Below are 70,178 nucleotides of genomic sequence, written 5' to 3'. Positions count from 1 at the left end.
GTTAGTGAAAAGAGTGTAGTGTGGGTTTTTTTTGCTGGTAGTCGGTTGGCTGGTGGAGCCATTCTAATATTTTTGGACGGTATGGGTGGGAATTTGTTGCTGTTTGTATTGGCATTTTAGTTTTAGGTATTGGATCTTAAATGCAAAATTATAACTATAACTATAATGTAAGAAAACAAATCTAGAAATATAAAAATGGGAATATAAAACTTCCATTTTAAATATAAATAGAATACATATAAATAGAACATGTAACATAAATAATATCATCTATCACCGTAAGATGTTATAATGTTTGATATAGAGTATTTTATACTCTATAGAGTATTTTAGAGTATGTTTATATAAGTACATATGAATATAGATTATACATATAAATCAAATCCATAGAAAATATCAATATAGAAATGTATAATTAATATATGTAGATAGATATAAAATACAAAATCATAGAAATTGATACAATACATAATGGATATTATACTGTATATGTCTTATTATACCACATGACATGTCATATATTTTATATATCTAAATATAGTACATCAATATACTGTAATATGTAAGAAACTATAAATGTAAATATCAAAAGCATAAATAGAAAAATATTCAAATATAGTTTAAAATAAAGGGGTTTTTTAAATTTTCTCTTTGGTAGTAGGCAGGGCTTTTATTATAAAAATTAAAAATATAAATAAAATAAATTAGAAAGGGCTTATTTGGTCTTTATTTGGTTAGAGGCAGGGTTTTTATTTTAAAAAATATGAATATACATTTTATTTTGATATAATTCTAAAAATAGAAATAGATAATCAATGTATAAAGATAGATAAAAAATATAAAGTGTAAATAAAAATAAGTAATAGGAAGAGATAGAATATAAATAACACCATACATCAATCTACATTTACAATGCAAATTTCAATATAAATGCGAAAAACATAGATAAATTTAAACACAGTTCAGAAGAAAGGGGGGTTTTTTTAGGTTTTGACTGGGGTAGAGGCAGGGGTTTTATTATAAACAATATAAACCTTTTAGAAATATTAATCTAAATATAGAAATATGTAATCAATATCTTAAGATATGTATAAAATATAAAATAAATTATAAGCAATAGGAAAGAATGTAAGAAATGATAAAATTATCGTTATACAGGAATATACATTCTAAATCAAACTGTGAATATAAATATGAAACATAAGAATAAAATAGATTGAAAACTAGTTTAAAAGAAAATATTTTTTATTTTGGCTCTTATTGGGTTAGAGGCAGGGTTTTCTTTGTTGGTGTTTTTTTTCGTGCGGGCTGTTTAGGGGCATTTATTGCAGAGGATGTTTTGAAGGGGGTCGCGCCTGTTCTTCTTTGCGCGCCTTCCCCGCCTGCAGCCCCAAGGCGGGCGGCAGTGCCGCCGCCTTGTGGCCAGAATGCGGGACTGCAGCCCTCGCCCGAGGTCCTCCCGCGGCCGCCATCTTGGGAGTGGGTTGTCGCGGACTCGCTTGACCTTCCCAATATGGCGGCAAAAAGGGCGGGAAAAAGGAGGACCACGGTCTGTTTACTGCACTGCCTGCACGCCACCCTGACGCCGGCGCCGTCCCCGCGGGATTTTTTACGCTCTTTCCCGTGTCGTGGCCACGGGCTGTGAGCTCAGCGGCTCCGCAGGCGGTCAGGTTTTCAGCGGGCGCCGACAGGCATCGGCATAATCGCCTCTCTCTTCCCAGGGGCCTCACGCGGCCGCCATCTTGGAAGTGTCGCGGCGGCCGGGACATTCTTGACCTTCTCAATATGGCGGACAGGAAAAAAAAAAAAAAAAAAAAAAAAGCGCGGGAAAATCGTGGTCCGCGTGCTGCACTGCCCGCGCGCCACGCAGGCACCGCCCCGCCGGGATTTCCCGCGGCCTTGCCAGTACTGCGGACACGGGCTGTTGCCACACTTGCGCCGCGGGCGGGCGGGTTTCAGGCAGCATTTTTCTTTTAAATAAGAGATCGTTAATATTAATATCCTAGAGCTAGAATTTGGTTACAGGAAGGGCTTTTATTTTAAATAACAGAACTATTTTTTGAATATAAATATAGAAATGTATATTAATATATCTGGATATATAAAAAGATAAAATATAAATAAATAGAAGTCATAGGAAGATATTTAATATAGAATCGAAATAACATCATGCATCAATATACATGATAAATGGGAATGTGAAAAGTATAAATATGAAAGATAGTTCTAGAGAGTTTAAAAGAAAAGGATTTTGGAGGGGTTTTATTGGGTTAGAGGCAGTGTGTTTTAGTTTGCGTGCGGCTGTGTTTGGGCCATTTATTTTTCAGGATTTTTCCAAGGGGATCGCCCCTGTTCTTTTCTGCCTCCCTTCCCTCCGGGCGAGCGGCAGCCCCCGGCTGTGGCCGCCGGCGGTGCTGCCGCCTTGTGGACAGAGAGCGGTACTGCAGCCCCCCCCAGCCAGCGCCCTGCGGCTGCCGAGCGTGGGAAGGGCGAGGCGCGGGAGCGAGCGGCAAGCGGGGCGGTGTCTGTAAATAGGAGGGGAGGGGTGAAGGAGATTCGGGAGAGCAAAGGGACCCGATGACCGAGAAGAACGGCAGCGGCGAGGGCGGCCCGGCGGGGCCGCTTTCGGCGGGCGGCGGAGGCGCGGTCGCAGCGCTCACGGGCCGGGGGCGGCGGGCGGGGGGCGAGCGGCGTCGGAACAGGGCTGCACTCCCCTTTCCCGATCCCCGCGCGCGTCCCTCTCTAGACGCTGGAAGCGACCGCGTGCCGGAAAATGCCGCCGGGGCGGCGCGCGGGCGGCGGAGCGGGGCCCCGGCTTTCCCCGCCCCTCCTGCCGCCATCTTTGGAAGGTCAAGCGAGTCGTCGCCGTCCCGCCGCGTCCCTGTCTCGTCCCGCCGCGTTCCCGCCGCCTCCCCGTGCTTCCCCGCCGTCTCCACTCTGACACGATCCGCCCCCGTCCCGGACCCCCTCCGCTGCAGGGAAATGCAGGAGAACGCGAAAGCATCGGGGCAGAGCAGCCGCTGGAGGTGCCCGAGCCGTCTCCCCCTTGCCCGCAGGGCCGGAGTTGCCCACCGCCGGGAGCTGACAGGTACGCTGACAGCACGGGCGGCTCCGGCACGCTTTGCCTCGCTGTGTTCCGGTGCCGTGCTGCTGCGGGAGGACGGGGCCAGCGCTCCAAAGGCCAGAGCAGAGCGCTGGCGAATGGGAGGCGAGGAAGGCTTGGGCTAAGGATGGATTGAAACCGGGCTGCCTGTAAGTGCGCAGAGAGACCTTTGTCGTCCACGCTGCCAAAAGGAGCACCTGGTACGCCCTATAGGTGTGCCTTGTGTTTCACGTGTTTTCATTTCCTGTTTGCGTCGTCCCAAAAAGCAGGGACGGAGCAAATGGGACTGGTTCCCACTGTTGCTGTGTGAAGGCTTTTTACAGGCTGCTGTATTGATGTCATCTTTTTTTCACCCCAAGCTTGGCTTCTCCCATGCTTTTTCCGTAGCTGCTGCATTGGGTGTCCCCAGGAGGGCTGGGTCCCTCAGCAGGGGTCTTAGGAGTTGCTATGGATTCTGATTTTTCTGAAGCTGTATGGAGGCGTGCTAGCGAATCAGCTCTTTTCTCTCCTGAAAAGCTTTCCATCTATGTCCACCCGTGCGTCTCTGTGTTTTAATCACATAGCCGGACGCACTGAGGTTTTTACTTTCTAAGCCAAAAGCTGAAGCAGATGAGTGTTTGCTTTGTGTGTGTGAGGAGTGGCATTTGTGCTGGAGAGCTGCGGTTGGGAACAAAAGATGGACTTAATGTGCTCTGGGGACGGGCACGGGAGGAAACGCACAGAAAGGCAAGCAGTGATGATTGCGGAGGAGAAATGAGAGGTTGTTGCTTCCGATCCGTGGGGACTTTCCTTGGGAATGATCGATCAGAGAGCATATGGAAGTAGAGAGCATCTTCTGGCTGCTTCTGTTCTGTAAACTTCTCCCTGGCTTCACAGGTCCGTGCTGGAGAGTGGGAGAAAGGTCCCTGCTGTTTGCCGTGTCCTGGGTGGGCACAGAGCTCTGACCTTGGCCAGATGGGCTGGTGAGTATTGAATCAATCCCTGCCTCCTCGTGAACAAGTTGTTTGAAGGAGTTTGAGGCAGGGACGGCTTTTAGCCGGGTGCAGTTCAGTTTCTTTCTCACAGGTTTCCGGGTGTTTTGATCCTGACGTCACCAAACCCTCAGATTTGCTGAACTGGGGCTCTTACCTGTGTGACCCGTGAAATGTCCCGGAAGCTGATCGATGTCTTTGTGCTCCTGCTGTGTTCATTTGGGCTGTGCTTCAGGCTTCTCTCCCGGGGCCCTTGCCGTTGCTGTATCTCTTGGATGCCGTGCAGAACGGAATCAGGCAGCCAAGCCTCAGGTTCACCTTCTCCCTCACCCTCTGCGCTGCTCGTGTGGCACAGCAGATCCTGAAGCCAGGTACTGGAACGTGCTGCGTGTGTCACTGCTGGGGTGAAAAACAGAGGCCTGGGGAGTGTCGATCCCCTCACCTGCTCTGTGCTCGTGCGCTCTTGCCTGAGCTTTTCCTCCTGGGCAAGAGAAGGGGAGGGTGGGCAGCAATGGGAACGCGCCTCAGAGCAAAGGCCTTCTGCAGTTGCCGGGCTGTTCTCCCAGCTCGGAGCGCTGCACGCTCACTGACTGCAGCTTCCACGAATTGTCGTCCGTGCTTGTGGATTGGGAGCGCTGTCCTCCTCCACCATGCCAGCTTTTTCTCTTTACAGAGGAGCACGTGTACATAAGGGTAAAGAGATTCCTTCTGTCGCACTGGTATTTGGACCTGAGAAAGGTACCAGGTTTTCTCCAGCTTTTCTACAGTTTTGATTTTGAGGTAAGAGTCCCATTTTAGGTACCCAGTAATTCTTCAGAAATGTATTAGAAACAGCCGCAAAAATACAATGAAACCTCATTCTCCCACAGGTAGTTAATTAGAAGCGTCTTTCTTCTGTTTCATATAGGAATTCAAAATGTTATTTCTGTGGGGTTTTTGTTGTCTTCTTAATACTAACGCACAATGAGTTGTGCTGTGTATGCTCTGTGAGCACAAGAAAAGAATGTTCTGCCCCGGCTAGCTACAATTCCTCTTTGAGTTTAGGTTAGTAACTTGGAGTTCAACTGAAGTATTTTAGAAACAGCAACTTCTAAAATTCCATTTCCACTGCATGTTTGGGCTGCAGACTGACTGTTCCCAATGGATGTTAGCGATTAAATTTGATAGGAATGGAAAATTGAGAAGTCCAGAACAAGCTGTGGTAATTCCTGAGCTGGCACTCAGAGGGAACCGGGGTTTTGTGCTCTTAGGAGCAGGTATCCTTTGGAAATGTCGGAATGTCTGACGGTGGTATTTTTCTTTATGGCTTCCAGTACAAAACAGCACGAGTGGATCCTCAGATTTCTTGGGGAAGGGCTGCGTGACAAACATTGCTGTGAGCTCTATGTCTACCAGAGGATTTTCCAGGTCATTCTTGCCTTTTTCAGCAGTCCTTTGTGTGACCAGGGCTCCCAGGTAAGAATTGAAAAAGAACAGTTCCCAAATACCCCAAAACCACAAAAGCTTGTATTGGCCTCGAGATCTCAAGTACCAAACAGAAAGGAATAGCTGATTCTGCCTTGGTCCTCTTGAAAATCTGTTCCTTGTTGGTTTTGTGGATGTGTGGAGGGAGAAATAATTTTGCTTGTGTCTAAACCGGTCCCATCCTTATCCCCTGAAACTGGGACCGGTTCCTGCCGTCGTGGAGCCTCACGGGGGTGCCGTGGTTTTGCTCCTGCAGTCGGGGCCTTTTCTTTTTGGGGTCTCTATTTCCCCAGCCAGCACGTTTGTCACCTGCACAGTGCTTCGGCAGGAGGGAACCTCGCCTGCCGGGAGCTCTCAGGTTTGGGAGCATCCACCCTGAGGATTTCAGGTATCAAAACCTCGGACAAAAAGAGAAAATTGTCTTGCTACCTGAATACTTCTTGTAAGAGCAGCACCTGTGGTGCGAAGCGTTGAAGGGAGAATGTCTTTCCTTCTCTGGAGTTGCTGAGAACAGGCGGTGTTCATTTTAGCTGGGAGTTGATGGGGTACCAGCCAAATTGCTCATTTTATTTTAGATAATCAGATCTTGGCTGTAAAAGAACAAGTTGCATTCTCTGTTTCAGCGTCGTATTCTGGAGGTATGACAGAGTGCTGCCCGTGTCACCTCTAGAGCTGCCCATGAGCTGATAGAGGATCACAGCCTCCTCTCGGGGGTCCTGCACGGCTTAGAGAAAAGGTAACCAGGGAAGTACGGGAGAAATGGGGACAATTTCCTGTCCACGGCTGAAGAATGACGTGGCTGAGGATGAAAGCAAGGGGGACAGACCTGGAGACGGGGGCACCCCGAGGGCTGCACTGGCAGAACTTGCTGAACTCTGAGGTGTCCCTTGTGTTTTTGAGAAGAGAATCAAGAGGCTTTCAGGTAGTGGTAGGAGGGACGATGGTGGGGGGGCTGTGTGATTTGGGAATCACTTCCTTGACAAAGCAAAAGGACACCTTGTGCTGGTGTCTTTAGCTTTTAAATTTCAAGCAGCCTCAGTTCCCATCCTGTCACAGGACCTGCTGCACAGGAAGTGGCACAGTAATGGATTTGAGCTGTCTCGAACGTTATTTCTCCTCCCCTTGCCTCTCCCTGACAAAAAAAATCTCTTCTGCAGGCACAGAGTGCCCTGACAGGTTCAGGCAAGTGCACCAAAAGTGCCCTAGAATATGGTCCCCCGTAGGAGATGGACCAGCTGCTGGTGAGGATCTGCCTTTCAAATGTGGTTTTCTTTTTTTTCTTTTTGTTCTGTTTTATTTTGTTTTTCAGGTTTCTGGAGAACAAGGTGATAAATAAAATAATTTCCTTACTCCATCCTCTATGGCTAATAAATTTAGGAGACAAGAGAGAAAACAGGAATCGGTCCCAGATGCTGCTGTTGAGATGGATATATGATCTGTCTGTCTGTAGATAGATAGATGTATATACGTATATCTGTGTAGTGATAATAATGGGATTTTTTATGATACGTTGCTTCACCGTTTTATATTTTTAATAAAGTGTGATTTTAAGTTATTAGTTATGAGATTTTATTATAGTTATTGGCTAAAGTAACATTTTCTTGTATTTTATTGGTATCAAGTAATTAATGTTAATCATTAATTGGTAAGAGTTTGTAATGAATTATTAAGGTGTGAATATGTTCATTAAGGTACGTCTTTTTTAACTGTGGGTATTTTCATGTGTTTATATGGGTTTTTATGTTAATGATTTGGGGTTTTGATGTTATGAATATATTAGTATTTTATTAGGTTTTTCTTGTTAGTTTAGTTGTTTGGTGTGTAGATTATTCATGAAGTATGTTTATCTATAAATGCTTTAAATTTAAGTTATAAATCTACTTGTTAAGGATTTTTGTAGAGTTCTATGTAAAAATTTAAATCGGTAGGGGAGATAAAAAGCAGTAATTATTAATAAGATGAGTATTTTAGTTTTTAATAATGATTTAAGTTATTTAGTGATGTTTTAATTCTTGAAAATATTATTTCGTTATTTTTTATTTATGTGTGATTGATTAATTTAAAATTTTTGTAATGTTTTTGTAAATTGATTTCTTGTGATTTCATCAATTTATATATTTTTTAAATGTTTTATATTTATGATTGTGTGTGAATAATAAAAAATGAACAGTTGTTTTATTTTGTAAGATAGTATGTTTAAAGATGTTCCTATTTGGCAGTAATTTATTTAATGTTATAGATGTGTTATTGTTTCATTTGGCTAGTTAATAAGTAAGTTCATTTAATGTGGTTCAAGTGTGAGTTGTAGTTATTTTAGGTGTTAAAAGAGATGCAGAAATAATAGAATTAGGTTATTAAAAGGTCGTACTGTTTTGATCCTGAGAAGTAAATTTGTGTTGGAGCGATTGGGTATTTTTGGGTGGGTATTCTTTTTTTTTTGGTTGTTTGTTTGTGGTTTTTTTGGGGTTTTTTTTGGGTGTTTTTTTAATGTATTATTGTTAAGTTTGGTCTTAGTGGATTAATTGTTTTAAATTGTAGGTTTGCTGTTTTGAGGTAACTTCTTTGTGGTTTTGTGTGGTTTGGGGGTTGTTTTGTAACTAAATATTGTACAAGTATTTGTTTGTAATGATTTGAGTAATTTGACTTTTGGTGGTTTACCTGTCATTTGGGGTATGAGTGTATAAATGTTATTTGAAGAGTTTATGTTACGTGTAAGTTTTTTGATTTGCAATTTAGTGTTTGTAAAGGATAAGGTTAGTTGTGAGGAGGTATACAAACGAGACACGTTGAAAAAAGATTTTTCGGGTTGGTGACTGATAAACAGTGTATTTGGATGCGTGGTTTTAGTTAGTGTTACTTGTTTGTTCTGTTTTGGTTGTGGAACTATTTCTTTTAGGGTTTTTTGGTGTGTTTTAAATAAGGCTTGACACAGTGAGTAGGACTCGTGTGTGATTTTTCTTTTTTTAAGTGTGGAAACTTAAGTATAACGTGTTCTTTAGGTTCTGAAATTGACGGGACTACTTTCTCGGCTACTTACTGAGTCTTGTAGTTGAGTAGGTTTTTGTAACTCTGATTTTGAAATCAAAGAAGAAAACTGAGGAGACGAAGGAGGTAGAGAAGTTTATCTCCTTCTAGGACAGAAAGGGTTTAGCGCAGAAACTGCTGGCTCTGATGTGGCGCGGGGGTTTCCGTGCGCCGGCCGGGCCGGGCGCGGGGCTCGGCGGCAGGAGAGCGGCGAGCTGTGCGCGTGCGCGGGAGGCGCGCTCCCGCGGGGAGCCGAGCGGAGCCGAGCGGAGCCGAGCGGCTCCGAGTTGAGGCGAGCCGAGCTGCGCCGAAGAGGCGAATCCAGCCGAGTCTAGCGGAGAACAGCCCGAGTGTAGGCGAGGAGCCGAGTGGGGCCGAACCGAGCCGAGCTCCGCCGAGCGCAGCATCCCGAGCAGGGCGGGCCGCCGGGGCGGGCTCGGGGTGGATCGGCGCTCTCTGAGGCTCCCCCTCTTGTCCCTCTCTCTACCAATCCTTCTTCCTTTCTTCCTCCTTCCCGTATTCCCCTTCTTTCTCTCTCTATCCCTTAGTTCCCTCTCTCCCCAAAGCCGACCCCTTTCTCTCCCTTTTCGGTCTCCCCTCCCGTCCCCCCCTCTACCCTTCCTTCCTCCTCCCCGTATTCCTGTTCTTTGTCCGCGGACCCTCCCCTCCTCTCCCTCGCAAACCCGACCCCCACTGCCCTGTCCCTATCCCGCTCCTCCGTTCTATTCCTCTTCTCTCCCTCCTCTGTGCACCGTCCCTCTTCCCCGCTCCCGGCCTTTCCCTTGCCCTCCCGCTTTCCTCCACAGCCCGACCTCCCTCCCTCCATACGCTGTCTCACGCCCTGCTAGCCCTCCTCTCTTGCCGTCGCCCCGTTCCTTCTTTCCCCGCAGCCGCGGGGCCGGGGGCGCCGGAGCATAAAGCCCAGAGGGCCGGAGCCCGGCGGCCCCGGGCCCTTGCGGGAGTCCCCGCACGGGGCCGGAGGCTCTCGGCGGATCCCCCCGTGCCGGTCAAACCCCGCCCGGCCCCGCCGGACCTGCGGCTTTGCCGGCATCGCGCTGAGAGCGGCCCCCGCTCGGTGCCGTGCCGTCCGTGCCGCGTCCCCGCCGTCTCTGCCGCTCCCTCTCTCTGCCCCTCGCCCGTGACAGCGAGGCTGGGCAGGAGCTTCGACCCTTCTGGCGGCTGCCCCCCTTTCTTGTTGCGGCAGAGTCCCTTTCGGGGGGGATGTACATGTGGAAAGGGATGGAAGCAAGTGCTGGGCTGCTGTCCGGGGCAGTTAGACTCGTTCTGTGCCTTCTTTGGGGGCCAGGAAAAAGGGGTGAAGACTCGGGGCTCTGGTGTCATTTGGGGCACCCTAAGGTCCCTAGGAGAGGGACGCACGCTGCGGCGGAGGAGCAGGTGGGTGGCGAATGAGGGGGGGTCCTGCCGGGTGCCGTCCCCCCGAGGGACCCAAAGCTGCCCCAAAATGCACAGGGAGGGGGGTGTGTAGAATACTACTAAATCCTGGCAAATGTTTCGTTTTTATAGGTCTTGGTAAAAATAGGAAAGTATTGCTAAATTCATTTGGAAAGAAAGCCAGAACAGCCCCAGGTATGCGCTGTGAGGATGTAATGTATAATTAATATACGTGTATATAGAAATAGAAATAGAAAATAGAAAAAAAATACAAAATCACAGAAATCGATACAATACCTAATAGATATTCTAGTGTATATGTCTTATTATACCACATTACATGTAATATATTATATCTATCTAAATATAGTACGTCAATATACTGTAATATAATATACAAGAGCATATAGATGTAAATATCAAAAGCATGAATATAGAAATATTCAAATATAGTTTAAAATAAAAGGATTTTTAAAATTTTGTATTTGTTAGTAGGCAGGGTTTTTATTGTAAAAATTAGAAATATAAATAAGTTAGAAATCTATGTATAGAAGTATATCATACGTACATTAAAATCTATATAAAAATTAAAATGTAAGTAAATAGAAGTATTAGCAGTATGTATGAAATATAATATATATAATATTTTATCTATCTTGTTATCTTATTATATATATGATATCCATTTATAAATATAATCCATCCATAGAAAGTATAAATGCAAATGTGATTATAAAGATGAAAATATGCTATAAATATTTAAATATTGTTTAAAGAAAGGGCTTTTTTGGTTTTTATTTGGTTCGAGGCAGGGTTTTTATTAAAAAAAATATGAATATACATTTTATTTTGATAGACTTCTAAATATAAAAATATATAATCAATGTATAAAGATAGATATAAAAATATAAAATATAAGTAAAAATAAGCAATAGGAAGAGATAGAATATAAATAACGACATATATCAATCTACCTTTAAAATGCAAATTTGAATATAAATGCGAAAAATATATAGATAAATTTACAAACAGTTTAAAAGAGTTTTTTGTTTTTTTTTTTTTAGGTTTTTACTTGGATAGATGCAGGGATTTTATTTTTAAAAATATAAACCTTTTAGAAATATCAATCTAAATATAGAAATATGTAATCAATATATTAAGACATGCATAAAAATATAAAATAAAATAAACTTTAAGTAATATGAATGAATATAAGAAATTATAAAATGATCATTATACATCAGTATACATTTTAAATCAAAATGTGAATATAAATATTAAAAATATAAAAATAATATAGATTGAAATATAGCTTAAAAGAAAAGATTTTTTATTTTGGTTATTATTGGGTTAGAGGCAGGTTTTTTTTTGTTTTTTTTTTTTTTTTGTCGGTGTTTTTTGGTTTCGTGCGGGCTGTTTAGGGGCATTTATTGCAGAGGATGTTTGGAAGGGGGTCGCGCCTGTTCTTCTTTGCGCGCCTTCCCCGCCTGCAGCCCCAGGGCGGGCGGCAGTGCCGCCGCCTTGTGGCCAGAGTGCGGGACTGCAGCCCTCGCCCGAGGTCCTCCCGCGGCCGCCATCTTGGGAGTGGGTTGTCGCGGACTCGCTTGACCTTCCCAATATGGCGGCAAAAAAGGCGGGAAAAACGAGGACCACGGTCTGTTTACTGCACTGCCTGCACGCCACCCTGACGCCGGCGCCGCCCCGCGGGTTTTTTTTCGCTTTTTCCCGTGTCGTGGCCACGGACTGTGAGCTCAGCGGCTGCGCGGGCGGTCAGGTTGTGAGCGGGCGCCGACAGGCATCGGCAAAAACGCCTCTCCCTTCCGAGGGCCTCACGCGGCCGCCATCTTGAAAGTGTCGCGGCGTCCGGGACACTCTTGACCTTCTCAATATGGCGGATAGGAGAAAAAAAAAAAAAAAAAAAAAAAAAAAAAAAAAAAGCGCGGGAAAATCGTGGTCCGCGTGCTGCACTGCCCGCGCGCCACGCAGGCGCCGCCCCGCCGGGATTTCCCGCGGCCTTGCCAGTACTGCGGACACGGGCTGTTGCCACACTTGCGCCGCGGGCGGGTGGGTTTCAGGCAGCATTTTTCTTTTAAATAAGAGATCGTTAATATTAATATCATAGAGCTACAATTTGGTTACAGGCAGGGCTTTTATTTTAAATAACAGAACTATTTTTGCAATATAAATATAGAAATGTATCATATATATATCTAGATCTATAAAAAGATAAAATAGAAATAAATAGAAGTCATAGGAAGATATTTAATATAGAATCGAAATAACATCATGCATCAATATACATGATAAATGGGAATGTGAAAAGTATAAATATGAAAGATAGTTAGAGAGAGTTTAAAAGAAAAGGATTTTGGAGGGGTTGTATTGGGTTAGAGGCAGTGTGTTTTAGTTTGTGTGCGGATGTTTTTTGGGCCGTTTATTTTTCAGGATTTTTCCAAGGGGATCGCCCCCGTTCTTTTCTGCCTCCCTTCCCTCCGGGCGAGCGGCAGCCCCCGGCTGTGGCCGGCGGCGGTGCTGCCGCCTTGTGGACAGAGAGCGGTACTGCAGCCCCCCCCCAGCCAGCGCCCTGCCCCTCGCCGCTGGGTGCCGGCTGACGGGGGGAAGGACGGCCGCCGAGCGTGGGAAGGGCGAGGCGCGGGAGCGAGCGGCAAGCGGGGCGGTGTCTGTAAATAGAGGGGAGGGGTGAAGGAGATTCGGGAGAGCAAAGGGACCCGATGACCGAGAAGAACGGCAGCGGCGAGGGCGGCCCGGCGGGGCCGCTTTCGGCGGGCGGCGGAGGCGCGGTCGCAGCGCTCACGGGCCGGGGGCGGCGGGCGGGGGGCGAGCGGCGTCGGAACAGGGCTGCACTCCCCTTTCCCGATCCCCGCGCGCGTCCCTCTCTAGACGCTGGAAGCGACCGCGTGCCGGAAAATGCCGCCGGGGCGGCGCGCGGGCGGCGGAGCGGGGCCCCGGCTTTCCCCGCCCCTCCTGCCGCCATCTTTGGAAGGTCAAGCGAGTCGTCGCCGTCCCGCCGCGTCCCTGTCTCGTCCCGCCGCGTTCCCGCCGCCTCCCCGTGCTTCCCCGCCGTCTCCACTCTGACACGATCCGCCCCCGTCCCGGACCCCCTCCGCTGCAGGGAAATGCAGGAGAACGCGAAAGCATCGGGGCAGAGCAGCCGCTGGAGGTGCCCGAGCCGTCTCCCCCTTGCCCGCAGGGCCGGAGTTGCCCACCGCCGGGAGCTGACAGGTACGCTGACAGCACGGGCGGCTCCGGCACGCTTTGCCTCGCTGTGTTCCGGTGCCGTGCTGCTGCGGGAGGACGGGGCCAGCGCTCCAAAGGCCAGAGCAGAGCGCTGGCGAATGGGAGGCGAGGAAGGCTTGGGCTAAGGATGGATTGAAACCGGGCTGCCTGTAAGTGCGCAGAGAGACCTTTGTCATCCACGCTGCCAAAAGGAGCACCTGGTACGCCCTATAGGTGTGCCTTGTGTTTCACGTGTTTTCATTTCCTGTTTGCGTCATCCCAAAAAGCAGGGACGGAGCAAATGGGACTGGTTCCCACTGTTGCTGTGTGAAGGCTTTTTACAGGCTGCTGTATTGATGTCATCTTTTTTTCACCCCAAGCTTGGCTTCTCCCATCCTTTTCCCGTGGCTGCTGAATTGGGTGTTCCCAGGAGGGCTGGGTTCCTCAGCAGGGGGTCTTAGGAGTTGCTGTGGATTCTGATTTTTCTGAAGCTGTATGGAAGCGTGCTAGCGAATCAGCTCTTTTCTCTCCTGAAAAGCTTTCCATCTATGTCCACCCGTGCGTCTCTGTGTTTTAATCACGTAGGCGGACGCGTTGAGGTTTTTGCTTTCTAGGCCAAAAGCTGAGGCAGATGAGTGTTTGCTTTGTCTGTGTGAGGAGTGGCATTTGTGCTGGAGAGCTGCGGTTGGGAGGAAAAGATGGACTAAAGGTGCTCTGGGGACGGGCACGGGAGGAAACGCTTGCAGAGAAAGGCAAGGCAGTGATGATTGCGGAGGAGAAATGAGAGGTGGTTGCTTCCGATCCGTGGGGACTTTCCTTGGGAGTGATGGATCAGAGAGCGTACGGAAGCAGAGAGCATCTTCTGGCTGTTGCTGCTCCGTAAACTTCTCCCTGGCTTCACAGGTCCGTGCTGGAGAGTGGGAGAAGGGTCCCTGCTGGCTGCCGTGTCCTGGGTGGGCACAGAGCTCTGACCTTGGCCAGATGGGCTGGTGAGTATTGAATCAATCCCTGCCTCCTCGTGAACAAGTTGTTTGAAGGAGTTTAGGTTAGTAACTTTGAGATCAACTGAAGTATTTTAGAAACAGGTACTTCTAAAATTCCATTTCCACTGCATGTTTGGGCTGCAGACTGACTGTTCCCAGTGGATGTTAGCGATTAAATTTGGTAGGAATGGAAATGGAGAAGTCCAGAAGAAGCTGTGGTGAGCCCTGAGCTGGCACTCGGAGGGAACCGGGGTTTTGTGCTCTTAGGAGCAGGTATCCTTTGGAAATGTCGGAATGTCTGACAGTGGTGTTTTTCTTTGTGGCTTCCCGTAGAAAACAGAGCGCGAGTGGATCCTCAGATTTCTTGGGGAAGGGCTGCGTGACAAACATTGCTGTGAGCTCTATGTCTACCAGAGGATTTTCCGGGTCATTCTTGCCTTTTTCAGCAGTCCTTTGTGTGACCAGGGCTCCCAGGTAAGAATTGAAAAAGAACAGTTCCCAAATACCCCAAAACCACAAAAGCTTGTATTGGCCTCGAGATCTCAAGTACCAAACAGAAAGGAATAGCTGATTCTGCCTTGGTCCTCTTGAAAATCTGTTCCTTGTTGGTTTTGTGGATGTGTGGATGGGGAAATAATTTTGCTCGTGTCTAAACCGGTCCCATCCTTATCCCCTGAAACTGGGACCGGTTCCTGCCGTCGTGGAGCCTCACGGGGGTGCCGTGGTTTTGCTCCTGCAGTCGGGGCCTTTTCTTTTTGGGGTCTCTATTTCCCCAGCCAGCACGTTTGTCACCTGCACAGTGCTTCGGCAGGAGGGAACCTCGCCTGCCGGGAGCTCTCAGGTTTGGGAGCATCCACCCTGAGGATTTCAGGTATCAAAACCTCGGACAAAAAGAGAAAATTGTCTTGCTACCTGAATACTTCTTGTAAGAGCAGCACCTGTGGTGTGAAGCGTTGAAGGGAGAATGTCTTTCCTTCTCTGGAGTTGCTGAGAACAGGCGGTGTTCATTTTAGCTGGAAGTTGATCAGGTACCAGCCAAATTGCTCATTTTATTTTAGATAATCAGATCTTGGCTGTAAAAGAACAAGTTGCATTCTCTGTTTCAGCGTCGTATTCTGGAGATACGACAGAGTGCTGCCCGTGTCACCTCTAGAGCTGCCCATGAGCTGATAGAGGATCACAGCCTCCTCTCGGGGGTCCTGCACGGCTTAGAGAAAAGGTAACCAGGGAAGTACGGGAGAAATGGGGACAATTTCCTGTCCACGGCTGAAGAATGACGTGGCTGAGGATGAAAGCAAGGGGGACAGACCTGGAGACGGGGGCACCGAGGGCTGCACTGGCAGAACTTGCTGAACGCTGAGGTGTCCCTTGTGTTTTTGAGAAGAGAATCAAGAGGCTTTCAGGTGGTGGTAGGAGGGACGATGGTGGGGGGGCTGTGTGATTTGGGAATCACTTCCTTGACAAAGCAAAAGGACACCTTGTGCTGGTGTCTTTAGCTTTTAAATTTCAAGCAGCCTCAGTTCCCATCCTGTCACAGGACCTGCTGCACAGGAAGTGGCACAGTAATGGATTTGAGCTGTCTCGAACGTTATTTCTCCTCCCCTTGCCTCTCCCTGACAAAAAAAATCTCTTCTGCAGGCACAGAGTGCCCTGACAGGTTCAGGCAAGTGCACCAAAAGTGCCCTAGAATATGGTCCCCCGTAGGAGATGGACCAGCTGCTGGTGAGGATCTGCCTTTCAAATGTGGTTTTCTTTTTTTTTCTTTTTGTTCTGTTTTATTTTGTTTTTCAGGTTTCTGGAGAACAAGGTGATAAATAAAATTATTTCCTTACTCCATCCTCTATGGCTAATAAATTTAGGAGACAAGAGAGAAAACAGGAATCGGTCCCAGATGCTGCTGTTGAGATGGATATATGATCTGTCTATCTGTAGATAGATATATGTATATACGTATAGCTGTGTAGTGATAATAATGGGATTTTTGATGATACGTTGCTTCACCGTTTTATATTTTTAATAAAGTGTGATTTTAAGTTATTAGTTATGAGATTTTATTATAGTTATTGGCTAAAGTAACATTTTCTTGTATTTTATTGGTATCAAGTAATTAATGTTAATCATTAATTGGTAAGAGTTTGTAATGAATTATTAAGCTATGAATATTGTTCATTAAGGTACGTCTTTTTTAACTGTAGGTATTTTCATGTGTTTATATGGGTTTTTATGTTAATGATTTGGGGTTTTGATGTTATGAATATATTAGTATTTTATTAGGTTTTTCTTGTTAGTTTAGTTGTTTGGTGTGTAGATTATTCATGAAGTATGTTTATCTATAAATGTTTTAAATTTAAGTTATAAATCTACTTGTTAAGGATTTTTGTAGAGTTCTATGTAAAAATTTAAATCGGTAGGGGAGATAAAAAGCGGTAATTATTAATAAGATGAGTATTTTAGTTTTTAATAATGATTTAAGTTATTTAGTGATGTTTTAATTCTTGAAAATATTATTTCGTTATTTTTTATTTATGTGTGATTGATTAATTTAAAATTTTTGTAATGTTTTTGTAAATTGATTTCTTGTGATTTCATCAATTTATATATTTTTTAAATGTTTTATATTTATGATTGTGTGTGACTAATAAAAAATGAACAGTTGTTTTATTTTGTAAGGTAGTATGTTTAAAGATGTTCCTATTTGGCAGTCATTTATTTAATGTTATAGATGTGTTATTGTTTCATTTGGCTAGTTAATAAGTAAGTTCATTTAATGTGGTTCAAGTGTGAGTTGTAGTTATTTTAGGTGTTAAAAGAGATGCAGAAATAATAGAATTAGGTTATTAAAAGGTCGTACTGTTTTGATCCTGAGAAGTAAATTTGTGTTGGAGCGATTGGGTATTTTTGGGTGGGTGTTCTTTTTTTTGTTGGTTGTTTGTTTTGGGTTTTTGTTTGTTTGTTTGTTTGTTTTGGTGTTTTTTTAATGTATTATTGTTAAGTTTGGTCTTAGTGGATTAATTGTTTTAAATTGTAGGTTTGCTGTTTTGAGGTAACTTCTTTGTGGTTTGGTGTGGTTTGGGGGTTGTTTTGTAACTAAATATTGTACAAGTATTTGTTTGTAATGATTTGAGTAATTTGACTTTTGGTGGTTTACCTGTCATTTGGGGTATGAGTGTATAAATGTTATTTGAAGAGTTTATGTTACGTGTAAGTTTTTTGATTTGCAATTTAGTGTTTGTAAAGGATAAGGTTAGTTGTGAGGAGGTATACAAACGAGACACGTTGAAAAGAGATTTTTCGGGTTGGTGACTGATAAACAGTGTATTTGGATGCGTGGTTTTAGTTAGTGTTACTTGTTTGTTCTGTTTTGGTTGTGGAACTATTTCTTTTAGGGTTTTTTGGTGTGTTTTAAATAAGGCTTGACACAGTGAGTAGGACTCGTGTGTGATTTTTCTTTTTTGAAGTGTGGAAACTTAAGTATAACGTGTTCTTTAGGTTCTGAAATTGACGGGACTACTTTCTCGGCTACTTACTGAGTCTTGTAGTTGAGTAGGTTTTTGTAACTCTGATTTTGAAATCAAAGAAGAAAACTGAGGAGACGAAGGAGGTAGAGAAGTTTATCTCCTTCTAGGACAGAAAGGGTTTAGCGCAGAAACTGCTGGCTCTGATGTGGCGCGGGGGTTTCCGTGCGCCGGCCGGGCCGGGCGCGGGGCTCGGCGGCAGGAGAGCGGCGAGCTGTGCGCGTGCGCGGGAGGCGCGCTGCCGCGGGGAGCCGCGGGGAGCCGAACGGAGCCGAGCGGCTCCGAGTTGAGGCGAGCCGAGCTGCGCCGAAGAGGCGAATCCAGCCGAGTCTAGCGGAGAACAGCCCGAGTGTAGGCGAGGAGCCGAGTGGGGCCGAACCGAGCCGAGCTCCGCCGAGCGCAGCATCCCGAGCAGGGCGGGCCGCCGGGGCGGGCTCGGGGTGGATCGGCGCTCTCTGAGGCTCCCCCTCTTGTCCCTCTCTCTACCAATCCTTCTTCCTTTCTTCCTCCTTCCCGTATTCCCCTTCTTTCTCTCTCTATCCCTTAGTTCCCTCTCTCCCCAAAGCCGACCCCTTTCTCTCCCTTTTCGGTCTCCCCTCCCGTCCCCCCCTCTACCCTTCCTTCCTCCTCCCCGTATTCCTGTTCTTTGTCCGCGGACCCTCCCCTCCTCTCCCTCGCAAACCCGACCCCCACTGCCCTGTCCCTATCCCGCTCCTCCGTTCTATTCCTCTTCTCTCCCTCCTCTGTGCACCGTCCCTCTTCCCCGCTCCCGGCCTTTCCCTTGCCCTCCCGCTTTCCTCCACAGCCCGACCTCCCTCCCTCCATACGCTGTCTCACGCCCTGCTAGCCCTCCTCTCTTGCCGTCGCCCCGTTCCTTCTTTCCCCGCAGCCGCGGGGCCGGGGGCGCCGGAGCATAAAGCCCAGAGGGCCGGAGCCCGGCGGCCCCGGGCCCTTGCGGGAGTCCCCCCGCACGGGGCCGGAGGCTCTCGGCGGATCCCCCCGTGCCGGTCAAACCCCGCCCGGCCCCGCCGGACCTGCGGCTTTGCCGGCATCGCGCTGAGAGCGGCCCCCGCTCGGTGCCGTGCCGTCCGTGCCGCGTCCCCGCCGTCTCTGCCGCTCCCCCTCTCTGCCCCTCGCCCGTGACAGCGAGGCTGGGCAGGAGCTTCGACCCTTCTGGGGGCTGCCCCCCTTTCTCGTTGCGGCAGAGTCCCTTTCGGGGGGGATGTACATGTGGAAAGGGATGGAAGCAAGTGCTGGGCTGCTGTCCGGGGCAGTTAGACTCCTCCTGTGCCTTCTTTGGGGGCCAGGAAAAAGGGGTGAAGACTCGGGGCTCTGGTGTCATTTGGGGCACCCTAAGGTCCCTAGGAGAGGGACGCACGCTGCGGCGGAGGAGCAGGTGGGTGGCGAATGAGGGGGGGTCCTGCCGGGTGCCGTCCCCCCGAGGGACCCAAAGCTGCCCCAAAATGCACAGGGAGGGGGGTGTGTAGAATACTACTAAATCCTGGCAAATGTTTCGTTTTTATAGGTCTTGGTAAAAATAGGAAAGTATTGCTAAATTCATTTGGAAAGAAAGCCAGAACAGCCCCAGGTATGCGCTGTGAGGATGTAATGTATAATTAATATACGTGTATATATAAATATAAACAGAAAATAGAAAAAAAATACAAAATCACAGAAATCGACACAATACCTAATAGATATTCTAGTGTATATGTCTTATTATACCACATTACATGTAATATATTATATATATCTAAATATAGTACGTCAATATACTGTAATATAATATACAAGAGCATATAGATGTAAATATCAAAAGCATGAATATAGAAATATTCAAATATAGTTTAAAATAAAAGGATTTTTAAAATGTTGTATTTGTTAGTAGGCAGGGTTTTTATTGTAAAAATTAGAAATAGAAATAAATTAGAAATCTATGTATAGAAGTATAGCATACGTACATTAAAATCTATATAAAAATTAAAATGTAAGTAAATAGAAGTATTAGCAGTATGTATGAAATATAATATATATAATATTTTATCTATCTTGTTATCTTATTATATATATGATATACATTTATAAATATAATCCATCCATAGAAAGTATAAATGCAAATGTGATTATAATGATGAAAATATGCTATAAATATTTAAATATTGTTTAAAGAAAGGGCTTTTTTGGTTTTTATTTGGTTCGAGGCAGGGTCTTTATTTAAAAAAATATGAATATACATTTTATTTTGATAGACTTCTAAATATAAAAATATATAATCAATGTATAAAGATAGATATAAAAATATAAAATATAAGTAAAAATAAGTAATAGGAAGAGATAGAATATAAATAACGACATCTATCAATCTACCTTTAAAATGCAAATTTGAATATAAATGCGAAAAATATATAGATAAATTTACAAACAGTTTAAAAGAGGTGTTTTTTTTTTTTTTTTTTAGGTTTTTACTTGGATAGATGCAGGGATTTTATTTTTAAAAATATAAACCTTTTAGAAATATCAATCTAAATATAGAAATATGTAATCAATATATTAAGACATGCATAAAAATATAAAATAAAATAAACTTTAAGTAATATGAATGAATGTAAGAAATTATGAAATGATCATTATACATCAGTATACATTTTAAATCAAATGTGAATATAAATATTAAAAATATAAAAATAATATAGATTGAAATATAGCTTAAAAGAAAAGATTTTTTATTTTGGTTATTATTGGGTTAGAGGCAGGTTTTTTTGTTTTTTTTTTTTTTTTTTTTGTCGGTGTTTTTTGGTTTCGTGCGGGCTGTTTAGGGGCATTTATTGCAGAGGATGTTTTGAAGGGGGTCGCGCCTGTTCTTCTTTGCGCGCCTTCCCCGCCTGCAGCCCCAGGGCGGGCGGCAGTGCCGCCGCCTTGTGGCCAGAGTGCGGGACTGCAGCCGTCGCCCGAGGTCCTCCCGCGGCCGCCATCTTGGGAGCGGGTTGTCGCGGACTCGCTTGACCTTCCCAATATGGCGGCAAAAAAGGCGGGAAAAACGAGGACCACGGTCTGTTTACTGCACTGCCTGCACGCCACCCTGACGCCGGCGCCGCCCCGCGGGATTTTTTTCGCTTTTTCCCGTGTCGTGGCCACGGACTGTGAGCTCAGCGGCTGCGCGGGCGGTCAGGTTGTGAGCGGGCGCCGACAGGCATCGGCAAAAACGCCTCTCCCTTCCGAGGGCCTCACGCGGCCGCCATCTTGAAAGTGTCGCGGCGGCCGGGACACTCTTGACCTTCTCAATATGGCGGATTAAAAAAAAAAAAAAAAAAAAAAAAAAAAAAGCGCGCGGGAAAATCGTGGTCCGCGTGCTGCACTGCCCGCGCGCCACGCAGGCGCCGCCCCGCCGGGATTTCCCGCGGCCTTGACCGAGAAGAACCGAGAAGAACCGAGAAGAACGGCAGCGGCGAGGGCGGCCCGGACCGAGAAGAACCGAGAAGAACCGAGAAGAACGGCAGCGGCGAGGGCGGCCCGGCGGGGCCGCTTTCGGCGGGCGGCGGAGGCGCGGTCGCAGCGCTCACGGGCCGGGGGCGGCGGGCGGGGGGCGAGCGGCGTCGGAACAGGGCTGCACTCCCCTTTCCCGATCCCCGCGCGCGTCCCTCTCTAGACGCTGGAAGCGACCGCGTGCCGGAAAATGCCGCCGGGGCGGCGCGCGGGCGGCGGAGCGGGGCCCCGGCTTTCCCCGCCCCTCCTGCCGCCATCTTTGGAAGGTCAAGCGAGTCGTCGCCGTCCCGCCGCGTCCCTGTCTCGTCCCGCCGCGTTCCCGCCGCCTCCCCGTGCTTCCCCGCCGTCTCCACTCTGACACGATCCGCCCCCGTCCCGGACCCCCTCCGCTGCAGGGAAATGCAGGAGAACGCGAAAGCATCGGGGCAGAGCAGCCGCTGGAGGTGCCCGAGCCGTCTCCCCCTTGCCCGCAGGGCCGGAGTTGCCCACCGCCGGGAGCTGACAGGTACGCTGACAGCACGGGCGGCTCCGGCACGCTTTGCCTCGCTGTGTTCCGGTGCCGTGCTGCTGCGGGAGGACGGGGCCAGCGCTCCAAAGGCCAGAGCAGAGCGCTGGCGAATGGGAGGCGAGGAAGGCTTGGGCTAAGGATGGATTGAAACCGGGCTGCCTGTAAGTGCGCAGAGAGACCTTTGTCATCCACGCTGCCAAAAGGAGCACCTGGTACGCCCTATAGGTGTGCCTTGTGTTTCACGTGTTTTCATTTCCTGTTTGCGTCATCCCAAAAAGCAGGGACGGAGCAAATGGGACTGGTTCCCACTGTTGCTGTGTGAAGGCTTTTTACAGGCTGCTGTATTGATGTCATCTTTTTTTCACCCCAAGCTTGGCTTCTCCCATCCTTTTCCCGTGGCTGCTGAATTGGGTGTTCCCAGGAGGGCTGGGTTCCTCAGCAGGGGGTCTTAGGAGTTGCTGTGGATTCTGATTTTTCTGAAGCTGTATGGAAGCGTGCTAGCGAATCAGCTCTTTTCTCTCCTGAAAAGCTTTCCATCTATGTCCACCCGTGCGTCTCTGTGTTTTAATCACGTAGGCGGACGCGTTGAGGTTTTTGCTTTCTAGGCCAAAAGCTGAGGCAGATGAGTGTTTGCTTTGTCTGTGTGAGGAGTGGCATTTGTGCTGGAGAGCTGCGGTTGGGAGGAAAAGATGGACTAAAGGTGCTCTGGGGACGGGCACGGGAGGAAACGCTTGCAGAGAAAGGCAAGGCAGTGATGATTGCGGAGGAGAAATGAGAGGTGGTTGCTTCCGATCCGTGGGGACTTTCCTTGGGAGTGATGGATCAGAGAGCGTACGGAAGCAGAGAGCATCTTCTGGCTGTTGCTGCTCCGTAAACTTCTCCCTGGCTTCACAGGTCCGTGCTGGAGAGTGGGAGAAGGGTCCCTGCTGGCTGCCGTGTCCTGGGTGGGCACAGAGCTCTGACCTTGGCCAGATGGGCTGGTGAGTATTGAATCAATCCCTGCCTCCTCGTGAACAAGTTGTTTGAAGGAGTTTAGGTTAGTAACTTTGAGATCAACTGAAGTATTTTAGAAACAGGTACTTCTAAAATTCCATTTCCACTGCATGTTTGGGCTGCAGACTGACTGTTCCCAGTGGATGTTAGCGATTAAATTTGGTAGGAATGGAAATGGAGAAGTCCAGAAGAAGCTGTGGTGAGCCCTGAGCTGGCACTCGGAGGGAACCGGGGTTTTGTGCTCTTAGGAGCAGGTATCCTTTGGAAATGTCGGAATGTCTGACAGTGGTGTTTTTCTTTGTGGCTTCCCGTAGAAAACAGAGCGCGAGTGGATCCTCAGATTTCTTGGGGAAGGGCTGCGTGACAAACATTGCTGTGAGCTTTATGTCTACCAGAGGATTTTCCGGGTCATTCTTGCCTTTTTCAGCAGTCCTTTGTGTGACCAGGGCTCCCAGGTAAGAATTGAAAAAGAACAGTTCCCAAATACCCCAAAACCACAAAAGCTTGTATTGGCCTCGAGATCTCAAGTACCAAACAGAAAGGAATAGCTGATTCTGCCTTGGTCCTCTTGAAAATCTGTTCCTTGTTGGTTTTGTGGATGTGTGGATGGGGAAATAATTTTGCTCGTGTCTAAACCGGTCCCATCCTTATCCCCTGAAACTGGGACCGGTTCCTGCCGTCGTGGAGCCTCACGGGGGTGCCGTGGTTTTGCTCCTGCAGTCGGGGCCTTTTCTTTTTGGGGTCTCTATTTCCCCAGCCAGCACGTTTGTCACCTGCACAGTGCTTCGGCAGGAGGGAACCTCGCCTGCCGGGAGCTCTCAGGTTTGGGAGCATCCACCCTGAGGATTTCAGGTATCAAAACCTCGGACAAAAAGAGAAAATTGTCTTGCTACCTGAATACTTCTTGTAAGAGCAGCACCTGTGGTGTGAAGCGTTGAAGGGAGAATGTCTTTCCTTCTCTGGAGTTGCTGAGAACAGGCGGTGTTCATTTTAGCTGGAAGTTGATCAGGTACCAGCCAAATTGCTCATTTTATTTTAGATAATCAGATCTTGGCTGTAAAAGAACAAGTTGCATTCTCTGTTTCAGCGTCGTATTCTGGAGATACGACAGAGTGCTGCCCGTGTCACCTCTAGAGCTGCCCATGAGCTGATAGAGGATCACAGCCTCCTCTCGGGGGTCCTGCACGGCTTAGAGAAAAGGTAACCAGGGAAGTACGGGAGAAATGGGGACAATTTCCTGTCCACGGCTGAAGAATGACGTGGCTGAGGATGAAAGCAAGGGGGACAGACCTGGAGACGGGGGCACCGAGGGCTGCACTGGCAGAACTTGCTGAACGCTGAGGTGTCCCTTGTGTTTTTGAGAAGAGAATCAAGAGGCTTTCAGGTGGTGGTAGGAGGGACGATGGTGGGGGGGCTGTGTGATTTGGGAATCACTTCCTTGACAAAGCAAAAGGACACCTTGTGCTGGTGTCTTTAGCTTTTAAATTTCAAGCAGCCTCAGTTCCCATCCTGTCACAGGACCTGCTGCACAGGAAGTGGCACAGTAATGGATTTGAGCTGTCTCGAACGTTATTTCTCCTCCCCTTGCCTCTCCCTGACAAAAAAAATCTCTTCTGCAGGCACAGAGTGCCCTGACAGGTTCAGGCAAGTGCACCAAAAGTGCCCTAGAATATGGTCCCCCGTAGGAGATGGACCAGCTGCTGGTGAGGATCTGCCTTTCAAATGTGGTTTTCTTTTTTTTTCTTTTTGTTCTGTTTTATTTTGTTTTTCAGGTTTCTGGAGAACAAGGTGATAAATAAAATTATTTCCTTACTCCATCCTCTATGGCTAATAAATTTAGGAGACAAGAGAGAAAACAGGAATCGGTCCCAGATGCTGCTGTTGAGATGGATATATGATCTATCTATCTGTAGATAGATATATGTATATACGTATAGCTGTGTAGTGATAATAATGGGATTTTTGATGATACGTTGCTTCACCGTTTTATATTTTTAATAAAGTGTGATTTTAAGTTATTAGTTATGAGATTTTATTATAGTTATTGGCTAAAGTAACATTTTCTTGTATTTTATTGGTATCAAGTAATTAATGTTAATCATTAATTGGTAAGAGTTTGTAATGAATTATTAAGCTATGAATATTGTTCATTAAGGTACGTCTTTTTTAACTGTAGGTATTTTCATGTGTTTATATGGGTTTTTATGTTAATGATTTGGGGTTTTGATGTTATGAATATATTAGTATTTTATTAGGTTTTTCTTGTTAGTTTAGTTGTTTGGTGTGTAGATTATTCATGAAGTATGTTTATCTATAAATGTTTTAAATTTAAGTTATAAATCTACTTGTTAAGGATTTTTGTAGAGTTCTATGTAAAAATTTAAATCGGTAGGGGAGATAAAAAGCGGTAATTATTAATAAGATGAGTATTTTAGTTTTTAATAATGATTTAAGTTATTTAGTGATGTTTTAATTCTTGAAAATATTATTTCGTTATTTTTTATTTATGTGTGATTGATTAATTTAAAATTTTTGTAATGTTTTTGTAAATTGATTTCTTGTGATTTCATCAATTTATATATTTTTTAAATGTTTTATATTTATGATTGTGTGTGACTAATAAAAAATGAACAGTTGTTTTATTTTGTAAGGTAGTATGTTTAAAGATGTTCCTATTTGGCAGTCATTTATTTAATGTTATAGATGTGTTATTGTTTCATTTGGCTAGTTAATAAGTAAGTTCATTTAATGTGGTTCAAGTGTGAGTTGTAGTTATTTTAGGTGTTAAAAGAGATGCAGAAATAATAGAATTAGGTTATTAAAAGGTCGTACTGTTTTGATCCTGAGAAGTAAATTTGTGTTGGAGCGATTGGGTATTTTTGGGTGGGTGTTCTTTTTTTTGTTGGTTGTTTGTTTTGGGTTTTTGTTTGTTTGTTTGTTTGTTTTGGTGTTTTTTTAATGTATTATTGTTAAGTTTGGTCTTAGTGGATTAATTGTTTTAAATTGTAGGTTTGCTGTTTTGAGGTAACTTCTTTGTGGTTTGGTGTGGTTTGGGGGTTGTTTTGTAACTAAATATTGTACAAGTATTTGTTTGTAATGATTTGAGTAATTTGACTTTTGGTGGTTTACCTGTCATTTGGGGTATGAGTGTATAAATGTTATTTGAAGAGTTTATGTTACGTGTAAGTTTTTTGATTTGCAATTTAGTGTTTGTAAAGGATAAGGTTAGTTGTGAGGAGGTATACAAACGAGACACGTTGAAAAGAGATTTTTCGGGTTGGTGACTGATAAACAGTGTATTTGGATGCGTGGTTTTAGTTAGTGTTACTTGTTTGTTCTGTTTTGGTTGTGGAACTATTTCTTTTAGGGTTTTTTGGTGTGTTTTAAATAAGGCTTGACACAGTGAGTAGGACTCGTGTGTGATTTTTCTTTTTTGAAGTGTGGAAACTTAAGTATAACGTGTTCTTTAGGTTCTGAAATTGACGGGACTACTTTCTCGGCTACTTACTGAGTCTTGTAGTTGAGTAGGTTTTTGTAACTCTGATTTTGAAATCAAAGAAGAAAACTGAGGAGACGAAGGAGGTAGAGAAGTTTATCTCCTTCTAGGACAGAAAGGGTTTAGCGCAGAAACTGCTGGCTCTGATGTGGCGCGGGGGTTTCCGTGCGCCGGCCGGGCCGGGCGCGGGGCTCGGCGGCAGGAGAGCGGCGAGCTGTGCGCGTGCGCGGGAGGCGCGCTGCCGCGGGGAGCCGAGCGGAGCCGAACGGAGCCGAGCGGAGCCGAGCGGAGCCGAGCGGCTCCGAGTTGAGGCGAGCCGAGCTGCGCCGAAGAGGCGAATCCAGCCGAGTCTAGCGGAGAACAGCCCGAGTGTAGGCGAGGAGCCGAGTGGGGCCGAACCGAGCCGAGCTCCGCCGAGCGCAGCATCCCGAGCAGGGCGGGCCGCCGGGGCGGGCTCGGGGTGGATCGGCGCTCTCTGAGGCTCCCCCTCTTGTCCCTCTCTCTACCAATCCTTCTTCCTTTCTTCCTCCTTCCCGTATTCCCCTTCTTTCTCTCTCTATCCCTTAGTTCCCTCTCTCCCCAAAGCCGACCCCTTTCTCTCCCTTTTCGGTCTCCCCTCCCGTCCCCCCCTCTACCCTTCCTTCCTCCTCCCCGTATTCCTGTTCTTTGTCCGCGGACCCTCCCCTCCTCTCCCTCGCAAACCCGACCCCCACTGCCCTGTCCCTATCCCGCTCCTCCGTTCTATTCCTCTTCTCTCCCTCCTCTGTGCACCGTCCCTCTTCCCCGCTCCCGGCCTTTCCCTTGCCCTCCCGCTTTCCTCCACAGCCCGACCTCCCTCCCTCCATACGCTGTCTCACGCCCTGCTAGCCCTCCTCTCTTGCCGTCGCCCCGTTCCTTCTTTCCCCGCAGCCGCGGGGCCGGGGGCGCCGGAGCATAAAGCCCAGAGGGCCGGAGCCCGGCGGCCCCGGGCCCTTGCGGGAGTCCCCCCGCACGGGGCCGGAGGCTCTCGGCGGATCCCCCCGTGCCGGTCAAACCCCGCCCGGCCCCGCCGGACCTGCGGCTTTGCCGGCATCGCGCTGAGAGCGGCCCCCGCTCGGTGCCGTGCCGTCCGTGCCGCGTCCCCGCCGTCTCTGCCGCTCCCTCTCTCTGCCCCTCGCCCGTGACAGCGAGGCTGGGCAGGAGCTTCGACCCTTCTGGCGGCTGCCCCCCTTTCTCGTTGCGGCAGAGTCCCTTTCGGGGGGGATGTACATGTGGAAAGGGATGGAAGCAAGTGCTGGGCTGCTGTCCGGGGCAGTTAGACTCCTCCTGTGCCTTCTTTGGGGGCCAGGAAAAAGGGGTGAAGACTCGGGGCTCTGGTGTCATTTGGGGCACCCTAAGGTCCCTAGGAGAGGGACGCACGCTGCGGCGGAGGAGCAGGTGGGTGGCGAATGAGGGGGGGTCCTGCCGGGTGCCGTCCCCCCGAGGGACCCAAAGCTGCCCCAAAATGCACAGGGAGGGGGGTGTGTAGAATACTACTAAATCCTGGCAAATGTTTCGTTTTTATAGGTCTTGGTAAAAATAGGAAAGTATTGCTAAATTCATTTGGAAAGAAAGCCAGAACAGCCCCAGGTATGCGCTGTGAGGATGTAATGTATAATTAATATACGTGTATATATAAATATAAACAGAAAATAGAAAAAAAATACAAAATCACAGAAATCGACACAATACCTAATAGATATTCTAGTGTGTGTATATGTCTTATTATACCACATTACATGTAATATATTATATCTATCTAAATATAGTACGTCAATATACTGTAATATAATATACAAGAGCATATAGATGTAAATATCAAAAGCATGAATATAGAAATATTCAAATATAGTTTAAAATAAAAGGATTTTTAAAATTTTGTATTTGTTAGTAGGCAGGGTTTTTATTGTAAAAATTAGAAATATAAATAAGTTAGAAATCTATGTATAGAAGTATATCATACGTACATTAAAATCTATATAAAAATTAAAATGTAAGTAAATAGAAGTATTAGCAGTATGTATGAAATATAATATATATAATATTTTATCTATCTTGTTATCTTATTATATATATGATATCCATTTATAAATATAATCCATCCATAGAAAGTATAAATGCAAATGTGATTATAAAGATGAAAATATGCTATAAATATTTAAATATTGTTTAAAGAAAGGGCTTTTTTGGTTTTTATTTGGTTCGAGGCAGGGTTTTTATTAAAAAAAATATGAATATACATTTTATTTTGATAGACTTCTAAATATAAAAATATATAATCAATGTATAAAGATAGATATAAAAATATAAAATATAAGTAAAAATAAGCAATAGGAAGAGATAGAATATAAATAACGACATATATCAATCTACCTTTAAAATGCAAATTTGAATATAAATGCGAAAAATATATAGATAAATTTACAAACAGTTTAAAAGAGTTTTTTGTTTTTTTTTTTTTAGGTTTTTACTTGGATAGATGCAGGGATTTTATTTTTAAAAATATAAACCTTTTAGAAATATCAATCTAAATATAGAAATATGTAATCAATATATTAAGACATGCATAAAAATATAAAATAAAATAAACTTTAAGTAATATGAATGAATATAAGAAATTATAAAATGATCATTATACATCAGTATACATTTTAAATCAAAATGTGAATATAAATATTAAAAATATAAAAATAATATAGATTGAAATATAGCTTAAAAGAAAAGATTTTTTATTTTGGTTATTATTGGGTTAGAGGCAGGTTTTTTTTGTTTTTTTTTTTTTTTGTCGGTGTTTTTTGGTTTCGTGCGGGCTGTTTAGGGGCATTTATTGCAGAGGATGTTTGGAAGGGGGTCGCGCCTGTTCTTCTTTGCGCGCCTTCCCCGCCTGCAGCCCCAGGGCGGGCGGCAGTGCCGCCGCCTTGTGGCCAGAGTGCGGGACTGCAGCCCTCGCCCGAGGTCCTCCCGCGGCCGCCATCTTGGGAGTGGGTTGTCGCGGACTCGCTTGACCTTCCCAATATGGCGGCAAAAAAGGCGGGAAAAACGAGGACCACGGTCTGTTTACTGCACTGCCTGCACGCCACCCTGACGCCGGCGCCGCCCCGCGGGTTTTTTTTCGCTTTTTCCCGTGTCGTGGCCACGGACTGTGAGCTCAGCGGCTGCGCGGGCGGTCAGGTTGTGAGCGGGCGCCGACAGGCATCGGCAAAAACGCCTCTCCCTTCCGAGGGCCTCACGCGGCCGCCATCTTGAAAGTGTCGCGGCGTCCGGGACACTCTTGACCTTCTCAATATGGCGGATAGGAGAAAAAAAAAAAAAAAAAAAAAAAAAAAAAAAAAAAGCGCGGGAAAATCGTGGTCCGCGTGCTGCACTGCCCGCGCGCCACGCAGGCGCCGCCCCGCCGGGATTTCCCGCGGCCTTGCCAGTACTGCGGACACGGGCTGTTGCCACACTTGCGCCGCGGGCGGGTGGGTTTCAGGCAGCATTTTTCTTTTAAATAAGAGATCGTTAATATTAATATCATAGAGCTACAATTTGGTTACAGGCAGGGCTTTTATTTTAAATAACAGAACTATTTTTGCAATATAAATATAGAAATGTATCATATATATATCTAGATCTATAAAAAGATAAAATAGAAATAAATAGAAGTCATAGGAAGATATTTAATATAGAATCGAAATAACATCATGCATCAATATACATGATAAATGGGAATGTGAAAAGTATAAATATGAAAGATAGTTAGAGAGAGTTTAAAAGAAAAGGATTTTGGAGGGGTTGTATTGGGTTAGAGGCAGTGTGTTTTAGTTTGTGTGCGGATGTTTTTTGGGCCGTTTATTTTTCAGGATTTTTCCAAGGGGATCGCCCCCGTTCTTTTCTGCCTCCCTTCCCTCCGGGCGAGCGGCAGCCCCCGGCTGTGGCCGCCGCGGCGGTGCTGCCGCCTTGTGGACAGAGAGCGGTACTGCAGCCCCCCCCCAGCCAGCGCCCTGCCCCTCGCCGCTGGGTGCCGGCTGACGGGGGGAAGGACGGCTGCCGAGCGTGGGAAGGGCGAGGCGCGGGAGCGAGCGGCAAGCGGGGCGGTGTCTGTAAATAGAGGGGAGGGGTGAAGGAGATTCGGGAGAGCAAAGGGACCCGATGACCGAGAAGAACGGCAGCGGCGAGGGCGGCCCGGCGGGGCCGCTTTCGGCGGGCGGCGGAGGCGCGGTCGCAGCGCTCACGGGCCGGGGGCGGCGGGCGGGGGGCGAGCGGCGTCGGAACAGGGCTGCACTCCCCTTTCCCGATCCCCGCGCGCGTCCCTCTCTAGACGCTGGAAGCGACCGCGTGCCGGAAAATGCCGCCGGGGCGGCGCGCGGGCGGCGGAGCGGGGCCCCGGCTTTCCCCGCCCCTCCTGCCGCCATCTTTGGAAGGTCAAGCGAGTCGTCGCCGTCCCGCCGCGTCCCCGTCTCGTCCCGCCGCGTTCCCGCCGCCTCCCCGTGCTTCCCCGCCGTCTCCACTCTGACACGATCCGCCCCCGTCCCGGACCCCCTCCGCTGCAGGGAAATGCAGGAGAACGCGAAAGCATCGGGGCAGAGCAGCCGCTGGAGGTGCCCGAGCCGTCTCCCCCTTGCCCGCAGGGCCGGAGTTGCCCACCGCCGGGAGCTGACAGGTACGCTGACAGCACGGGCGGCTCCGGCACGCTTTGCCTCGCTGTGTTCCGGTGCCGTGCTGCTGCGGGAGGACGGGGCCAGCGCTCCAAAGGCCAGAGCAGAGCGCTGGCGAATGGGAGGCGAGGAAGGCTTGGGCTAAGGATGGATTGAAACCGGGCTGCCTGTAAGTGCGCAGAGAGACCTTTGTCGTCCACGCTGCCAAAAGGAGCACCTGGTACGCCCTATAGGTGTGCCTTGTGTTTCACGTGTTTTCATTTCCTGTTTGCGTCGTCCCAAAAAGCAGGGACGGAGCAAATGGGACTGGTTCCCACTGTTGCTGTGTGAAGGCTTTTTACAGGCTGCTGTATTGATGTCATCTTTTTTTCACCCCAAGCTTGGCTTCTCCCATGCTTTTTCCGTAGCTGCTGCATTGGGTGTCCCCAGGAGGGCTGGGTCCCTCAGCAGGGGTCTTAGGAGTTGCTATGGATTCTGATTTTTCTGAAGCTGTATGTAGCGAATCAGCTCTTTTCTCTCCTGAAAAGCTTTCCATCTATGTCCACCCGTGCGTCTCTGTGTTTTAATCACATAGCCGGACGCACTGAGGTTTTTACTTTCTAAGCCAAAAGCTGAAGCAGATGAGTGTTTGCTTTGTGTGTGTGAGGAGTGGCATTTGTGCTGGAGAGCTGCGGTTGGGAACAAAAGATGGACTTAATGTGCTCTGGGGACGGGCACGGGAGGAAACGCACAGAAAGGCAAGCAGTGATGATTGCGGAGGAGAAATGAGAGGTTGTTGCTTCCGATCCGTGGGGACTTTCCTTGGGAATGATCGATCAGAGAGCATATGGAAGTAGAGAGCATCTTCTGGCTGCTTCTGTTCTGTAAACTTCTCCCTGGCTTCACAGGTCCGTGCTGGAGAGTGGGAGAAAGGTCCCTGCTGTTTGCCGTGTCCTGGGTGGGCACAGAGCTCTGACCTTGGCCAGATGGGCTGGTGAGTATTGAATCAATCCCTGCCTCCTCGTGAACAAGTTGTTTGAAGGAGTTTGAGGCAGGGACGGCTTTTAGCCGGGTGCAGTTCAGTTTCTTTCTCACAGGTTTCCGGGTGTTTTGATCCTGACGTCACCAAACCCTCAGATTTGCTGAACTGGGGCTCTTACCTGTGTGACCCGTGAAATGTCCCGGAAGCTGATCGATGTCTTTGTGCTCCTGCTGTGTTCATTTGGGCTGTGCTTCAGGCTTCTCTCCCGGGGCCCTTGCCGTTGCTGTATCTCTTGGATGCCGTGCAGAACGGAATCAGGCAGCCAAGCCTCAGGTTCACCTTCTCCCTCACCCTCTGCGCTGCTCGTGTGGCACAGCAGATCCTGAAGCCAGGTACTGGAACGTGCTGCGTGTGTCACTGCTGGGGTGAAAAACAGAGGCCTGGGGAGTGTCGATCCCCTCACCTGCTCTGTGCTCGTGCGCTCTTGCCTGAGCTTTTCCTCCTGGGCAAGAGAAGGGGAGGGTGGGCAGCAATGGGAACGCGCCTCAGAGCAAAGGCCTTCTGCAGTTGCCGGGCTGTTCTCCCAGCTCGGAGCGCTGCACGCTCACTGACTGCAGCTTCCACGAATTGTCGTCCGTGCTTGTGGATTGGGAGCGCTGTCCTCCTCCACCATGCCAGCTTTTTCTCTTTACAGAGGAGCACGTGTACATAAGGGTAAAGAGATTCCTTCTGTCGCACTGGTATTTGGACCTGAGAAAGGTACCAGGTTTTCTCCAGCTTTTCTACAGTTTTGATTTTGAGGTAAGAGTCCCATTTTAGGTACCCAGTAATTCTTCAGAAATGTATTAGAAACAGCCGCAAAAATACAATGAAACCTCATTCTCCCACAGGTAGTTAATTAGAAGCGTCTTTCTTCTGTTTCATATAGGAATTCAAAATGTTATTTCTGTGGGGTTTTTGTTGTCTTCTTAATACTAACGCACAATGAGTTGTGCTGTGTATGCTCTGTGAGCACAAGAAAAGAATGTTCTGCCCCGGCTAGCTACAATTCCTCTTTGAGTTTAGGTTAGTAACTTGGAGTTCAACTGAAGTATTTTAGAAACAGCAACTTCTAAAATTCCATTTCCACTGCATGTTTGGGCTGCAGACTGACTGTTCCCAATGGATGTTAGCGATTAAATTTGATAGGAATGGAAAATTGAGAAGTCCAGAACAAGCTGTGGTAATTCCTGAGCTGGCACTCAGAGGGAACCGGGGTTTTGTGCTCTTAGGAGCAGGTATCCTTTGGAAATGTCGGAATGTCTGACGGTGGTATTTTTCTTTATGGCTTCCAGTACAAAACAGCACGAGTGGATCCTCAGATTTCTTGGGGAAGGGCTGCGTGACAAACATTGCTGTGAGCTCTATGTCTACCAGAGGATTTTCCAGGTCATTCTTGCCTTTTTCAGCAGTCCTTTGTGTGACCAGGGCTCCCAGGTAAGAATTGAAAAAGAACAGTTCCCAAATACCCCAAAACCACAAAAGCTTGTATTGGCCTCGAGATCTCAAGTACCAAACAGAAAGGAATAGCTGATTCTGCCTTGGTCCTCTTGAAAATCTGTTCCTTGTTGGTTTTGTGGATGTGTGGAGGGAGAAATAATTTTGCTTGTGTCTAAACCGGTCCCATCCTTATCCCCTGAAACTGGGACCGGTTCCTGCCGTCGTGGAGCCTCACGGGGGTGCCGTGGTTTTGCTCCTGCAGTCGGGGCCTTTTCTTTTTGGGGTCTCTATTTCCCCAGCCAGCACGTTTGTCACCTGCACAGTGCTTCGGCAGGAGGGAACCTCGCCTGCCGGGAGCTCTCAGGTTTGGGAGCATCCACCCTGAGGATTTCAGGTATCAAAACCTCGGACAAAAAGAGAAAATTGTCTTGCTACCTGAATACTTCTTGTAAGAGCAGCACCTGTGGTGCGAAGCGTTGAAGGGAGAATGTCTTTCCTTCTCTGGAGTTGCTGAGAACAGGCGGTGTTCATTTTAGCTGGGAGTTGATGGGGTACCAGCCAAATTGCTCATTTTATTTTAGATAATCAGATCTTGGCTGTAAAAGAACAAGTTGCATTCTCTGTTTCAGCGTCGTATTCTGGAGATATGACAGAGTGCTGCCCGTGTCACCTCTAGAGCTGCCCATGAGCTGATAGAGGATCACAGCCTCCTCTCGGGGGTCCTGCACGGCTTAGAGAAAAGGTAACCAGGGAAGTACGGGAGAAATGGGGACAATTTCCTGTCCACGGCTGAAGAATGACGTGGCTGAGGATGAAAGCAAGGGGGACAGACCTGGAGACGGGGGCACCCCGAGGGCTGCACTGGCAGAACTTGCTGAACTCTGAGGTGTCCCTTGTGTTTTTGAGAAGAGAATCAAGAGGCTTTCAGGTAGTGGTAGGAGGGACGATGGTGGGGGGGCTGTGTGATTTGGGAATCACTTCCTTGACAAAGCAAAAGGACACCTTGTGCTGGTGTCTTTAGCTTTTAAATTTCAAGCAGCCTCAGTTCCCATCCTGTCACAGGACCTGCTGCACAGGAAGTGGCACAGTAATGGATTTGAGCTGTCTCGAACGTTATTTCTCCTCCCCTTGCCTCTCCCTGACAAAAAAAATCTCTTCTGCAGGCACAGAGTGCCCTGACAGGTTCAGGCAAGTGCACCAAAAGTGCCCTAGAATATGGTCCCCCGTAGGAGATGGACCAGCTGCTGGTGAGGATCTGCCTTTCAAATGTGGTTTTCTTTTTTTTCTTTTTGTTCTGTTTTATTTTGTTTTTCAGGTTTCTGGAGAACAAGGTGATAAATAAAATAATTTCCTTACTCCATCCTCTATGGCTAATAAATTTAGGAGACAAGAGAGAAAACAGGAATCGGTCCCAGATGCTGCTGTTGAGATGGATATATGATCTGTCTATCTGTAGATAGATATATGTATATACGTATATCTGTGTAGTGATAATAATGGGATTTTTTATGATACGTTGCTTCACCGTTTTATATTTTTAATAAAGTGTGATTTTAAGTTATTAGTTATGAGATTTTATTATAGTTATTGGCTAAAGTAACATTTTCTTGTATTTTATTGGTATCAAGTAATTAATGTTAATCATTAATTGGTAAGAGTTTGTAATGAATTATTAAGGTGTGAATATGTTCATTAAGGTACGTCTTTTTTAACTGTGGGTATTTTCATGTGTTTATATGGGTTTTTATGTTAATGATTTGGGGTTTTGATGTTATGAATATATTAGTATTTTATTAGGTTTTTCTTGTTAGTTTAGTTGTTTGGTGTGTAGATTATTCATGAAGTATGTTTATCTATAAATGCTTTAAATTTAAGTTATAAATCTACTTGTTAAGGATTTTTGTAGAGTTCTATGTAAAAATTTAAATCGGTAGGGGAGATAAAAAGCAGTAATTATTAATAAGATGAGTATTTTAGTTTTTAATAATGATTTAAGTTATTTAGTGATGTTTTAATTCTTGAAAATATTATTTCGTTATTTTTTATTTATGTGTGATTGATTAATTTAAAATTTTTGTAATGTTTTTGTAAATTGATTTCTTGTGATTTCATCAATTTATATATTTTTTAAATGTTTTATATTTATGATTGTGTGTGAATAATAAAAAATGAACAGTTGTTTTATTTTGTAAGATAGTATGTTTAAAGATGTTCCTATTTGGCAGTAATTTATTTAATGTTATAGATGTGTTATTGTTTCATTTGGCTAGTTAATAAGTAAGTTCATTTAATGTGGTTCAAGTGTGAGTTGTAGTTATTTTAGGTGTTAAAAGAGATGCAGAAATAATAGAATTAGGTTATTAAAAGGTCGTACTGTTTTGATCCTGAGAAGTAAATTTGTGTTGGAGCGATTGGGTATTTTTGGGTGGGTATTCTTTTTTTTTTGGTTGTTTGTTTGTGGTTTTTTTGGGGTTTTTTTGGGTGTTTTTTTAATGTATTATTGTTAAGTTTGGTCTTAGTGGATTAATTGTTTTAAATTGTAGGTTTGCTGTTTTGAGGTAACTTCTTTGTGGTTTTGTGTGGTTTGGGGGTTGTTTTGTAACTAAATATTGTACAAGTATTTGTTTGTAATGATTTGAGTAATTTGACTTTTGGTGGTTTACCTGTCATTTGGGGTATGAGTGTATAAATGTTATTTGAAGAGTTTATGTTACGTGTAAGTTTTTTGATTTGCAATTTAGTGTTTGTAAAGGATAAGGTTAGTTGTGAGGAGGTATACAAACGAGACACGTTGAAAAGAGATTTTTCGGGTTGGTGACTGATAAACAGTGTATTTGGATGCGTGGTTTTAGTTAGTGTTACTTGTTTGTTCTGTTTTGGTTGTGGAACTATTTCTTTTAGGGTTTTTTGGTGTGTTTTAAATAAGGCTTGACACAGTGAGTAGGACTCGTGTGTGATTTTTCTTTTTTTAAGTGTGGAAACTTAAGTATAACGTGTTCTTTAGGTTCTGAAATTGACGGGACTACTTTATCGGCTACTTACTGAGTCTTGTAGTTGAGTAGGTTTTTGTAACTCTGATTTTGAACTCAAAGAAGAAAACTGAGGAGACGAAGGAGGTAGAGAAGTTTATCTCCTTCTAGGACAGAAAGGGTTTAGCGCAGAAAGTGCTGGCTCTGATGTGGCGCGGGGGTTTCCGTGCGCCGGCCGGGCCGGGCGCGGGGCTCGGCGGCAGGAGAGCGGCGAGCTGTGCGCGTGCGCGGGAGGCGCGCTCCCGCGGGGAGCCGAACGGAGCCGAACGGAGCCGAGCGGCTCCGAGTTGAGGCGAGCCGAGCTGCGCCGAAGAGGCGAATCCAGCCGAGTCTAGCGGAGAACAGCCCGAGTGTAGGCGAGGAGCCGAGTGGGGCCGAACCGAGCCGAGCTCCGCCGAGCGCAGCATCCCGAGCAGGGCGGGCCGCCGGGGCGGGCTCGGGGTGGATCGGCGCTCTCTGAGGCTCCCCCTCTTGTCCCTCTCTCTACCAATCCTTCTTCCTTTCTTCCTCCTTCCCGTATTCCCCTTCTTTCTCTCTCTATCCCTTAGTTCCCTCTCTCCCCAAAGCCGACCCCTTTCTCTCCCTTTTCGGTCTCCCCTCCCGTCCCCCCCTCTACCCTTCCTTCCTCCTCCCCGTATTCCTGTTCTTTGTCCGCGGACCCTCCCCTCCTCTCCCTCGCAAACCCGACCCCCACTGCCCTGTCCCTATCCCGCTCCTCCGTTCTATTCCTCTTCTCTCCCTCCTCTGTGCACCGTCCCTCTTCCCCGCTCCCGGCCTTTCCCTTGCCCTCCCGCTTTCCTCCACAGCCCGACCTCCCTCCCTCCATACGCTGTCTCACGCCCTGCTAGCCCTCCTCTCTTGCCGTCGCCCCGTTCCTTCTTTCCCCGCAGCCGCGGGGCCGGGGGCGCCGGAGCATAAAGCCCAGAGGGCCGGAGCCCGGCGGCCCCGGGCCCTTGCGGGAGTCCCCCCGCACGGGGCCGGAGGCTCTCGGCGGATCCCCCCGTGCCGGTCAAACCCCGCCCGGCCCCGCCGGACCTGCGGCTTTGCCGGCATCGCGCTGAGAGCGGCCCCCGCTCGGTGCCGTGCCGTCCGTGCCGCGTCCCCGCCGTCTCTGCCGCTCCCTCTCTCTGCCCCTCGCCCGTGACAGCGAGGCTGGGCAGGAGCTTCGACCCTTCTGGCGGCTGCCCCCCTTTCTCGTTGCGGCAGAGTCCCTTTCGGGGGGGATGTACATGTGGAAAGGGATGGAAGCAAGTGCTGGGCTGCTGTCCGGGGCAGTTAGACTCCTTCTGTGCCTTCTTTGGGGGCCAGGAAAAAGGGGTGAAGACTCGGGGCTCTGGTGTCATTTGGGGCACCCTAAGGTCCCTAGGAGAGGGACGCACGCTGCGGCGGAGGAGCAGGTGGGTGGCGAATGAGGGGGGGTCCTGCCGGGTGCCGTCCCCCCGAGGGACCCAAAGCTGCCCCAAAATGCACAGGGAGGGGGGTGTGTAGAATACTACTAAATCCTGGCAAATGTTTCGTTTTTATAGGTATTGGTAAAAATAGGAAAGTATTGCTAAATTCATTTGGAAAGAAAGCCAGAACAGCCCCAGGTATGCGCTGTGAGGATGTAATGTATAATTAATATACGTGTATATAGAAATAGAAATAGAAAATAGAAAAAAAATACAAAATCACAGAAATCGATACAATACCTAATAGATATTCTAGTGTATATGTCTTATTATACCACATTACATGTAATATATTATATCTATCTAAATATAGTACGTCAATATACTGTAATATAATATACAAGAGCATATAGATGTAAATATCAAAAGCATGAATATAGAAATATTCAAATATAGTTTAAAATAAAAGGATTTTTAAAATTTTGTATTTGTTAGTAGGCAGGGTTTTTATTGTAAAAATTAGAAATATAAATAAGTTAGAAATCTATGTATAGAAGTATATCATACGTACATTAAAATCTATATAAAAATTAAAATGTAAGTAAATAGAAGTATTAGCAGTATGTATGAAATATAATATATATAATATTTTATCTATCTTGTTATCTTATTATATATATGATATCCATTTATAAATATAATCCATCCATAGAAAGTATAAATGCAAATGTGATTATAAAGATGAAAATATGCTATAAATATTTAAATATTGTTTAAAGAAAGGGCTTTTTTGGTTTTTATTTGGTTCGAGGCAGGGTTTTTATTAAAAAAAATATGAATATACATTTTATTTTGATAGACTTCTAAATATAAAAATATATAATCAATGTATAAAGATAGATATAAAAATATAAAATATAAGTAAAAATAAGCAATAGGAAGAGATAGAATATAAATAACGACATATATCAATCTACCTTTAAAATGCAAATTTGAATATAAATGCGAAAAATATATAGATAAATTTACAAACAGTTTAAAAGAGTTTTTTGTTTTTTTTTTTTTAGGTTTTTACTTGGATAGATGCAGGGATTTTATTTTTAAAAATATAAACCTTTTAGAAATATCAATCTAAATATAGAAATATGTAATCAATATATTAAGACATGCATAAAAATATAAAATAAAATAAACTTTAAGTAATATGAATGAATATAAGAAATTATAAAATGATCATTATACATCAGTATACATTTTAAATCAAAATGTGAATATAAATATTAAAAATATAAAAATAATATAGATTGAAATATAGCTTAAAAGAAAAGATTTTTTATTTTGGTTATTATTGGGTTAGAGGCAGGTTTTTTTTGTTTTTTTTTTTTTTTGTCGGTGTTTTTTGGTTTCGTGCGGGCTGTTTAGGGGCATTTATTGCAGAGGATGTTTGGAAGGGGGTCGCGCCTGTTCTTCTTTGCGCGCCTTCCCCGCCTGCAGCCCCAGGGCGGGCGGCAGTGCCGCCGCCTTGTGGCCAGAGTGCGGGACTGCAGCCCTCGCCCGAGGTCCTCCCGCGGCCGCCATCTTGGGAGTGGGTTGTCGCGGACTCGCTTGACCTTCCCAATATGGCGGCAAAAAAGGCGGGAAAAACGAGGACCACGGTCTGTTTACTGCACTGCCTGCACGCCACCCTGACGCCGGCGCCGCCCCGCGGGTTTTTTTTTCGCTTTTTCCCGTGTCGTGGCCACGGACTGTGAGCTCAGCGGCTGCGCGGGCGGTCAGGTTGTGAGCGGGCGCCGACAGGCATCGGCAAAAACGCCTCTCCCTTCCGAGGGCCTCACGCGGCCGCCATCTTGAAAGTGTCGCGGCGTCCGGGACACTCTTGACCTTCTCAATATGGCGGATAGGAGAAAAAAAAAAAAAAAAAAAAAAAAAAAAAAGCGCGGGAAAATCGTGGTCCGCGTGCTGCACTGCCCGCGCGCCACGCAGGCGCCGCCCCGCCGGGATTTCCCGCGGCCTTGCCAGTACTGCGGACACGGGCTGTTGCCACACTTGCGCCGCGGGCGGGTGGGTTTCAGGCAGCATTTTTCTTTTAAATAAGAGATCGTTAATATTAATATCATAGAGCTACAATTTGGTTACAGGCAGGGCTTTTATTTTAAATAACAGAACTATTTTTGCAATATAAATATAGAAATGTATCATATATATATCTAGATCTATAAAAAGATAAAATAGAAATAAATAGAAGTCATAGGAAGATATTTAATATAGAATCGAAATAACATCATGCATCAATATACATGATAAATGGGAATGTGAAAAGTATAAATATGAAAGATAGTTAGAGAGAGTTTAAAAGAAAAGGATTTTGGAGGGGTTGTATTGGGTTAGAGGCAGTGTGTTTTAGTTTGTGTGCGGATGTTTTTTGGGCCGTTTATTTTTCAGGATTTTTCCAAGGGGATCGCCCCCGTTCTTTTCTGCCTCCCTTCCCTCCGGGCGAGCGGCAGCCCCCGGCTGTGGCCGGCGGCGGTGCTGCCGCCTTGTGGACAGAGAGCGGTACTGCAGCCCCCCCCCAGCCAGCGCCCTGCCCCTCGCCGCTGGGTGCCGGCTGACGGGGGGAAGGACGGCTGCCGAGCGTGGGAAGGGCGAGGCGCGGGAGCGAGCGGCAAGCGGGGCGGTGTCTGTAAATAGAGGGGAGGGGTGAAGGAGATTCGGGAGAGCAAAGGGACCCGATGACCGAGAAGAACGGCAGCGGCGAGGGCGGCCCGGCGGGGCCGCTTTCGGCGGGCGGCGGAGGCGCGGTCGCAGCGCTCACGGGCCGGGGGCGGCGGGCGGGGGGCGAGCGGCGTCGGAACAGGGCTGCACTCCCCTTTCCCGATCCCCGCGCGCCTCCCTCTCTAGACGCTGGAAGCGACCGCGTGCCGGAAAATGCCGCCGGGGCGGCGCGCGGGCGGCGGAGCGGGGCCCCGGCTTTCCCCGCCCCTCCTGCCGCCATCTTTGGAAGGTCAAGCGAGTCGTCGCCGTCCCGCCGCGTCCCCGTCTCGTCCCGCCGCGTTCCCGCCGCCTCCCCGTGCTTCCCCGCCGTCTCCACTCTGACACGATCCGCCCCCGTCCCGGACCCCCTCCGCTGCAGGGAAATGCAGGAGAACGCGAAAGCATCGGGGCAGAGCAGCCGCTGGAGGTGCCCGAGCCGTCTCCCCCTTGCCCGCAGGGCCGGAGTTGCCCACCGCCGGCAGCTGACAGGTACGCTGACAGCACGGGCGGCTCCGGCACGCTTTGCCTCGCTGTGTTCCGGTGCCGTGCTGCTGCGGGAGGACGGGGCCAGCGCTCCAAAGGCCAGAGCAGAGCGCTGGCGAATGGGAGGCGAGGAAGGCTTGGGCTAAGGATGGATTGAAACCGGGCTGCCTGTAAGTGCGCAGAGAGACCTTTGTCGTCCACGCTGCCAAAAGGAGCACCTGGTACGCCCTATAGGTGTGCCTTGTGTTTCACGTGTTTTCATTTCCTGTTTGCGTCGTCCCAAAAAGCAGGGACGGAGCAAATGGGACTGGTTCCCACTGTTGCTGTGTGAAGGCTTTTTACAGGCTGCTGTATTGATGTCATCTTTTTTTCACCCCAAGCTTGGCTTCTCCCATGCTTTTTCCGTAGCTGCTGCATTGGGTGTCCCCAGGAGGGCTGGGTCCCTCAGCAGGGGTCTTAGGAGTTGCTATGGATTCTGATTTTTCTGAAGCTGTATGGAGGCGTGCTAGCGAATCAGCTCTTTTCTCTCCTGAAAAGCTTTCCATCTATGTCCACCCGTGCGTCTCTGTGTTTTAATCACATAGCCGGACGCACTGAGGTTTTTACTTTCTAAGCCAAAAGCTGAAGCAGATGAGTGTTTGCTTTGTGTGTGTGAGGAGTGGCATTTGTGCTGGAGAGCTGCGGTTGGGAACAAAAGATGGACTTAATGTGCTCTGGGGACGGGCACGGGAGGAAACGCACAGAAAGGCAAGCAGTGATGATTGCGGAGGAGAAATGAGAGGTTGTTGCTTCCGATCCGTGGGGACTTTCCTTGGGAATGATCGATCAGAGAGCATATGGAAGTAGAGAGCATCTTCTGGCTGCTTCTGTTCTGTAAACTTCTCCCTGGCTTCACAGGTCCGTGCTGGAGAGTGGGAGAAAGGTCCCTGCTGTTTGCCGTGTCCTGGGTGGGCACAGAGCTCTGACCTTGGCCAGATGGGCTGGTGAGTATTGAATCAATCCCTGCCTCCTCGTGAACAAGTTGTTTGAAGGAGTTTGAGGCAGGGACGGCTTTTAGCCGGGTGCAGTTCAGTTTCTTTCTCACAGGTTTCCGGGTGTTTTGATCCTGACGTCACCAAACCCTCAGATTTGCTGAACTGGGGCTCTTACCTGTGTGACCCGTGAAATGTCCCGGAAGCTGATCGATGTCTTTGTGCTCCTGCTGTGTTCATTTGGGCTGTGCTTCAGGCTTCTCTCCCGGGGCCCTTGCCGTTGCTGTATCTCTTGGATGCCGTGCAGAACGGAATCAGGCAGCCAAGCCTCAGGTTCACCTTCTCCCTCACCCTCTGCGCTGCTCGTGTGGCACAGCAGATCCTGAAGCCAGGTACTGGAACGTGCTGCGTGTGTCACTGCTGGGGTGAAAAACAGAGGCCTGGGGAGTGTCGATCCCCTCACCTGCTCTGTGCTCGTGCGCTCTTGCCTGAGCTTTTCCTCCTGGGCAAGAGAAGGGGAGGGTGGGCAGCAATGGGAACGCGCCTCAGAGCAAAGGCCTTCTGCAGTTGCCGGGCTGTTCTCCCAGCTCGGAGCGCTGCACGCTCACTGACTGCAGCTTCCACGAATTGTCGTCCGTGCTTGTGGATTGGGAGCGCTGTCCTCCTCCACCATGCCAGCTTTTTCTCTTTACAGAGGAGCACGTGTACATAAGGGTAAAGAGATTCCTTCTGTCGCACTGGTATTTGGACCTGAGAAAGGTACCAGGTTTTCTCCAGCTTTTCTACAGTTTTGATTTTGAGGTAAGAGTCCCATTTTAGGTACCCAGTAATTCTTCAGAAATGTATTAGAAACAGCCGCAAAAATACAATGAAACCTCATTCTCCCACAGGTAGTTAATTAGAAGCGTCTTTCTTCTGTTTCATATAGGAATTCAAAATGTTATTTCTGTGGGGTTTTTGTTGTCTTCTTAATACTAACGCACAATGAGTTGTGCTGTGTATGCTCTGTGAGCACAAGAAAAGAATGTTCTGCCCCGGCTAGCTACAATTCCTCTTTGAGTTTAGGTTAGTAACTTGGAGTTCAACTGAAGTATTTTAGAAACAGCAACTTCTAAAATTCCATTTCCACTGCATGTTTGGGCTGCAGACTGACTGTTCCCAATGGATGTTAGCGATTAAATTTGATAGGAATGGAAAATTGAGAAGTCCAGAACAAGCTGTGGTAATTCCTGAGCTGGCACTCAGAGGGAACCGGGGTTTTGTGCTCTTAGGAGCAGGTATCCTTTGGAAATGTCGGAATGTCTGACGGTGGTATTTTTCTTTATGGCTTCCAGTACAAAACAGCACGAGTGGATCCTCAGATTTCTTGGGGAAGGGCTGCGTGACAAACATTGCTGTGAGCTCTATGTCTACCAGAGGATTTTCCAGGTCATTCTTGCCTTTTTCAGCAGTCCTTTGTGTGACCAGGGCTCCCAGGTAAGAATTGAAAAAGAACAGTTCCCAAATACCCCAAAACCACAAAAGCTTGTATTGGCCTCGAGATCTCAAGTACCAAACAGAAAGGAATAGCTGATTCTGCCTTGGTCCTCTTGAAAATCTGTTCCTTGTTGGTTTTGTGGATGTGTGGAGGGAGAAATAATTTTGCTTGTGTCTAAACCGGTCCCATCCTTATCCCCTGAAACTGGGACCGGTTCCTGCCGTCGTGGAGCCTCACGGGGGTGCCGTGGTTTTGCTCCTGCAGTCGGGGCCTTTTCTTTTTGGGGTCTCTATTTCCCCAGCCAGCACGTTTGTCACCTGCACAGTGCTTCGGCAGGAGGGAACCTCGCCTGCCGGGAGCTCTCAGGTTTGGGAGCATCCACCCTGAGGATTTCAGGTATCAAAACCTCGGACAAAAAGAGAAAATTGTCTTGCTACCTGAATACTTCTTGTAAGAGCAGCACCTGTGGTGCGAAGCGTTGAAGGGAGAATGTCTTTCCTTCTCTGGAGTTGCTGAGAACAGGCGGTGTTCATTTTAGCTGGGAGTTGATGGGGTACCAGCCAAATTGCTCATTTTATTTTAGATAATCAGATCTTGGCTGTAAAAGAACAAGTTGCATTCTCTGTTTCAGCGTCGTATTCTGGAGATATGACAGAGTGCTGCCCGTGTCACCTCTAGAGCTGCCCATGAGCTGATAGAGGATCACAGCCTCCTCTCGGGGGTCCTGCACGGCTTAGAGAAAAGGTAACCAGGGAAGTACGGGAGAAATGGGGACAATTTCCTGTCCACGGCTGAAGAATGACGTGGCTGAGGATGAAAGCAAGGGGGACAGACCTGGAGACGGGGGCACCCCGAGGGCTGCACTGGCAGAACTTGCTGAACTCTGAGGTGTCCCTTGTGTTTTTGAGAAGAGAATCAAGAGGCTTTCAGGTAGTGGTAGGAGGGACGATGGTGGGGGGGCTGTGTGATTTGGGAATCACTTCCTTGACAAAGCAAAAGGACACCTTGTGCTGGTGTCTTTAGCTTTTAAATTTCAAGCAGCCTCAGTTCCCATCCTGTCACAGGACCTGCTGCACAGGAAGTGGCACAGTAATGGATTTGAGCTGTCTCGAACGTTATTTCTCCTCCCCTTGCCTCTCCCTGACAAAAAAAATCTCTTCTGCAGGCACAGAGTGCCCTGACAGGTTCAGGCAAGTGCACCAAAAGTGCCCTAGAATATGGTCCCCCGTAGGAGATGGACCAGCTGCTGGTGAGGATCTGCCTTTCAAATGTGGTTTTCTTTTTTTTCTTTTTGTTCTGTTTTATTTTGTTTTTCAGGTTTCTGGAGAACAAGGTGATAAATAAAATAATTTCCTTACTCCATCCTCTATGGCTAATAAATTTAGGAGACAAGAGAGAAAACAGGAATCGGTCCCAGATGCTGCTGTTGAGATGGATATATGATCTGTCTGTCTGTAGATAGATATATGTATATACGTATATCTGTGTAGTGATAATAATGGGATTTTTTATGATACGTTGCTTCACCGTTTTATATTTTTAATAAAGTGTGATTTTAAGTTATTAGTTATGAGATTTTATTATAGTTATTGGCTAAAGTAACATTTTCTTGTATTTTATTGGTATCAAGTAATTAATGTTAATCATTAATTGGTAAGAGTTTGTAATGAATTATTAAGGTGTGAATATGTTCATTAAGGTACGTCTTTTTTAACTGTGGGTATTTTCATGTGTTTATATGGGTTTTTATGTTAATGATTTGGGGTTTTGATGTTATGAATATATTAGTATTTTATTAGGTTTTTCTTGTTAGTTTAGTTGTTTGGTGTGTAGATTATTCATGAAGTATGTTTATCTATAAATGCTTTAAATTTAAGTTATAAATCTACTTGTTAAGGATTTTTGTAGAGTTCTATGTAAAAATTTAAATCGGTAGGGGAGATAAAAAGCAGTAATTATTAATAAGATGAGTATTTTAGTTTTTAATAATGATTTAAGTTATTTAGTGATGTTTTAATTCTTGAAAATATTATTTCGTTATTTTTTATTTATGTGTGATTGATTAATTTAAAATTTTTGTAATGTTTTTGTAAATTGATTTCTTGTGATTTCATCAATTTATATATTTTTTAAATGTTTTATATTTATGATTGTGTGTGAATAATAAAAAATGAACAGTTGTTTTATTTTGTAAGATAGTATGTTTAAAGATGTTCCTATTTGGCAGTAATTTATTTAATGTTATAGATGTGTTATTGTTTCATTTGGCTAGTTAATAAGTAAGTTCATTTAATGTGGTTCAAGTGTGAGTTGTAGTTATTTTAGGTGTTAAAAGAGATGCAGAAATAATAGAATTAGGTTATTAAAAGGTCGTACTGTTTTGATCCTGAGAAGTAAATTTGTGTTGGAGCGATTGGGTATTTTTGGGTGGGTATTCTTTTTTTTTTGGTTGTTTGTTTGTGGTTTTTTTGGGGGTTTTTTTGGGTGTTTTTTTAATGTATTATTGTTAAGTTTGGTCTTAGTGGATTAATTGTTTTAAATTGTAGGTTTGCTGTTTTGAGGTAACTTCTTTGTGGTTTTGTGTGGTTTGGGGGTTGTTTTGTAACTAAATATTGTACAAGTATTTGTTTGTAATGATTTGAGTAATTTGACTTTTGGTGGTTTACCTGTCATTTGGGGTATGAGTGTATAAATGTTATTTGAAGAGTTTATGTTACGTGTAAGTTTTTTGATTTGCAATTTAGTGTTTGTAAAGGATAAGGTTAGTTGTGAGGAGGTATACAAACGAGACACGTTGAAAAGAGATTTTTCGGGTTGGTGACTGATAAACAGTGTATTTGGATGCGTGGTTTTAGTTAGTGTTACTTGTTTGTTCTGTTTTGGTTGTGGAACTATTTCTTTTAGGGTTTTTTGGTGTGTTTTAAATAAGGCTTGACACAGTGAGTAGGACTCGTGTGTGATTTTTCTTTTTTTAAGTGTGGAAACTTAAGTATAACGTGTTCTTTAGGTTCTGAAATTGACGGGACTACTTTATCGGCTACTTACTGAGTCTTGTAGTTGAGTAGGTTTTTGTAACTCTGATTTTGAAATCAAAGAAGAAAACTGAGGAGACGAAGGAGGTAGAGAAGTTTATCTCCTTCTAGGACAGAAAGGGTTTAGCGCAGAAAGTGCTGGCTCTGATGTGGCGCGGGGGTTTCCGTGCGCCGGCCGGGCCGGGCGCGGGGCTCGGCGGCAGGAGAGCGGCGAGCTGTGCGCGTGCGCGGGAGGGGCGCTCCCGCGGGGAGCCGAGCGGAGCCGAGCGGAGCCGAGCGGCTCCGAGTTGAGGCGAGCCGAGCTGCGCCGAAGAGGCGAATCCAGCCGAGTCTAGCGGAGAACAGCCCGAGTGTAGGCGAGGAGCCGAGTGGGGCCGAACCGAGCCGAGCTCCGCCGAGCGCAGCATCCCGAGCAGGGCGGGCCGCCGGGGCGGTCTCGGGGTGGATCGGCGCTCTCTGAGGCTCCCCCTCTTGTCCCTCTCTCTACCAATCCTTCTTCCTTTCTTCCTCCTTCCCGTATTCCCCTTCTTTCTCTCTCTATCCCTTAGTTCCCTCTCTCCCCAAAGCCGACCCCTTTCTCTCCCTTTTCGGTCTCCCCTCCCGTCCCCCCCTCTACCCTTCCTTCCTCCTCCCCGTATTCCTGTTCTTTGTCCGCGGACCCTCCCCTCCTCTCCCTCGCAAACCCGACCCCCACTGCCCTGTCCCTATCCCGCTCCTCCGTTCTATTCCTCTTCTCTCCCTCCTCTGTGCACCGTCCCTCTTCCCCGCTCCCGGCCTTTCCCTTGCCCTCCCGCTTTCCTCCACAGCCCGACCTCCCTCCCTCCATACGCTGTCTCACGCCCTGCTAGCCCTCCTCTCTTGCCGTCGCCCCGTTCCTTCTTTCCCCGCAGCCGCGGGGCCGGGGGCGCCGGAGCATAAAGCCCAGAGGGCCGGAGCCCGGCGGCCCCGGGCCCTTGCGGGAGTCCCCGCACGGGGCCGGAGGCTCTCGGCGGATCCCCCCGTGCCGGTCAAACCCCGCCCGGCCCCGCCGGACCTGCGGCTTTGCCGGCATCGCGCTGAGAGCGGCCCCCGCTCGGTGCCGTGCCGTCCGTGCCGCGTCCCCGCCGTCTCTGCCGCTCCCTCTCTCTGCCCCTCGCCCGTGACAGCGAGGCTGGGCAGGAGCTTCGACCCTTCTGGCGGCTGCCCCCCTTTCTTGTTGCGGCAGAGTCCCTTTCGGGGGGGATGTACATGTGGAAAGGGATGGAAGCAAGTGCTGGGCTGCTGTCCGGGGCAGTTAGACTCCTTCTGTGCCTTCTTTGGGGGCCAGGAAAAAGGGGTGAAGACTCGGGGCTCTGGTGTCATTTGGGGCACCCTAAGGTCCCTAGGAGAGGGACGCACGCTGCGGCGGAGGAGCAGGTGGGTGGCGAATGAGGGGGGGTCCTGCCGGGTGCCGTCCCCCCGAGGGACCCAAAGCTGCCCCAAAATGCACAGGGAGGGGGGTGTGTAGAATACTACTAAATCCTGGCAAATGTTTCGTTTTTATAGGTATTGGTAAAAATAGGAAAGTATTGCTAAATTCATTTGGAAAGAAAGCCAGAACAGCCCCAGGTATGCGCTGTGAGGATGTAATGTATAATTAATATACGTGTATATAGAAATAGAAATAGAAAATAGAAAAAAAATACAAAATCACAGAAATCGATACAATACCTAATAGATATTCTAGTGTATATGTCTTATTATACCACATTACATGTAATATATTATATCTATCTAAATATAGTACGTCAATATACTGTAATATAATATACAAGAGCATATAGATGTAAATATCAAAAGCATGAATATAGAAATATTCAAATATAGTTTAAAATAAAAGGATTTTTAAAATTTTGTATTTGTTAGTAGGCAGGGTTTTTATTGTAAAAATTAGAAATATAAATAAGTTAGAAATCTATGTATAGAAGTATATCATACGTACATTAAAATCTATATAAAAATTAAAATGTAAGTAAATAGAAGTATTAGCAGTATGTATGAAATATAATATATATAATATTTTATCTATCTTGTTATCTTATTATATATATGATATCCATTTATAAATATAATCCATCCATAGAAAGTATAAATGCAAATGTGATTATAAAGATGAAAATATGCTATAAATATTTAAATATTGTTTAAAGAAAGGGCTTTTTTGGTTTTTATTTGGTTCGAGGCAGGGTTTTTATTAAAAAAAATATGAATATACATTTTATTTTGATAGACTTCTAAATATAAAAATATATAATCAATGTATAAAGATAGATATAAAAATATAAAATATAAGTAAAAATAAGCAATAGGAAGAGATAGAATATAAATAACGACATATATCAATCTACCTTTAAAATGCAAATTTGAATATAAATGCGAAAAATATATAGATAAATTTACAAACAGTTTAAAAGAGTTTTTTGTTTTTTTTTTTTTAGGTTTTTACTTGGATAGATGCAGGGATTTTATTTTTAAAAATATAAACCTTTTAGAAATATCAATCTAAATATAGAAATATGTAATCAATATATTAAGACATGCATAAAAATATAAAATAAAATAAACTTTAAGTAATATGAATGAATATAAGAAATTATAAAATGATCATTATACATCAGTATACATTTTAAATCAAAATGTGAATATAAATATTAAAAATATAAAAATAATATAGATTGAAATATAGCTTAAAAGAAAAGATTTTTTATTTTGGTTATTATTGGGTTAGAGGCAGGTTTTTTTGTTTTTTTTTTTTTTTGTCGGTGTTTTTTGGTTTCGTGCGGGCTGTTTAGGGGCATTTATTGCAGAGGATGTTTTGAAGGGGGTCGCGCCTGTTCTTCTTTGCGCGCCTTCCCCGCCTGCAGCCCCAGGGCGGGCGGCAGTGCCGCCGCCTTGTGGCCAGAGTGCGGGACTGCAGCCCTCGCCCGAGGTCCTCCCGCGGCCGCCATCTTGGGAGTGGGTTGTCGCGGACTCGCTTGACCTTCCCAATATGGCGGCAAAAAAGGCGGGAAAAACGAGGACCACGGTCTGTTTACTGCACTGCCTGCACGCCACCCTGACGCCGGCGCCGCCCCGCGGGTTTTTTTTTCGCTTTTTCCCGTGTCGTGGCCACGGACTGTGAGCTCAGCGGCTGCGCGGGCGGTCAGGTTGTGAGCGGGCGCCGACAGGCATCGGCAAAAACGCCTCTCCCTTCCGAGGGCCTCACGCGGCCGCCATCTTGAAAGTGTCGCGGCGTCCGGGACACTCTTGACCTTCTCAATATGGCGGATAGGAAAAAAAAAAAAAAAAAAAAAAAAAAAAAAAAAAAAAAGCGCGGGAAAATCGTGGTCCGCGTGCTGCACTGCCCGCGCGCCACGCAGGCGCCGCCCCGCCGGGATTTCCCGCGGCCTTGCCAGTACTGCGGACACGGGCTGTTGCCACACTTGCGCCGCGGACGGGTGGGTTTCAGGCAGCATTTTTCTTTTAAATAAGAGATCGTTAATATTAATATCATAGAGCTAGAATTTGGTTACAGGCAGGGCTTTTATTTTAAATAACAGAACTATTTTTGCAATATAAATATAGAAATGTATCATATATATATCTAGATCTATAAAAAGATAAAATAGAAATAAATAGAAGTCATAGGAAGATATTTAATATAGAATCGAAATAACATCATGCATCAATATACATGATAAATGGGAATGTGAAAAGTATAAATATGAAAGATAGTTAGAGAGAGTTTAAAAGAAAAGGATTTTGGAGGGGTTGTATTGGGTTAGAGGCAGTGTGTTTTAGTTTGTGTGCGGATGTTTTTTGGGCCGTTTATTTTTCAGGATTTTTCCAAGGGGATCGCCCCCGTTCTTTTCTGCCTCCCTTCCCTCCGGGCGAGCGGCAGCCCCCGGCTGTGGCCGGCGGCGGTGCTGCCGCCTTGTGGACAGAGAGCGGTACTGCAGCCCCCCCCCAGCCAGCGCCCTGCCCCTCGCCGCTGGGTGCCGGCTGACGGGGGGAAGGACGGCTGCCGAGCGTGGGAAGGGCGAGGCGCGGGAGCGAGCGGCAAGCGGGGCGGTGTCTGTAAATAGAGGGGAGGGGTGAAGGAGATTCGGGAGAGCAAAGGGACCCGATGACCGAGAAGAACGGCAGCGGCGAGGGCGGCCCGGCGGGGCCGCTTTCGGCGGGCGGCGGAGGCGCGGTCGCAGCGCTCACGGGCCGGGGGCGGCGGGCGGGGGGCGAGCGGCGTCGGAACAGGGCTGCACTCCCCTTTCCCGATCCCCGCGCGCGTCCCTCTCTAGACGCTGGAAGCGACCGCGTGCCGGAAAATGCCGCCGGGGCGGCGCGCGGGCGGCGGAGCGGGGCCCCGGCTTTCCCCGCCCCTCCTGCCGCCATCTTTGGAAGGTCAAGCGAGTCGTCGCCGTCCCGCCGCGTCCCCGTCTCGTCCCGCCGCGTTCCCGCCGCCTCCCCGTGCTTCCCCGCCGTCTCCACTCTGACACGATCCGCCCCCGTCCCGGACCCCCTCCGCTGCAGGGAAATGCAGGAGAACGCGAAAGCATCGGGGCAGAGCAGCCGCTGGAGGTGCCCGAGCCGTCTCCCCCTTGCCCGCAGGGCCGGAGTTGCCCACCGCCGGGAGCTGACAGGTACGCTGACAGCACGGGCGGCTCCGGCACGCTTTGCCTCGCTGTGTTCCGGTGCCGTGCTGCTGCGGGAGGACGGGGCCAGCGCTCCAAAGGCCAGAGCAGAGCGCTGGCGAATGGGAGGCGAGGAAGGCTTGGGCTAAGGATGGATTGAAACCGGGCTGCCTGTAAGTGCGCAGAGAGACCTTTGTCGTCCACGCTGCCAAAAGGAGCACCTGGTACGCCCTATAGGTGTGCCTTGTGTTTCACGTGTTTTCATTTCCTGTTTGCGTCGTCCCAAAAAGCAGGGACGGAGCAAATGGGACTGGTTCCCACTGTTGCTGTGTGAAGGCTTTTTACAGGCTGCTGTATTGATGTCATCTTTTTTTCACCCCAAGCTTGGCTTCTCCCATGCTTTTTCCGTAGCTGCTGCATTGGGTGTCCCCAGGAGGGCTGGGTCCCTCAGCAGGGGTCTTAGGAGTTGCTATGGATTCTGATTTTTCTGAAGCTGTATGGAGGCGTGCTAGCGAATCAGCTCTTTTCTCTCCTGAAAAGCTTTCCATCTATGTCCACCCGTGCGTCTCTGTGTTTTAATCACATAGCCGGACGCACTGAGGTTTTTACTTTCTAAGCCAAAAGCTGAAGCAGATGAGTGTTTGCTTTGTGTGTGTGAGGAGTGGCATTTGTGCTGGAGAGCTGCGGTTGGGAACAAAAGATGGACTTAATGTGCTCTGGGGACGGGCACGGGAGGAAACGCACAGAAAGGCAAGCAGTGATGATTGCGGAGGAGAAATGAGAGGTTGTTGCTTCCGATCCGTGGGGACTTTCCTTGGGAATGATCGATCAGAGAGCATATGGAAGTAGAGAGCATCTTCTGGCTGCTTCTGTTCTGTAAACTTCTCCCTGGCTTCACAGGTCCGTGCTGGAGAGTGGGAGAAAGGTCCCTGCTGTTTGCCGTGTCCTGGGTGGGCACAGAGCTCTGACCTTGGCCAGATGGGCTGGTGAGTATTGAATCAATCCCTGCCTCCTCGTGAACAAGTTGTTTGAAGGAGTTTGAGGCAGGGACGGCTTTTAGCCGGGTGCAGTTCAGTTTCTTTCTCACAGGTTTCCGGGTGTTTTGATCCTGACGTCACCAAACCCTCAGATTTGCTGAACTGGGGCTCTTACCTGTGTGACCCGTGAAATGTCCCGGAAGCTGATCGATGTCTTTGTGCTCCTGCTGTGTTCATTTGGGCTGTGCTTCAGGCTTCTCTCCCGGGGCCCTTGCCGTTGCTGTATCTCTTGGATGCCGTGCAGAACGGAATCAGGCAGCCAAGCCTCAGGTTCACCTTCTCCCTCACCCTCTGCGCTGCTCGTGTGGCACAGCAGATCCTGAAGCCAGGTACTGGAACGTGCTGCGTGTGTCACTGCTGGGGTGAAAAACAGAGGCCTGGGGAGTGTCGATCCCCTCACCTGCTCTGTGCTCGTGCGCTCTTGCCTGAGCTTTTCCTCCTGGGCAAGAGAAGGGGAGGGTGGGCAGCAATGGGAACGCGCCTCAGAGCAAAGGCCTTCTGCAGTTGCCGGGCTGTTCTCCCAGCTCGGAGCGCTGCACGCTCACTGACTGCAGCTTCCACGAATTGTCGTCCGTGCTTGTGGATTGGGAGCGCTGTCCTCCTCCACCATGCCAGCTTTTTCTCTTTACAGAGGAGCACGTGTACATAAGGGTAAAGAGATTCCTTCTGTCGCACTGGTATTTGGACCTGAGAAAGGTACCAGGTTTTCTCCAGCTTTTCTACAGTTTTGATTTTGAGGTAAGAGTCCCATTTTAGGTACCCAGTAATTCTTCAGAAATGTATTAGAAACAGCCGCAAAAATACAATGAAACCTCATTCTCCCACAGGTAGTTAATTAGAAGCGTCTTTCTTCTGTTTCATATAGGAATTCAAAATGTTATTTCTGTGGGGTTTTTGTTGTCTTCTTAATACTAACGCACAATGAGTTGTGCTGTGTATGCTCTGTGAGCACAAGAAAAGAATGTTCTGCCCCGGCTAGCTACAATTCCTCTTTGAGTTTAGGTTAGTAACTTGGAGTTCAACTGAAGTATTTTAGAAACAGCAACTTCTAAAATTCCATTTCCACTGCATGTTTGGGCTGCAGACTGACTGTTCCCAATGGATGTTAGCGATTAAATTTGATAGGAATGGAAAATTGAGAAGTCCAGAACAAGCTGTGGTAATTCCTGAGCTGGCACTCAGAGGGAACCGGGGTTTTGTGCTCTTAGGAGCAGGTATCCTTTGGAAATGTCGGAATGTCTGACGGTGGTATTTTTCTTTATGGCTTCCAGTACAAAACAGCACGAGTGGATCCTCAGATTTCTTGGGGAAGGGCTGCGTGACAAACATTGCTGTGAGCTCTATGTCTACCAGAGGATTTTCCAGGTCATTCTTGCCTTTTTCAGCAGTCCTTTGTGTGACCAGGGCTCCCAGGTAAGAATTGAAAAAGAACAGTTCCCAAATACCCCAAAACCACAAAAGCTTGTATTGGCCTCGAGATCTCAAGTACCAAACAGAAAGGAATAGCTGATTCTGCCTTGGTCCTCTTGAAAATCTGTTCCTTGTTGGTTTTGTGGATGTGTGGAGGGAGAAATAATTTTGCTTGTGTCTAAACCGGTCCCATCCTTATCCCCTGAAACTGGGACCGGTTCCTGCCGTCGTGGAGCCTCACGGGGGTGCCGTGGTTTTGCTCCTGCAGTCGGGGCCTTTTCTTTTTGGGGTCTCTATTTCCCCAGCCAGCACGTTTGTCACCTGCACAGTGCTTCGGCAGGAGGGAACCTCGCCTGCCGGGAGCTCTCAGGTTTGGGAGCATCCACCCTGAGGATTTCAGGTATCAAAACCTCGGACAAAAAGAGAAAATTGTCTTGCTACCTGAATACTTCTTGTAAGAGCAGCACCTGTGGTGCGAAGCGTTGAAGGGAGAATGTCTTTCCTTCTCTGGAGTTGCTGAGAACAGGCGGTGTTCATTTTAGCTGGGAGTTGATGGGGTACCAGCCAAATTGCTCATTTTATTTTAGATAATCAGATCTTGGCTGTAAAAGAACAAGTTGCATTCTCTGTTTCAGCGTCGTATTCTGGAGATATGACAGAGTGCTGCCCGTGTCACCTCTAGAGCTGCCCATGAGCTGATAGAGGATCACAGCCTCCTCTCGGGGGTCCTGCACGGCTTAGAGAAAAGGTAACCAGGGAAGTACGGGAGAAATGGGGACAATTTCCTGTCCACGGCTGAAGAATGACGTGGCTGAGGATGAAAGCAAGGGGGACAGACCTGGAGACGGGGGCACCCCGAGGGCTGCACTGGCAGAACTTGCTGAACTCTGAGGTGTCCCTTGTGTTTTTGAGAAGAGAATCAAGAGGCTTTCAGGTAGTGGTAGGAGGGACGATGGTGGGGGGGCTGTGTGATTTGGGAATCACTTCCTTGACAAAGCAAAAGGACACCTTGTGCTGGTGTCTTTAGCTTTTAAATTTCAAGCAGCCTCAGTTCCCATCCTGTCACAGGACCTGCTGCACAGGAAGTGGCACAGTAATGGATTTGAGCTGTCTCGAACGTTATTTCTCCTCCCCTTGCCTCTCCCTGACAAAAAAAATCTCTTCTGCAGGCACAGAGTGCCCTGACAGGTTCAGGCAAGTGCACCAAAAGTGCCCTAGAATATGGTCCCCCGTAGGAGATGGACCAGCTGCTGGTGAGGATCTGCCTTTCAAATGTGGTTTTCTTTTTTTTCTTTTTGTTCTGTTTTCTTTTGTTTTTCAGGTTTCTGGAGAACAAGGTGATAAATAAAATAATTTCCTTACTCCATCCTCTATGGCTAATAAATTTAGGAGACAAGAGAGAAAACAGGAATCGGTCCCAGATGCTGCTGTTGAGATGGATATATGATCTATCTATCTATCTGTATATAGATATATGTATATACGTATATCTGTGTAGTGATAATAATGGGATTTTTTATGATACGTTGCTTCACCGTTTTATATTTTTAATAAAGTGTGATTTTAAGTTATTAGTTATGAGATTTTATTATAGTTATTGGCTAAAGTAACATTTTCTTGTATTTTATTGGTATCAAGTAATTAATGTTAATCATTAATTGGTAAGAGTTTGTAATGAATTATTAAGGTGTGAATATGTTCATTAAGGTACGTCTTTTTTAACTGTGGGTATTTTCATGTGTTTATATGGGTTTTTATGTTAATGATTTGGGGTTTTGATGTTATGAATATATTAGTATTTTATTAGGTTTTTCTTGTTAGTTTAGTTGTTTGGTGTGTAGATTATTCATGAAGTATGTTTATCTATAAATGCTTTAAATTTAAGTTATAAATCTACTTGTTAAGGATTTTTGTAGAGTTCTATGTAAAAATTTAAATCGGTAGGGGAGATAAAAAGCAGTAATTATTAATAAGATGAGTATTTTAGTTTTTAATAATGATTTAAGTTATTTAGTGATGTTTTAATTCTTGAAAATATTATTTCGTTATTTTTTATTTATGTGTGATTGATTAATTTAAAATTTTTGTAATGTTTTTGTAAATTGATTTCTTGTGATTTCATCAATTTATATATTTTTTAAATGTTTTATATTTATGATTGTGTGTGAATAATAAAAAATTAACAGTTGTTTTATTTTGTAAGATAGTATGTTTAAAGATGTTCCTATTTGGCAGTAATTTATTTAATGTTATAGATGTGTTATTGTTTCATTTGGCTAGTTAATAAGTAAGTTCATTTAATGTGGTTCAAGTGTGAGTTGTAGTTATTTTAGGTGTTAAAAGAGATGCAGAAATAATAGAATTAGGTTATTAAAAGGTCGTACTGTTTTGATCCTGAGAAGTAAATTTGTGTTGGAGCGATTGGGTATTTTTGGGTGGGTATTCTTTTTTTTTTGGTTGTTTGTTTGTGGTTTTTTTGGGGTTTTTTTTGGGTGTTTTTTTAATGTATTATTGTTAAGTTTGGTCTTAGTGGATTAATTGTTTTAAATTGTAGGTTTGCTGTTTTGAGGTAACTTCTTTGTGGTTTTGTGTGGTTTGGGGGTTGTTTTGTAACTAAATATTGTACAAGTATTTGTTTGTAATGATTTGAGTAATTTGACTTTTGGTGGTTTACCTGTCATTTGGGGTATGAGTGTATAAATGTTATTTGAAGAGTTTATGTTACGTGTAAGTTTTTTGATTTGCAATTTAGTGTTTGTAAAGGATAAGGTTAGTTGTGAGGAGGTATACAAACGAGACACGTTGAAAAGAGAGTTTTCGGATTGTATTTGGATGCGTGGTTTTAGTTAGTGTTACTTGTTCTGTTTTGGTTGTGGAACTATTTCTTTTAGGGTTTTTTTTTGTGTGTTTTAAATAAGGCTTGACACAGTGAGTAGGACTCGTGTGTGATTTTTCTTTTTTGAAGTGTGGAAACTTAAGTATAACGTGTTCTTTAGGTTCTGAAATTGACGGGACTACTTTCTCGGCTACTTACTGAGTCTTGTAGTTGAGTAGGTTTTTGTAACTCTGATTTTGAACTCAAAGAAGAAAACTGAGGAGACGAAGGAGGTAGAGAAGTTTATCTCCTTCTAGGACAGAAAGGGTTTAGCGCAGAAAGTGCTGGCTCTGATGTGGCGCGGGGGTTTCCGTGCGCCGGCCGGGCCGGGCGCGGGGCTCGGCGGCAGGAGAGCGGCGAGCTGTGCGCGTGCGCGGGAGGGGCGCTCCCGCGGGGAGCCGAGCGGAGCCGAGCGGAGCCGAGCGGCTCCGAGTTGAGGCGAGCCGAGCTGCGCCGAAGAGGCGAATCCAGCCGAGTCTAGCGGAGAACAGCCCGAGTGTAGGCGAGGAGCCGAGTGGGGCCGAACCGAGCCGAGCTCCGCCGAGCGCAGCATCCCGAGCAGGGCGGGCCGCCGGGGCGGGCTCGGGGTGGATCGGCGCTCTCTGAGGCTCCCCCTCTTGTCCCTCTCTCTACCAATCCTTCTTCCTTTCTTCCTCCTTCCCGTATTCCCCTTCTTTCTCTCTCTATCCCTTAGTTCCCTCTCTCCCCAAAGCCGACCCCTTTCTCTCCCTTTTCGGTCTCCCCTCCCGTCCCCCCCTCTACCCTTCCTTCCTCCTCCCCGTATTCCTGTTCTTTGTCCGCGGACCCTCCCCTCCTCTCCCTCGCAAACCCGACCCCCACTGCCCTGTCCCTATCCCGCTCCTCCGTTCTATTCCTCTTCTCTCCCTCCTCTGTGCACCGTCCCTCTTCCCCGCTCCCGGCCTTTCCCTTGCCCTCCCGCTTTCCTCCACAGCCCGACCTCCCTCCCTCCATACGCTGTCTCACGCCCTGCTAGCCCTCCTCTCTTGCCGTCGCCCCGTTCCTTCTTTCCCCGCAGCCGCGGGGCCGGGGGCGCCGGAGCATAAAGCCCAGAGGGCCGGAGCCCGGCGGCCCCGGGCCCTTGCGGGAGTCCCCGCACGGGGCCGGAGGCTCTCGGCGGATCCCCCCGTGCCGGTCAAACCCCGCCCGGCCCCGCCGGACCTGCGGCTTTGCCGGCATCGCGCTGAGAGCGGCCCCCGCTCGGTGCCGTGCCGTCCGTGCCGCGTCCCCGCCGTCTCTGCCGCTCCCTCTCTCTGCCCCTCGCCCGTGACAGCGAGGCTGGGCAGGAGCTTCGACCCTTCTGGCGGCTGCCCCCCTTTCTTGTTGCGGCAGAGTCCCTTTCGGGGGGGATGTACATGTGGAAAGGGATGGAAGCAAGTGCTGGGCTGCTGTCCGGGGCAGTTAGACTCCTTCTGTGCCTTCTTTGGGGGCCAGGAAAAAGGGGTGAAGACTCGGGGCTCTGGTGTCATTTGGGGCACCCTAAGGTCCCTAGGAGAGGGACGCACGCTGCGGCGGAGGAGCAGGTGGGTGGCGAATGAGGGGGGGTCCTGCCGGGTGCCGTCCCCCCGAGGGACCCAAAGCTGCCCCAAAATGCACAGGGAGGGGGGTGTGTAGAATACTACTAAATCCTGGCAAATGTTTCGTTTTTATAGGTATTGGTAAAAATAGGAAAGTATTGCTAAATTCATTTGGAAAGAAAGCCAGAACAGCCCCAGGTATGCGCTGTGAGGATGTAATGTATAATTAATATACGTGTATATAGAAATAGAAATAGAAAATAGAAAAAAAATACAAAATCACAGAAATCGATACAATACCTAATAGATATTCTAGTGTATATGTCTTATTATACCACATTACATGTAATATATTATATCTATCTAAATATAGTACGTCAATATACTGTAATATAATATACAAGAGCATATAGATGTAAATATCAAAAGCATGAATATAGAAATATTCAAATATAGTTTAAAATAAAAGGATTTTTAAAATTTTGTATTTGTTAGTAGGCAGGGTTTTTATTGTAAAAATTAGAAATATAAATAAGTTAGAAATCTATGTATAGAAGTATATCATACGTACATTAAAATCTATATAAAAATTAAAATGTAAGTAAATAGAAGTATTAGCAGTATGTATGAAATATAATATATATAATATTTTATCTATCTTGTTATCTTATTATATATATGATATCCATTTATAAATATAATCCATCCATAGAAAGTATAAATGCAAATGTGATTATAAAGATGAAAATATGCTATAAATATTTAAATATTGTTTAAAGAAAGGGCTTTTTTGGTTTTTATTTGGTTCGAGGCAGGGTTTTTATTAAAAAAAATATGAATATACATTTTATTTTGATAGACTTCTAAATATAAAAATATATAATCAATGTATAAAGATAGATATAAAAATATAAAATATAAGTAAAAATAAGCAATAGGAAGAGATAGAATATAAATAACGACATATATCAATCTACCTTTAAAATGCAAATTTGAATATAAATGCGAAAAATATATAGATAAATTTACAAACAGTTTAAAAGAGTTTTTTGTTTTTTTTTTTTAGGTTTTTACTTGGATAGATGCAGGGATTTTATTTTTAAAAATATAAACCTTTTAGAAATATCAATCTAAATATAGAAATATGTAATCAATATATTAAGACATGCATAAAAATATAAAATAAAATAAACTTTAAGTAATATGAATGAATATAAGAAATTATAAAATGATCATTATACATCAGTATACATTTTAAATCAAAATGTGAATATAAATATTAAAAATATAAAAATAATATAGATTGAAATATAGCTTAAAAGAAAAGATTTTTTATTTTGGTTATTATTGGGTTAGAGGCAGGTTTTTTTGTTTTTTTTTTTTTTTGTCGGTGTTTTTTGGTTTCGTGCGGGCTGTTTAGGGGCATTTATTGCAGAGGATGTTTTGAAGGGGGTCGCGCCTGTTCTTCTTTGCGCGCCTTCCCCGCCTGCAGCCCCAGGGCGGGCGGCAGTGCCGCCGCCTTGTGGCCAGAGTGCGGGACTGCAGCCCTCGCCCGAGGTCCTCCCGCGGCCGCCATCTTGGGAGTGGGTTGTCGCGGACTCGCTTGACCTTCCCAATATGGCGGCAAAAAAGGCGGGAAAAACGAGGACCACGGTCTGTTTACTGCACTGCCTGCACGCCACCCTGACGCCGGCGCCGCCCCGCGGGTTTTTTTTCGCTTTTTCCCGTGTCGTGGCCACGGACTGTGAGCTCAGCGGCTGCGCGGGCGGTCAGGTTGTGAGCGGGCGCCGACAGGCATCGGCAAAAACGCCTCTCCCTTCCGAGGGCCTCACGCGGCCGCCATCTTGAAAGTGTCGCGGCGTCCGGGACACTCTTGACCTTCTCAATATGGCGGATAGGAAAAAAAAAAAAAAAAAAAAAAAAAAAAAAAAAAAGCGCGGGAAAATCGTGGTCCGCGTGCTGCACTGCCCGCGCGCCACGCAGGCGCCGCCCCGCCGGGATTTCCCGCGGCCTTGCCAGTACTGCGGACACGGGCTGTTGCCACACTTGCGCCGCGGGCGGGTGGGTTTCAGGCAGCATTTTTCTTTTAAATAAGAGATCGTTAATATTAATATCATAGAGCTACAATTTGGTTACAGGCAGGGCTTTTATTTTAAATAACAGAACTATTTTTGCAATATAAATATAGAAATGTATCATATATATATCTAGATCTATAAAAAGATAAAATAGAAATAAATAGAAGTCATAGGAAGATATTTAATATAGAATCGAAATAACATCATGCATCAATATACATGATAAATGGGAATGTGAAAAGTATAAATATGAAAGATAGTTAGAGAGAGTTTAAAAGAAAAGGATTTTGGAGGGGTTGTATTGGGTTAGAGGCAGTGTGTTTTAGTTTGTGTGCGGATGTTTTTTGGGCCGTTTATTTTTCAGGATTTTTCCAAGGGGATCGCCCCCGTTCTTTTCTGCCTCCCTTCCCTCCGGGCGAGCGGCAGCCCCCGGCTGTGGCCGGCGGCAGTGCTGCCGCCTTGTGGACAGAGAGCGGTACTGCAGCCCCCCCCCAGCCAGCGCCCTGCCCCTCGCCGCTGGGTGCCGGCTGACGGGGGGAAGGACGGCTGCCGAGCGTGGGAAGGGCGAGGCGCGGGAGCGAGCGGCAAGCGGGGCGGTGTCTGTAAATAGAGGGGAGGGGTGAAGGAGATTCGGGAGAGCAAAGGGACCCGATGACCGAGAAGAACGGCAGCGGCGAGGGCGGCCCGGCGGGGCCGCTTTCGGCGGGCGGCGGAGGCGCGGTCGCAGCGCTCACGGGCCGGGGGCGGCGGGCGGGGGGCGAGCGGCGTCGGAACAGGGCTGCACTCCCCTTTCCCGATCCCCGCGCGCGTCCCTCTCTAGACGCTGGAAGCGACCGCGTGCCGGAAAATGCCGCCGGGGCGGCGCGCGGGCGGCGGAGCGGGGCCCCGGCTTTCCCCGCCCCTCCTGCCGCCATCTTTGGAAGGTCAAGCGAGTCGTCGCCGTCCCGCCGCGTCCCCGTCTCGTCCCGCCGCGTTCCCGCCGCCTCCCCGTGCTTCCCCGCCGTCTCCACTCTGACACGATCCGCCCCCGTCCCGGACCCCCTCCGCTGCAGGGAAATGCAGGAGAACGCGAAAGCATCGGGGCAGAGCAGCCGCTGGAGGTGCCCGAGCCGTCTCCCCCTTGCCCGCAGGGCCGGAGTTGCCCACCGCCGGGAGCTGACAGGTACGCTGACAGCACGGGCGGCTCCGGCACGCTTTGCCTCGCTGTGTTCCGGTGCCGTGCTGCTGCGGGAGGACGGGGCCAGCGCTCCAAAGGCCAGAGCAGAGCGCTGGCGAATGGGAGGCGAGGAAGGCTTGGGCTAAGGATGGATTGAAACCGGGCTGCCTGTAAGTGCGCAGAGAGACCTTTGTCGTCCACGCTGCCAAAAGGAGCACCTGGTACGCCCTATAGGTGTGCCTTGTGTTTCACGTGTTTTCATTTCCTGTTTGCGTCGTCCCAAAAAGCAGGGACGGAGCAAATGGGACTGGTTCCCACTGTTGCTGTGTGAAGGCTTTTTACAGGCTGCTGTATTGATGTCATCTTTTTTTCACCCCAAGCTTGGCTTCTCCCATGCTTTTTCCGTAGCTGCTGCATTGGGTGTCCCCAGGAGGGCTGGGTCCCTCAGCAGGGGTCTTAGGAGTTGCTATGGATTCTGATTTTTCTGAAGCTGTATGGAGGCGTGCTAGCGAATCAGCTCTTTTCTCTCCTGAAAAGCTTTCCATCTATGTCCACCCGTGCGTCTCTGTGTTTTAATCACATAGCCGGACGCACTGAGGTTTTTACTTTCTAAGCCAAAAGCTGAAGCAGATGAGTGTTTGCTTTGTGTGTGTGAGGAGTGGCATTTGTGCTGGAGAGCTGCGGTTGGGAACAAAAGATGGACTTAATGTGCTCTGGGGACGGGCACGGGAGGAAACGCACAGAAAGGCAAGCAGTGATGATTGCGGAGGAGAAATGAGAGGTTGTTGCTTCCGATCCGTGGGGACTTTCCTTGGGAATGATCGATCAGAGAGCATATGGAAGTAGAGAGCATCTTCTGGCTGCTTCTGTTCTGTAAACTTCTCCCTGGCTTCACAGGTCCGTGCTGGAGAGTGGGAGAAAGGTCCCTGCTGTTTGCCGTGTCCTGGGTGGGCACAGAGCTCTGACCTTGGCCAGATGGGCTGGTGAGTATTGAATCAATCCCTGCCTCCTCGTGAACAAGTTGTTTGAAGGAGTTTGAGGCAGGGACGGCTTTTAGCCGGGTGCAGTTCAGTTTCTTTCTCACAGGTTTCCGGGTGTTTTGATCCTGACGTCACCAAACCCTCAGATTTGCTGAACTGGGGCTCTTACCTGTGTGACCCGTGAAATGTCCCGGAAGCTGATCGATGTCTTTGTGCTCCTGCTGTGTTCATTTGGGCTGTGCTTCAGGCTTCTCTCCCGGGGCCCTTGCCGTTGCTGTATCTCTTGGATGCCGTGCAGAACGGAATCAGGCAGCCAAGCCTCAGGTTCACCTTCTCCCTCACCCTCTGCGCTGCTCGTGTGGCACAGCAGATCCTGAAGCCAGGTACTGGAACGTGCTGCGTGTGTCACTGCTGGGGTGAAAAACAGAGGCCTGGGGAGTGTCGATCCCCTCACCTGCTCTGTGCTCGTGCGCTCTTGCCTGAGCTTTTCCTCCTGGGCAAGAGAAGGGGAGGGTGGGCAGCAATGGGAACGCGCCTCAGAGCAAAGGCCTTCTGCAGTTGCCGGGCTGTTCTCCCAGCTCGGAGCGCTGCACGCTCACTGACTGCAGCTTCCACGAATTGTCGTCCGTGCTTGTGGATTGGGAGCGCTGTCCTCCTCCACCATGCCAGCTTTTTCTCTTTACAGAGGAGCACGTGTACATAAGGGTAAAGAGATTCCTTCTGTCGCACTGGTATTTGGACCTGAGAAAGGTACCAGGTTTTCTCCAGCTTTTCTACAGTTTTGATTTTGAGGTAAGAGTCCCATTTTAGGTACCCAGTAATTCTTCAGAAATGTATTAGAAACAGCCGCAAAAATACAATGAAACCTCATTCTCCCACAGGTAGTTAATTAGAAGCGTCTTTCTTCTGTTTCATATAGGAATTCAAAATGTTATTTCTGTGGGGTTTTTGTTGTCTTCTTAATACTAACGCACAATGAGTTGTGCTGTGTATGCTCTGTGAGCACAAGAAAAGAATGTTCTGCCCCGGCTAGCTACAATTCCTCTTTGAGTTTAGGTTAGTAACTTGGAGTTCAACTGAAGTATTTTAGAAACAGCAACTTCTAAAATTCCATTTCCACTGCATGTTTGGGCTGCAGACTGACTGTTCCCAATGGATGTTAGCGATTAAATTTGATAGGAATGGAAAATTGAGAAGTCCAGAACAAGCTGTGGTAATTCCTGAGCTGGCACTCAGAGGGAACCGGGGTTTTGTGCTCTTAGGAGCAGGTATCCTTTGGAAATGTCGGAATGTCTGACGGTGGTATTTTTCTTTATGGCTTCCAGTACAAAACAGCACGAGTGGATCCTCAGATTTCTTGGGGAAGGGCTGCGTGACAAACATTGCTGTGAGCTCTATGTCTACCAGAGGATTTTCCAGGTCATTCTTGCCTTTTTCAGCAGTCCTTTGTGTGACCAGGGCTCCCAGGTAAGAATTGAAAAAGAACAGTTCCCAAATACCCCAAAACCACAAAAGCTTGTATTGGCCTCGAGATCTCAAGTACCAAACAGAAAGGAATAGCTGATTCTGCCTTGGTCCTCTTGAAAATCTGTTCCTTGTTGGTTTTGTGGATGTGTGGAGGGAGAAATAATTTTGCTTGTGTCTAAACCGGTCCCATCCTTATCCCCTGAAACTGGGACCGGTTCCTGCCGTCGTGGAGCCTCACGGGGGTGCCGTGGTTTTGCTCCTGCAGTCGGGGCCTTTTCTTTTTGGGGTCTCTATTTCCCCAGCCAGCACGTTTGTCACCTGCACAGTGCTTCGGCAGGAGGGAACCTCGCCTGCCGGGAGCTCTCAGGTTTGGGAGCATCCACCCTGAGGATTTCAGGTATCAAAACCTCGGACAAAAAGAGAAAATTGTCTTGCTACCTGAATACTTCTTGTAAGAGCAGCACCTGTGGTGCGAAGCGTTGAAGGGAGAATGTCTTTCCTTCTCTGGAGTTGCTGAGAACAGGCGGTGTTCATTTTAGCTGGGAGTTGATGGGGGTACCAGCCAAATTGCTCATTTTATTTTAGATAATCAGATCTTGGCTGTAAAAGAACAAGTTGCATTCTCTGTTTCAGCGTCGTATTCTGGAGATATGACAGAGTGCTGCCCGTGTCACCTCTAGAGCTGCCCATGAGCTGATAGAGGATCACAGCCTCCTCTCGGGGGTCCTGCACGGCTTAGAGAAAAGGTAACCAGCCAAGTACGGGAGAAATGGGGACAATTTCCTGTCCACGGCTGAAGAATGACGTGGCTGAGGATGAAAGCAAGGGGGACAGACCTGGAGACGGGGGCACCCCGAGGGCTGCACTGGCAGAACTTGCTGAACTCTGAGGTGTCCCTTGTGTTTTTGAGAAGAGAATCAAGAGGCTTTCAGGTAGTGGTAGGAGGGACGATGGTGGGGGGGCTGTGTGATTTGGGAATCACTTCCTTGACAAAGCAAAAGGACACCTTGTGCTGGTGTCTTTAGCTTTTAAATTTCAAGCAGCCTCAGTTCCCATCCTGTCACAGGACCTGCTGCACAGGAAGTGGCACAGTAATGGATTTGAGCTGTCTCGAACGTTATTTCTCCTCCCCTTGCCTCTCCCTGACAAAAAAAATCTCTTCTGCAGGCACAGAGTGCCCTGACAGGTTCAGGCAAGTGCACCAAAAGTGCCCTAGAATATGGTCCCCCGTAGGAGATGGACCAGCTGCTGGTGAGGATCTGCCTTTCAAATGTGGTTTTCTTTTTTTTCTTTTTGTTCTGTTTTATTTTGTTTTTCAGGTTTCTGGAGAACAAGGTGATAAATAAAATAATTTCCTTACTCCATCCTCTATGGCTAATAAATTTAGGAGACAAGAGAGAAAACAGGAATCGGTCCCAGATGCTGCTGTTGAGATGGATATATGATCTGTCTGTCTGTAGATAGATATATGTATATACGTATATCTGTGTAGTGATAATAATGGGATTTTTTATGATACGTTGCTTCACCGTTTTATATTTTTAATAAAGTGTGATTTTAAGTTATTAGTTATGAGATTTTATTATAGTTATTGGCTAAAGTAACATTTTCTTGTATTTTATTGGTATCAAGTAATTAATGTTAATCATTAATTGGTAAGAGTTTGTAATGAATTATTAAGGTGTGAATATGTTCATTAAGGTACGTCTTTTTTAACTGTGGGTATTTTCATGTGTTTATATGGGTTTTTATGTTAATGATTTGGGGTTTTGATGTTATGAATATATTAGTATTTTATTAGGTTTTTCTTGTTAGTTTAGTTGTTTGGTGTGTAGATTATTCATGAAGTATGTTTATCTATAAATGCTTTAAATTTAAGTTATAAATCTACTTGTTAAGGATTTTTGTAGAGTTCTATGTAAAAATTTAAATCGGTAGGGGAGATAAAAAGCAGTAATTATTAATAAGATGAGTATTTTAGTTTTTAATAATGATTTAAGTTATTTAGTGATGTTTTAATTCTTGAAAATATTATTTCGTTATTTTTTATTTATGTGTGATTGATTAATTTAAAATTTTTGTAATGTTTTTGTAAATTGATTTCTTGTGATTTCATCAATTTATATATTTTTTAAATGTTTTATATTTATGATTGTGTGTGAATAATAAAAAATGAACAGTTGTTTTATTTTGTAAGATAGTATGTTTAAAGATGTTCCTATTTGGCAGTAATTTATTTAATGTTATAGATGTGTTATTGTTTCATTTGGCTAGTTAATAAGTAAGTTCATTTAATGTGGTTCAAGTGTGAGTTGTAGTTATTTTAGGTGTTAAAAGAGATGCAGAAATAATAGAATTAGGTTATTAAAAGGTCGTACTGTTTTGATCCTGAGAAGTAAATTTGTGTTGGAGCGATTGGGTATTTTTGGGTGGGTATTCTTTTTTTTTTGGTTGTTTGTTTGTGGTTTTTTTGGGGGTTTTTTTGGGTGTTTTTTTAATGTATTATTGTTAAGTTTGGTCTTAGTGGATTAATTGTTTTAAATTGTAGGTTTGCTGTTTTGAGGTAACTTCTTTGTGGTTTTGTGTGGTTTGGGGGTTGTTTTGTAACTAAATATTGTACAAGTATTTGTTTGTAATGATTTGAGTAATTTGACTTTTGGTGGTTTACCTGTCATTTGGGGTATGAGTGTATAAATGTTATTTGAAGAGTTTATGTTACGTGTAAGTTTTTTGATTTGCAATTTAGTGTTTGTAAAGGATAAGGTTAGTTGTGAGGAGGTATACAAACGAGACACGTTGAAAAGAGAGTTTTCGGATTGTATTTGGATGCGTGGTTTTAGTTAGTGTTACTTGTTCTGTTTTGGTTGTGGAACTATTTCTTTTAGGGTTTTTTTTTGTGTGTTTTAAATAAGGCTTGACACAGTGAGTAGGACTCGTGTGTGATTTTTCTTTTTTGAAGTGTGGAAACTTAAGTATAACGTGTTCTTTAGGTTCTGAAATTGACGGGACTACTTTCTCGGCTACTTACTGAGTCTTGTAGTTGAGTAGGTTTTTGTAACTCTGATTTTGAACTCAAAGAAGAAAACTGAGGAGACGAAGGAGGTAGAGAAGTTTATCTCCTTCTAGGACAGAAAGGGTTTAGCGCAGAAAGTGCTGGCTCTGATGTGGCGCGGGGGTTTCCGTGCGCCGGCCGGGCCGGGCGCGGGGCTCGGCGGCAGGAGAGCGGCGAGCTGTGCGCGTGCGCGGGAGGGGCGCTCCCGCGGGGAGCCGAGCGGAGCCGAGCGGCTCCGAGTTGAGGCGAGCCGAGCTGCGCCGAAGAGGCGAATCCAGCCGAGTCTAGCGGAGAACAGCCCGAGTGTAGGCGAGGAGCCGAGTGGGGCCGAACCGAGCCGAGCTCCGCCGAGCGCAGCATCCCGAGCAGGGCGGGCCGCCGGGGCGGGCTCGGGGTGGATCGGCGCTCTCTGAGGCTCCCCCTCTTGTCCCTCTCTCTACCAATCCTTCTTCCTTTCTTCCTCCTTCCCGTATTCCCCTTCTTTCTCTCTCTATCCCTTAGTTCCCTCTCTCCCCAAAGCCGACCCCTTTCTCTCCCTTTTCGGTCTCCCCTCCCGTCCCCCCCTCTACCCTTCCTTCCTCCTCCCCGTATTCCTGTTCTTTGTCCGCGGACCCTCCCCTCCTCTCCCTCGCAAACCCGACCCCCACTGCCCTGTCCCTATCCCGCTCCTCCGTTCTATTCCTCTTCTCTCCCTCCTCTGTGCACCGTCCCTCTTCCCCGCTCCCGGCCTTTCCCTTGCCCTCCCGCTTTCCTCCACAGCCCGACCTCCCTCCCTCCATACGCTGTCTCACGCCCTGCTAGCCCTCCTCTCTTGCCGTCGCCCCGTTCCTTCTTTCCCCGCAGCCGCGGGGCCGGGGGCGCCGGAGCATAAAGCCCAGAGGGCCGGAGCCCGGCGGCCCCGGGCCCTTGCGGGAGTCCCCGCACGGGGCCGGAGGCTCTCGGCGGATCCCCCCGTGCCGGTCAAACCCCGCCCGGCCCCGCCGGACCTGCGGCTTTGCCGGCATCGCGCTGAGAGCGGCCCCCGCTCGGTGCCGTGCCGTCCGTGCCGCGTCCCCGCCGTCTCTGCCGCTCCCTCTCTCTGCCCCTCGCCCGTGACAGCGAGGCTGGGCAGGAGCTTCGACCCTTCTGGCGGCTGCCCCCCTTTCTCGTTGCGGCAGAGTCCCTTTCGGGGGGGATGTACATGTGGAAAGGGATGGAAGCAAGTGCTGGGCTGCTGTCCGGGGCAGTTAGACTCGTTCTGTGCCTTCTTTGGGGGCCAGGAAAAAGGGGTGAAGACTCGGGGCTCTGGTGTCATTTGGGGCACCCTAAGGTCCCTAGGAGAGGGACGCACGCTGCGGCGGAGGAGCAGGTGGGTGGCGAATGAGGGGGGGTCCTGCCGGGTGCCGTCCCCCCGAGGGACCCAAAGCTGCCCCAAAATGCACAGGGAGGGGGGTGTGTAGAATACTACTAAATCCTGGCAAATGTTTCGTTTTTATAGGTATTGGTAAAAATAGGAAAGTATTGCTAAATTCATTTGGAAAGAAAGCCAGAACAGCCCCAGGTATGCGCTGTGAGGATGTAATGTATAATTAATATACGTGTATATAGAAATAGAAATAGAAAATAGAAAAAAAATACAAAATCACAGAAATCGATACAATACCTAATAGATATTCTAGTGTATATGTCTTATTATACCACATTACATGTAATATATTATATCTATCTAAATATAGTACGTCAATATACTGTAATATAATATACAAGAGCATATAGATGTAAATATCAAAAGCATGAATATAGAAATATTCAAATATAGTTTAAAATAAAAGGATTTTTAAAATTTTGTATTTGTTAGTAGGCAGGGTTTTTATTGTAAAAATTAGAAATATAAATAAATTAGAAATCTATGTATAGAAGTATATCATACGTACATTAAAATCTATATAAAAATTAAAATGTAAGTAAATAGAAGTATTAGCAGTATGTATGAAATATAATATATATAATATTTTATCTATCTTGTTATCTTATTATATATATGATATCCATTTATAAATATAATCCATCCATAGAAAGTATAAATGCAAATGTGATTATAAAGATGAAAATATGCTATAAATATTTAAATATTGTTTAAAGAAAGGGCTTTTTTGGTTTTTATTTGGTTCGAGGCAGGGTTTTTATTAAAAAAAATATGAATATACATTTTATTTTGATAGACTTCTAAATATAAAAATATATAATCAATGTATAAAGATAGATATAAAAATATAAAATATAAGTAAAAATAAGCAATAGGAAGAGATAGAATATAAATAACGACATATATCAATCTACCTTTAAAATGCAAATTTGAATATAAATGCGAAAAATATATAGATAAATTTACAAACAGTTTAAAAGAGTTTTTTGTTTTTTTTTTTTTAGGTTTTTACTTGGATAGATGCAGGGATTTTATTTTTAAAAATATAAACCTTTTAGAAATATCAATCTAAATATAGAAATATGTAATCAATATATTAAGACATGCATAAAAATATAAAATAAAATAAACTTTAAGTAATATGAATGAATATAAGAAATTATAAAATGATCATTATACATCAGTATACATTTTAAATCAAAATGTGAATATAAATATTAAAAATATAAAAATAATATAGATTGAAATATAGCTTAAAAGAAAAGATTTTTTATTTTGGTTATTATTGGGTTAGAGGCAGGTTTTTTTTTGTTTTTTTTTTTTTTTGTCGGTGTTTTTTGGTTTCGTGCGGGCTGTTTAGGGGCATTTATTGCAGAGGATGTTTTGAAGGGGGTCGCGCCTGTTCTTCTTTGCGCGCCTTCCCCGCCTGCAGCCCCAGGGCGGGCGGCAGTGCCGCCGCCTTGTGGCCAGAGTGCGGGACTGCAGCCCTCGCCCGAGGTCCTCCCGCGGCCGCCATCTTGGGAGTGGGTTGTCGCGGACTCGCTTGACCTTCCCAATATGGCGGCAAAAAAGGCGGGAAAAACGAGGACCACGGTCTGTTTACTGCACTGCCTGCACGCCACCCTGACGCCGGCGCCGCCCCGCGGGTTTTTTTTCGCTTTTTCCCGTGTCGTGGCCACGGACTGTGAGCTCAGCGGCTGCGCGGGCGGTCAGGTTGTGAGCGGGCGCCGACAGGCATCGGCAAAAACGCCTCTCCCTTCCGAGGGCCTCACGCGGCCGCCATCTTGAAAGTGTCGCGGCGTCCGGGACACTCTTGACCTTCTCAATATGGCGGATAGAAAAAAAAAAAAAAAAAAAAAAAAAAAGCGCGGGAAAATCGTGGTCCGCGTGCTGCACTGCCCGCGCGCCACGCAGGCGCCGCCCCGCCGGGTTTTCCCGCGGCCTTGCCAGTACTGCGGACACGGGCTGTTGCCACACTTGCGCCGCGGGCGGGTGGGTTTCAGGCAGCATTTTTCTTTTAAATAAGAGATCGTTAATATTAATATCATAGAGCTACAATTTGGTTACAGGCAGGGCTTTTATTTTAAATAACAGAACTATTTTTGCAATATAAATATAGAAATGTATCATATATATATCTAGATCTATAAAAAGATAAAA

General features: G+C 46.6%; 5 long non-coding RNA genes across 5 annotated transcripts; all 5 read left to right on the top strand.

Annotated features, from left to right (window-relative positions):
- The first annotated feature begins 4,420 nt into the window (after positions 1-4,420).
- LOC128806188 (uncharacterized) lies at positions 4,421-5,472 on the top strand. The gene is made up of 3 exons (XR_008436735.1): positions 4,421-4,445; positions 4,748-4,854; positions 5,388-5,472. It is a non-coding gene; the product is annotated as an uncharacterized LOC128806188 (long non-coding RNA).
- A 26,680-nt stretch (positions 5,473-32,152) lies between these two features.
- On the top strand, positions 32,153-33,205 carry LOC128806735 (uncharacterized). Its single transcript, XR_008436920.1, has 3 exons — positions 32,153-32,177; positions 32,480-32,586; positions 33,120-33,205. It is a non-coding gene; the product is annotated as an uncharacterized LOC128806735 (long non-coding RNA).
- A 9,051-nt stretch (positions 33,206-42,256) lies between these two features.
- On the top strand, positions 42,257-43,309 carry LOC128806736 (uncharacterized). The gene is made up of 3 exons (XR_008436921.1): positions 42,257-42,281; positions 42,584-42,690; positions 43,224-43,309. It is a non-coding gene; the product is annotated as an uncharacterized LOC128806736 (long non-coding RNA).
- Positions 43,310-52,364: 9,055 nt separating this feature from the next.
- On the top strand, positions 52,365-53,417 carry LOC128806734 (uncharacterized). Its single transcript, XR_008436919.1, has 3 exons — positions 52,365-52,389; positions 52,692-52,798; positions 53,332-53,417. It is a non-coding gene; the product is annotated as an uncharacterized LOC128806734 (long non-coding RNA).
- A 9,035-nt stretch (positions 53,418-62,452) lies between these two features.
- Positions 62,453-63,505, top strand: LOC128806710 (uncharacterized). The gene is made up of 3 exons (XR_008436912.1): positions 62,453-62,477; positions 62,780-62,886; positions 63,420-63,505. It is a non-coding gene; the product is annotated as an uncharacterized LOC128806710 (long non-coding RNA).
- The last annotated feature ends 6,673 nt before the right edge of the window (positions 63,506-70,178 follow it).

Source organism: Vidua macroura, chromosome 4 (assembly GCF_024509145.1).
Source record: "Vidua macroura isolate BioBank_ID:100142 chromosome 4, ASM2450914v1, whole genome shotgun sequence".
In the NCBI taxonomy this organism is placed as follows: Eukaryota; Metazoa; Chordata; class Aves; order Passeriformes; family Viduidae; genus Vidua; species Vidua macroura.
The sequence above is the reverse complement of the archived record's forward strand: the minus strand, read 5'-3'. Positions and strand labels throughout refer to the sequence as shown.